General features: G+C 34.0%; 8 protein-coding genes, 1 long non-coding RNA gene and 1 pseudogene across 15 annotated transcripts in view; 7 read left to right on the top strand and 3 right to left on the bottom strand.

The window, feature by feature from the left end:
* The window catches only part of LOC105128684 (Galactose oxidase/kelch repeat superfamily protein), a 4,406-nt gene extending 2,855 nt beyond the window's left edge, over positions 1-1,551 (top strand). The window contains exon 2 of the mRNA XM_011030461.1: positions 970-1,551. Coding sequence (XP_011028763.1) covers positions 970-1,258 — 289 coding nt within the window. The 3' untranslated portion in view covers positions 1,259-1,551. The remainder of the gene's footprint in view (positions 1-969) is intronic.
* A 4,378-nt stretch (positions 1,552-5,929) lies between these two features.
* On the bottom strand, positions 5,930-8,256 carry LOC105128683 (transcription factor bHLH3-like). Its single transcript, XM_011030459.1, has one exon. It carries the CDS (start codon positions 7,756-7,758, stop codon positions 6,247-6,249), a length of 1,512 nt encoding a protein of 503 aa, XP_011028761.1. The 5' UTR covers positions 7,759-8,256; the 3' UTR covers positions 5,930-6,246.
* Positions 8,257-10,573: 2,317 nt separating this feature from the next.
* Positions 10,574-12,282, top strand: LOC105128682 (cytochrome P450 94A2-like). Its single transcript, XM_011030458.1, has one exon. It carries the CDS (start codon positions 10,693-10,695, stop codon positions 12,202-12,204), a length of 1,512 nt encoding a protein of 503 aa, XP_011028760.1. The 5' UTR covers positions 10,574-10,692; the 3' UTR covers positions 12,205-12,282.
* Positions 12,283-25,669: 13,387 nt separating this feature from the next.
* On the top strand, positions 25,670-27,634 carry LOC105128681 (cytochrome P450 94A1-like). The gene has a single exon (XM_011030457.1). It carries the CDS (start codon positions 25,943-25,945, stop codon positions 27,491-27,493), a length of 1,551 nt encoding a protein of 516 aa, XP_011028759.1. The 5' UTR covers positions 25,670-25,942; the 3' UTR covers positions 27,494-27,634.
* A 9,778-nt stretch (positions 27,635-37,412) lies between these two features.
* On the bottom strand, positions 37,413-41,005 carry LOC105128680 (uncharacterized). 4 transcript variants are annotated; one of them, XM_011030454.1, is made up of 3 exons: positions 39,698-41,005; positions 38,093-39,600; positions 37,413-37,780 (listed from the first exon to the last, which is right to left on the bottom strand). In XM_011030454.1, the coding sequence occupies exons 1-2, from the start codon at positions 40,818-40,820 to the stop codon at positions 38,114-38,116; spliced, it is 2,610 nt and encodes an 869-aa protein (XP_011028756.1). In that variant the 5' UTR covers positions 40,821-41,005; the 3' UTR covers positions 37,413-37,780; positions 38,093-38,113. The 4 variants fall into 4 exon arrangements, with proteins under 4 accessions (XP_011028756.1, XP_011028758.1, XP_011028755.1 ...); XM_011030456.1 differs by lacking the exon at positions 37,413-37,780 and having other exon boundaries at positions 38,056-39,600; positions 39,698-40,072; positions 40,168-40,253; XM_011030453.1 differs by lacking the exon at positions 37,413-37,780 and having other exon boundaries at positions 38,056-39,600.
* A 1,959-nt stretch (positions 41,006-42,964) lies between these two features.
* Positions 42,965-46,577, top strand: LOC105128675 (iron-sulfur protein NUBPL-like; annotated as a pseudogene).
* A 1,402-nt stretch (positions 46,578-47,979) lies between these two features.
* On the top strand, positions 47,980-51,674 carry LOC105128676 (fructokinase-1-like). Its single transcript, XM_011030448.1, has 5 exons — positions 47,980-48,528; positions 49,037-49,287; positions 49,407-49,698; positions 50,547-50,699; positions 51,145-51,674. The coding sequence occupies exons 1-5, from the start codon at positions 48,133-48,135 to the stop codon at positions 51,526-51,528; spliced, it is 1,476 nt and encodes a 491-aa protein (XP_011028750.1). The 5' UTR covers positions 47,980-48,132; the 3' UTR covers positions 51,529-51,674.
* Positions 51,675-51,995: 321 nt separating this feature from the next.
* LOC105128678 (uncharacterized) lies at positions 51,996-55,422 on the top strand. 3 transcript variants are annotated; one of them, XM_011030450.1, is made up of 3 exons: positions 51,996-52,337; positions 52,757-52,845; positions 52,945-55,422. In XM_011030450.1, exon 3 carries the CDS (start codon positions 52,988-52,990, stop codon positions 55,223-55,225), a length of 2,238 nt encoding a protein of 745 aa, XP_011028752.1. In that variant the 5' UTR covers positions 51,996-52,337; positions 52,757-52,845; positions 52,945-52,987; the 3' UTR covers positions 55,226-55,422. The 3 variants fall into 3 exon arrangements, with proteins under 3 accessions (XP_011028752.1, XP_011028753.1, XP_011028751.1); XM_011030451.1 differs by having other exon boundaries at positions 51,996-52,541; XM_011030449.1 differs by having other exon boundaries at positions 51,996-52,845.
* Positions 55,423-66,229: 10,807 nt separating this feature from the next.
* On the bottom strand, positions 66,230-69,823 carry LOC105128679 (uncharacterized). 2 transcript variants are annotated; one of them, XR_842922.1, is made up of 3 exons: positions 69,533-69,823; positions 67,566-68,285; positions 66,230-67,455 (listed from the first exon to the last, which is right to left on the bottom strand). It is a non-coding gene; the product is annotated as an uncharacterized LOC105128679 (long non-coding RNA). The 2 variants fall into 2 exon arrangements; XR_842921.1 differs by lacking the exon at positions 69,533-69,823 and having other exon boundaries at positions 67,566-69,434.
* A 1,897-nt stretch (positions 69,824-71,720) lies between these two features.
* LOC105128674 (uncharacterized) overlaps positions 71,721-71,732 on the top strand; it is a 4,501-nt gene continuing 4,489 nt past the window's right edge. The window contains exon 1 of the mRNA XM_011030446.1: positions 71,721-71,732. This exon is cut by the window's right edge and continues 96 nt beyond it. The gene's annotated coding sequence lies outside the window, so the exon portion shown is untranslated.

Genomic DNA, 71,732 nt, shown 5'->3' with positions numbered 1-71,732 from the left:
TTGATCTTTGCACTCTGCTCACCATTCAATGATCTGGTTTGTGTTTCCATTACAGCCCTCTGTTAAGTTTCAAAACATGGTTGAGCCTAGTAACCATTTCTTTCTCTTTTTTTGGAATGGAGGGTAATTTTTTTGCATGTGTATATGGACTATTGTGGCTACAAAAATTCTTTTTCTACAAAAAAAGGGGGGGGTGTCCTAAACAAAAAGGAGCCCATCACCCCTTTTTAGAGCATATAAGGGGAGGTCAAATTCAGAACTTTTCTCTCGAACCATGACCACACGCGGATAGCCACCCCACGTGGCTAAAAGAAAGCCAAAAGAGCTTGAACTCCCACCGAGAGGCTTGAGTCTTATAAAAGATGCCACTCTACGAGGGAAGTCCTCTGGTCGAGCACTCACGTGTGTGTGTGTGTGTCTTATTGATTAAGTACTTTCTTAGGAGGTTTGGGATTTGACTGTTTATTATTAATTCATCCTGTCAAAGCTTTTCAAATTTTAAAATGGAATGATTAGAACAACTGCAGCATCTGTTTTCAGGTGTTTCCACCATGTTCATTGAAAAGTACAGATTCTTATTCTGATTTGCACTTCTATTATTGTGATATTGGAATCTGATTTGATTCTTGTATTAATTGGTGGAATGCTTAATTTGAAATTCTCTATATGTTGAGATTACCTTATTTATACAATCAACTTGGTAGTGTGGCACTTTTGTTTTTGTGGTAGGTACAGGTATAAAGAAAATGCTGGTAAACAAATATGGGCTGTGTTTTCTATGTCTCTGTGACAGTAGATTATTTGAGGGTTTTGTTATATGATCACACAGAATGGCACACAAGGATCCTTGTAGCCAATCCGAACTAGTTCGAGATTGAGGCTTGGCTGTTGTTGTCATTGTTATGAATTGATTTATTTGATTTTTCAGATGTTTCCTTGGTGGTGCTAATTCATGTGTTCTCATTGCAGATATGACATGGCTTCAAACTCCTGGCTGAAAGAGTCCACTGTACCTCGAAAAGCTCCTTGCAACTCATTTGGTTTTGCTGTGTTGGATGGGGAGCTTCATGTAATGACTCTTATGCGAGGAGATGATTTAGTCAAAACTCATAGGTCACGGCAGCAGAAGAGGGGAGGAACGCTTTTGGTCCAAATCTATCATCCTAAGAAGAAGACATGGAGATCATTCGTTACAAGACCACCATTCTATCACTTGTTGGATTTCAAGACTGCAATTATGTGCACCATTCGGCTTTAGACGATTACATCTTGTGAATATCATAGTTACAGCCACCCGATTTATGTAATAATTATGTTGCCTGAACCTTGTCCGTGGCACATAGCACATGGTGGAGGCCAATGTACATACAGAATGATGAAGCACAGTACGGCACCGGTTTAATTTTAAATGAATGTAACTACAACGTTTTCTTACATAAATATGTTGTGTGCATAAAAGCAACATAGTGTTATCGAGCTTTTGTAAAGGAAAAGATGTCATAATAAGTATTTAGGTGCTGGAAATAACATATGCCCATTTGAATTTCTTCTCGTTTTTGGGGTATTCTCTGTGGTTCTAACATCCCAACGAGCTTTATTCAGGTGGAGTTTTGACACTCTAGTTGAGTGCACTCGATGTTCATCTGGTAAGACCTGTGAACTAATGGTTTTCTTTCTCGTGGCTCATGTGAGTTCACGAGTGGAAAAACTCAGAAAGGATTGAGTCGAATGCAAGCCCAGGCCATTCTTTATCAAGGGCCAGGACTCAAAAACCCCTGTTATGAATTACCAACTAAAATCATCCAAGTGATGCAAGGACGTTAGTATTTGCATCAAGTTGAGGTATGTTGGGTATGCTGGGTTTGGTGCTAGTTAGGTTAAAAGAATAATTAGATTTGATAATGTGTCCGGTTTAGATATGTCAGGTTTGGTGTTTGTGAGATCTAAAAAATGATTAGGTTTAATATCATTAATTTATAGGTATTTACATAAAATTATAAATGAATTATTTCTTAATTAGTACATTTAATTAAACAAGTTTATTAAGTGCATTTAAAGTTTATTATAACCCGTCATGTCTTTATTTTTTATATGGATAAAATAAATGGAATATAATTAAAATATAACAAATATAAATTTACACTTTAACCCCTCTTCTTCATAAAAAAACAAACAATAAGCTATAAATATATCAAGAGTTTTAAAATAAATATTTATAATCTTTATTTTCTATATTATATATATTTTAGAGCTTATTTTTCAAAAATATTATCATAATTTTTTTATTTAAAAAGATATTTATTTAAATATTAAATAATTTTTATTTTTATCAAAAAGAATTTTCTGCAGACACTAAACATAAACCACCTTAGTTTATCAAACAATAAGTTATCAAATTTGATTAAAAAAAATAGATAAAATTACTAAAATTAATTAATTAATCAAACTATTCAATCCAAAATCCCTATTGATAAACTAGTTGGATTTTATGAGCTTCATTCCTCTATAATAACAAAGCAGTACAGTACATTATCAGCTGTGGAGGGTCAGGATCCACAGGGGTTTTTCTATAGATTCTCAAAAGAATAAAAGAAAATAGGGATCATGTGAACATGGAGTGTATCCACAGGATGGCATACGACAATGTCCAAGATAGTGGTTTGAATTCAATTTTGAAGTGACTGGTCCTTTTCCTTTGCTGCTCTCGTCGTCATTAAATACTAGTCTATTCGTGGCTCACATGCATGCCTTATAGCTGACTGGGATTGTGGCTGATTCTGACTTTTTATTTTTTCTACCTTGTTTACCGAAATTCTAGTCTTGGTTTTGATATATGTCAATTTAATCCACACTTAGTCGAATAATCAACAAATAAATAATAGTTCATGAAATATTTTTGGTGGCCAAAGGATCATTTCAGGAAGCAAATTATAAAGACAAAAGGCACTTAATATTGGACGAAAATTAAAATATCTTAATTTGAAGTTTAAAAATGAGTCAATAAATCCATTATTTTTCTGGTGTAACATCAGTTTTTCCTTATTTTACATCACAACCAAACTTGAAATATAATTTAGAAAGAAGGGGATTAGTAAAGCTGCAAGGATTGTATATGCCTCGTCATCTCCATTTTTGGGATTAGACTTGTATGTATTTGCAGTACTGAACCAATAATTAGAACGCCAGATCGAAAGAAGCAATATCAATAACTTCGAATATCAAGAACTTCGATCCTGATCACGAGTGTTTTCAGCCATGGAAGAAGAAGCCACGGGAGCATCCAGTGCTGTATGTTTGGAAAATGCAGGAGGTGAACGTGCAACAACACTCCCAGCTATGTTCATCCCATTCAATTTGCAAGTCCCGGAGCCTCCTTTTGGTATATAAGTGCATGGATTGGGACTGGACGGAGTCACTGGCCCTTTTGGGAGGAAATGAAACAACAACCCCTCCTGCTTTAGCCATTGGATTCCTAATGGCCTCATTGCACCGAGCTGCAGAGAAGCTGAAAGAATCGACAGCATGAATAAGGTGGCGAACGCATTTTTCCTGTGACATAAACCCATCTCTTAGAAAAAGAACAGAATGTTGTTCTTAGTTTCCCCCCCCCCTCAATTGATCACCTAATGCTATTCAAGCAGAAGACCGTTCAGAGGGAAATTTGCTTACTACTAATTTTTCTGCGATGGAGGGAGATATTAAGCTTTTGATGTGGTGCAACAATGAGGATATGAACTCATATATATATCTAAGATGGAGACGTCCCAGCATTCGTTTTTCCCTTGCTAAGAGTTAATATTGTTTTGACCGATGCCCCTTTGAGCTTTCTAATGTTTCTGAGTTTGACCGAGCCACGGGTTTGAAGGTTGAAACTTGTGGTAGAATTGATCAACGTCCGTTGCGTAGCTGAGACCTCGAATCAGCAGTCGTACAAACCGCAGAAAGGTTTATGTTATAAATGCTGATCCCCAAAAAACCTGTTCCTCATCACTAGGAAATAATTAATTATGATTAACACTGCCAAAATAATATATATATATATATATAAAGCTAAAAATGCAAGACATTGTTTACGAAACTAGCTTTAGCGTGGGAGGAAGGGGCAAGACTAAACTGGTTCCGATGTTTTTCCTTACCATTGAATTCCAAAATGGACAACCAAAAGTTACAGGATTGAATTCAAATCGGAGAGCCACAATATACACGACTTCATGTAGTGTTTTGAATGTTATGATTTTTTCTTAATTAACAAAATTATCCAAGGAAATCTAACCATACTCTTAATTTAATGAATGAATATTGCATATTTAGGAATACCTAGAAAATTCCCGCCCCCTGCTAGGCCTAAAATATTTTTACATGTAATTAGAAAGAATACCTAAACTAGAAGAAATTATTTGATAATGTTATTAATCTTAACTTAATGGGTTAAAATTAAAATCTCTTGATTATATATATATTTTTTTAATATGAGTTTCAAATTAAAATATGTAAAAATTATCTCGGCATAACAAAATCAATTTGACGGGTTAAAAAAAAACTTAGATAACTTGTAAAGACATGGTTTAAATTTAAAAATATTTTCAAGACAATATATTTTTTAAAAAAAATATTAAAAAGATGACACATTGGATCAATCCAGGTCAACCTCTAAACCTGCATCCTAAATTATGAATTCCATTAAGTCTAATAACTTTTTATTCTGAAACTATTTTTATTTAATTATATAATAAAAAAATAAATACTTATAAAACCGAATACCAACTTAATACCGTGATTTTTTTTTTGAGATCAAAATAACTCTGTAAAAAATATATCAAAATAAATCATATACCCTAATTCTCAATAATTATATTTTTTAATAATTTTTATTTAATAATATGACAAAAAAATATACTTAAAAAGTCGAGCACCAACCCAATGGTGATATGTTTTTCTATAACCGCAATAACCTTATAGAAAATAAATCAAAATAAATTATAATTTCTAAATTATAACAATCATGTTTATGTAGGAATTATATTTTTTTATTTAACAAAATAGATCATATTTATTTAATAATATTATAGAAAAAAGTAGATGATTGTATAGCTGAGCACCAACTCAGTGTTGTTGAGATATTTTTTCAAGATTATAATGAACTTGTATAAAAAAACCTATACTAAATAGCAAAGTTTAATTTTTAATTAATCGTGAGATTGAATTATGAAAATTAAAAAGAAAAAGAAAAGGAAGAAGATGAAAAGGATAGACACGTTACTGTTCCAATAACATATGATTTTCCCTCCCCCAATTAATTCTTGTTAATTAATATGAATACAACGACTTAAATCTAGGAAGAGAGTCGTAAGACCTATCAATCTCGGGTTGGATTAAAAAAATTAAAAAGATTTGACCCGATTAGATATAAACAATTGACAGGTCAATTTACAATCTGGTCGATGATGTCAAAACTCGGTTTAGTTTTTTTTTTTTTTAATATAAAACAATATTATTTTATTTTATTAAAAAAAATTAAAACTACATTTTATTGATACAGGCCAGACAAGATTAAACAATTCTAGAACGAGGATGGCAGCCCGCAGCCCACACGATACTACCTCTTCATAATTTTAACCAGAAAAGCAAAGGTTTTAATTTCTCGTTATCTTTTTCCCCGGAGGAACTGAGGAAATTAGATACTACGACCAGTTTCTCATCTGAACAGATCAAAGGAAGTGTGTTTTAATGTTGATGCAGTCATATAAATTCTTCATTTTGAAAATGGTGTCGTTCGATGTTGCCTTGATCCAAACACATTGCATTCATGTTCGATGCCTAGTGCGGGTCTTCGAGCAACATTAATTGTTTCCAGCATTTCACGCAATGTTCTGAAAGTAGGGTCTAATACACTACGTTGACATCCTCGAGATACACATGAGAAACACAATGAATCAAGAAAATAGACAGAACAACATCGGTGGATGATTCAGACTGTTTTGCAATAATGGTGTCCACTCCCCAGTTGGAGCTTTCCTGAGGAGTGATTTCAGAGTTTTCTCCTGGTCTTGTTACATGCATTCTGTTCTGTCTATTTGGTAGCTTTTTACACGACCATACAGCAAAGATCGTAACACCGATTGCTCTCTTCTAAAACTTGACTACAGAAGCTAATCATCTATCGATACAAAATCCCATTTTTGACACGGACCGGGACATGCATGAGATAGTCTGATGATGTAAATAGAAATATACGGTGAGATGAGATCATTTAGAAAGTGCAGCCTCCAGTTTCTCCTTCAATTGCTCAGCAGCACCACTTGGAGTCCGGATAGAGAATGTGTGAACAATCTTATCACCCTCCATGGACACATTGCACTCTTGAGCTGTAATTTGATGTTCTCTGAATGTTTCTATGATGCTAGAAACTGGGTGAGAATCCAGAGGGCAGCTTGCCCTCACAACCGCATCATCCTGTCCAGGCTGAAAATCAATCTCTGGCACTGGCAACTGCTTTTGATTATTGTTTACCACCCCCCTTTCTGTTTCTAAAGCCCCAATCTTCTTCTGGAGATCAGTGATATAGGTAATGGCATCTCCAAGCAGAGAGGCCTTGTCCATTTTAGATATATTGGGGACAACAGCTCTTAAAGCATAAAATCTCTGATTGAGCTTCTCCCTCCTCTGTCTCTCTGCTTCCACATGATTCAGCGGCTCTTCTCTTCCATTGGCAGGCTTTCTTCCTCTCTTCCTTGGTTTCCTCTCATCACCCTGAGGGGACAAGTCATCATTTGGCTGCTCCAAACCACCAACCACTGTTTCAGTATTGAAACCCACAAGTGCTTGGTTCAAATGGGGAAACAGTTTTGCTTCACTCTTGTCACTAGGGCGCCCATTGGAAGTACTTCCATAAACTTGATTCGTGCTTGTTGCTTTCATTGCATAAGATTCTGAAGAGAAAACCAGTTCATCTTCAACCTTTGGGGAGAAGTTAATGCTAATTGATCGTGATTTTGAGCCACCCAGACTCAGTTCGCGGCCGAAAATTTTTGGAACTGCCTTTGCCTGTGCATTATTAGAAGCCCCAAACAAACCTTTTGCCCTCTCCACAAAATCATGTTCTTCGGGAATTGATTTGACAGAACCGAGCTCTAGAACTCCAGACTTAACAGGTAAAAACACCACTGTTTGAAACCCAGCTGATCTGGCTAAAACTGATCTCAGCTGGTAATGATCCAAACAGCTAGCCATGCTAGACGCCCAAATGGATCTACCAGACTTGAATGCCTCTCCAGGGCCATATGCTGAATCACACCGAAATGTAAAATACATTGAGGTTAGATAAAACATCTCCACATCCGAAACCTCATCCAAACTGGCCGCAAAACTACCATCATCTGATCCATTAAAGCATGCATGAAGCTTTCGAAGCACACACTTCTTCACTTTTCTTTTCTCTACTTCCTCCAATTTGCCATCCCCACTGGAGCTTCCATGTACAACCCCTCCACCCTTCGCGTCCTGACAAATCCCATCACCCCAGACCAATATAGACCCACCAGATTTCAAGCCAGAAGCATACCAGAAAATCACATAATTCCAATGAGAACCTTCTACAACCTTACCAAGACCCTGCTGCACACCCAAATTAACAGGCGGCGAAACCAAATCATGCAATATGTTTTTAGAAGCCGACGTGATCAAGAATTCACAGGCCTCAACACCCAGCACTGATTCCACCATACGATTTTCTTCTTTCACCCAAAATTTCTCACCCATGTTTGTCTCCCTCTCAAACAAACCTCAAATATCTCAAAAACTGTATCCTACATAAATCCTGAATTCTCTCATTCTAATATCCAAACCACCCTTGATTCATGACCCCCCACTCAAAAATTAAGTAAAAAAATTACAAGGCTTGGATTCCCGGCAGAATTTTTAAGATACACGAACTCAACAGAACCGCAAGTTTCACATGTAGCAAACTGAACAAAGCTTATGAAGAAGACAAGATGTTGATCCTATTTTTACAGCACAACAGCAAGTTGTCGACTTACATACAGTTTACAAATACTTGTCTAAAAGCAGAGAAGGAAGCCTCACCTATGTCTTTGGGTTTGTATGGCCGGAGATTTTCAGCTTTCAAAGATTCTTCAGTTTCACCTGTCTGAAAATCTTCACATGGTCTTTCTGATTCAAGATTTGATCTGATCTGATGATATATCTAGGGCGGTCCTTTTTTCCTTTTTAATTTTTTAATATTTAAATGGGGTCAGAACAAGTGCTCATGTTACCTGGGGGTCACTTTTGCTTTTATTTTTTGCCACATCCGAGGCACGTTGCTAGGGTTGATCCGCCCATCCGACTGCTGGTCTTTTTCTTCTTGAGCACAAGGAAGGGCCCAAAGCCATTTCATGATGGAGTCTGTCACAGAAACCCAAAGCCAATCTCTAGACTAGCCCAGTGCAGAAAAAGCTCAGCCCTCTTTTGATCATTGGGCATCAGTCCTGCCTTCCTGGTATTGTCATCTTTAGTCTAGTTGATCTCATGATAATCACAACGGGAAGGAAGAGAAGAGGTTGGAGACTAACTTCAACTGCATATATAATGTCTCCATCATATATGCCTTTATCTCCACATGATCGCACCATATTGTTTCATTTTTCTCAATGATGCTTTTTGTTGGGTTCTTGTTTGCATATCCAGGCCTTGTTGGCTTATGCTTTATGGGGAGGGCTGCCATAGGTTATCTCCCATTATATTACTGTTTTTCACCGATCTTTTCGCTTGGTGCTTATGAATTAATTCTCTTGGTTTAAAAGAAAACAGCCACTCTTCAAATGATATGGCAACCAGACAGATTATGAGGCAACCTTCATATTTGACAGATCCAGTGCTTCTTGGCAACCTTCAGCTGCTATCACAAAGTTTTATATTGGATGAGTCAATGTGTTCTACTTCTGATTTATAATAACATAAATGAGCAGAATTCCATTTTATTATATCAATAATTCTTCAACCAAAAAAAAATAAAAATTCTTCCTTCCACTTAAACTAATAGTATTCTATTAGTTACTTTTCAAGTTCACCTTAAACAAAAAAAATATATGAACATAAACTTTACGATAGCTACCAGAAAAGGATAAGAAAAACATTTGCAACATTTATTTATTTATTTGGTTTTCCGTGCAACAGTTGCCAATATCTTAAAGGTTGGATTTGGTATTTTATAATATTTGCACGTTAAACTTTCTATTTGATCAGATGCTTTTGCAGTTGAGATCTTACAAGTGCTTTGGTGCGAAGTAAAAAATAAATAATAGCTTGTTGAACAAGCACTTTCAGCAGCATCCGCAAAACTTTGTGGTGGCCACACCACAAATCAAAATCCCAGGCATTTCCTGCATACCTTCCAAGGCAACTGGCGCTCTTATTTTTTGTGGAAAATTCCAGTGGGCAACATGTACCTCTCTGCCTGAGCTTTCAGTGACGATCTTATTAGAATTACGTAAAAAGCTGGCTCTCTTATGTGACATTGATGCAAGCCGAAGACATGAACGTCGGTAATAGCATCTTCAATGGAGGTGATAAATGGAAAGTCACAAAAAAAACAATAATATTTTGATTTTTTTATTTGTATTTTATATTTTAAGAGGAAAATCAAATAAAATACTAAAATGATTTTTTTCTTCTTCTCACAAATACTATTTTAATATATCTTTTAAAAGAACCAAAACTAACAAAGTGGGACTAACAAAAAATTAAACCAATTAAATATAACCATGTGAAAAAAATAACATTAAAATTATTAAGAAAAAATAAAATATTTATTTATTCCACTCTAATAGAATTAGCTTTTTAAATGGTTTTTTTTTCTATTGGAGTATACATAGTAAAAAAAGTTATATTTATACTATTCAAAATATTATTTTATCAATTTATCTCTTTAAAATAATACCTTTCATTTAAAGATGCTCTAACAACACGGAAATTGCATGAAAAAAGATATATATAAGATTTAATTAGCAAAGAAGATTGTAGATATAGATTTTGAATTTGTAATTTTATTCTCTGAAAAATAAAATATATAGTGGATAATTTCTTAAGAGATGTACAAGAATTTTATATTGGTCAGAAAACATTATTTCTACTAGAAAATAAAATTTAAAAATAAAAAAATAAAAAATAAAATCTGAAATAAAATATAGAGTTCAATATATATATATATATATATATATACACACACACACACACTCAAAACATGAATATGAAAGATCTGACAATTCATTCAGTGACATAGTGGCTGTTCTGGGAAGCATTACTTATAAAATTATCTGTAAAATTTTAAATTTGATTTAAGATCTCCAATTATAACAATTTTAAAGATGTTGATTATTCCAGATATTTTTTTTTCTCATGTTGCTCAAAAATATTGACTAAGTTATTAATATAATTCGTTTGAAACAAACCCAAATCTAATAATATTAGACTATCATTTTTAATCTAAACTTCTGGTCAATAAAAATATCTACTAAGTTATATATACAGTTCATATGAAACAAATTCGAATCTTAGTCTATTTATTCAAATGGTAATAAAGGTATCCTAGCAAGTCCATGGAGCTTAATTATAAGTAGCTCCTCAAGGTTCACGTAGACGAATCTATCTATCAGCTTACACGGCTTGCCTCCAATCACCAGACCAGACCAGACCATGTCTATTATTGAGCTGTTAGCATCAATTTCCCTTGTTGTCTCACTCTTCATCTATCTCACCAAAAATTCCAACTCCAAAGCATCATCAAAATCCAATCCAAATCTCCCATTAATTGGATCCTCTGTGGCCATCTTTGCCAATAAAAACCGAGTCATTCAATGGACATCAGATCTTATCCAAAACTCCCCCACTGCCACTGTTGTTCTCCACCGTTTCTTGGATGATAGCCGTGTCCATACGGGAAACCCAGCAAATGTCCAACATATACTTAAAACCCAGTTTCACAACTATGGGAAAGGCAGCAGAGCTCGGCGAATTCTTTTCGATTTTCTTGGAAACGGTATCTTTAACATTGATGGCGATTCTTGGAAGTTTCAAAGGCAAGTTTCCATCCATGAATTCAACACCAAATCACTGCGTAAATTCGTCGAGATCCTTGTTGATACTGAACTCTCTCAACGCTTGATCCCGATTCTCTCCGCCGCCGCGGCTAACAATACAGTCCTTGATTTGCAAGACATACTTCAAAGATTCGCTTTTGACAACATATGCAATATCGCTTTCGGATACGACCCTGCATACTTGCTGCCTGATCTCCCTGAAGCAGTATTTGCAAAAACTTTCGATGACGCTGCCAAGATAAGCAGCGACAGGTTCAATTCACTTTTCCCCTATCTATGGAAGATTAAAAAGTTCTTGAATATTGGATCAGAGAAACGCCTCAAAGAAGCATCCTCCCAACTACGCCAGTTCGCCAAAAACATCATAAAAAAGAAGAAGAAAGAACTCAGCAAAAAATCATCACTCGAATCCGTCGATCTATTATCCCGGTTCTTGAGCTCTGGTCATTCTGATGATGACTTTGTCACTGATATTGTCATCAGTTTTATACTAGCTGGCCGGGACACGACTTCTGCTGCCTTGACATGGTATTTCTGGCTGCTCTCTCAGAACCAAGAAGTGGAGAAGGAAGTGCTTAGGGAAATAAAAGAGAAATCGGAGAGTCCAGTTTATGAAGAAGTTAAGGACATGGTTTACACACATGCTTCTTTATGTGAGAGCATGAGGCTGTACCCTCCTGTCCCAATAGATGGCAAGGTTGCAAAGCACGACGATGTTTTGCCTGATGGGACTGTGGTTAAGAAGGGTATGAGAGTGTCTTACCATCCCTATGCAATGGGGAGGCTCGACGTGTTGTGGGGTTCGGATTGGGAAAAGTTCAAGCCAGAGAGATGGCTGGAGAGTGCTGCCGATGGAGCTAATAAGAATGGGAAGTGGAGTTTTGTGGGGAGGGACCCGTATACCTACCCTGTTTTTCAGGCTGGCCCAAGGATTTGTTTGGGCAAGGACATGGCTTTCTTGCAAATGAAGAGGGTGGTGGCTGGGATATTACGGAGGTTTAAGGTTGTACCAGTGGCAGAGAATGGTTTTGAGCCCGAGTTTGTTGCTTATTTGACGGGCCAGATGAAGGGTGGTTTTCCTGTGAGGTTCGAAGAGAGAGCTGATTAAATGGCAAGAATTCCCTTGATTGTCAGCACCTTTGAAGGGATAAATTGCTCGCTTGTGCCTATATGATTAATTATTGATATGATGGATATATGTATGATCATATGATGTATGCATGGATGTTTAGCTGTTTGATATAAATAATTAGCATAATTCTATCATATATGTATTTTTAGTGAATTTGTTGGATTCTCTTAATCAGTTGTTAGTATTAATGATAAATAAATAAATATAACGTATAGTGTGTTATATACACACACATTGAATAATACCCCACGACAATATTTAAATTTTGTACCTAATAAATAGGTATGATTGTTGATTGTTGATTTTGGTTATCATCCCACACGCAGTGCCCTCCTTGAAATGTCCTTTTAGCTCATCTCAAATTATTCTCGCTAAGTTTAGGTTTTTTTTTTTTAACATGAAATAATTTTTTTTTCAAACATTTCTAATATTTTTTCTTAAAAAAACTTAGATTATATTGGTTGATCTGATATTACTCAATCAATTTTATAAGTTAAAAAACAATTTAAATAACAATAAAAATATAATTTAACTAAAAAATTAAATTCAAGATGACATATTCTAATTTTTTTAATATTAAAATGACAACATGGTAAATTAACTCGGGTCAAACTTTTAAATTTGCAACTTTACTTATAAGACCATGACAACTCACAAAAATAAAATAAAAATAAAGAGCTTAGTTCTCAATTAAGTTGATGATAAAAAATAAAATAAAAAAAGATTTAATTAAAAAATAAAAAAAATTTAGAATTAACTCGAGTTAACATGTCATATTTACAGCTCAAATCTAATAAGAAAAAAAGCAAGAAAAAAAAATTATAGGAGAAAGAAATTATAGAAAAAATTTAAAATTTATCTCAAATAAAATAAATGTTAATAAAAAAAATATGAAGCGAAAATCATAAATGAAAAAACTGAAGAGGTTAGAATTAAAAAAATATTAATTTTATAAATTATTTTAAATAAAATAAATTAAAAAATTATCTTGAAAATTTAGAGGTTTAGGCTAGAAAATCGTGAATAAGTGAAAAATGAAGCAGGAAAAAAAAATGTTCCTCACTCCAATCCGAAAGTTTGTTGGCTACAAACATCACCCATGAATAAAGAAGTTCCCGAGAGAATTCAAACACCATCATAAATGATACCTCACACGCCGACAAGTATTTTTAATATTTTTAATATTTATTAAAATATTAAATCACCACTCATTAAATATATATAATCCTAACTAAAAAAATCAGATGGAAGTGAGAAAAATGTCTGGGTGACAATTAATTTTTTTACTTCAAATGATGATTTAATTATTTTACTGTGTTTATACAGAAATTTTAAAAAACTCCTAGGTGTGAGCTAGGAATTTTTTTTTTGTTTTAAAAGTAATTTATTCATTTCATGAGTTGTCTCTAATTAGCCTCGTAATGATAAACAATTAACTAGGAGAGAAGAATGTCCTATCTCAACTACAGCTAAAAACATCATTATATTACATTATTTCATGTTTTGTGTCTTAATATACTGTTAAACACTGAGCAGTGCTGAGCTCGTTTGTTAATAATTGATAGTCATTGCAAGGCACTGAAATCAGTGAGCTATCAAAAACTCCAGAGCATGATTCCCGCCCCTTCCTATACCATTCCAGCAGGACCTGCCATTCAATGAATTCAAGGTTAAACAACATTTGATTACAAATTAAATTCAGAATGTACATCATGGAGATAACACAACATGGTTTGTTCCACTAATTTCAAAGAGGTCGTGCTTTATGAGTTTAAGAAACGGACCTTCAATGGAGACCAAGGGAGAGTTAAGGATGTTGGAACTTAATATCTCTGCTACTGTTCCCGGTTGGGTCGAAGTGCTGCTGCTCATGGTTTGAACAAAACGGCCACCCATGGGTGAAGATAAAACTGTTTTTCACGGCTGAAAACTTTAGCTGCTGCTCACAACCGACATTGATGTTGTGGCTGTTCTTCAATGGAGAAACCTAGAGAAACGAGGCTGTTGAATCTTGGACTGCTGCTGCTGGAAGGCTGCTGCACAGATTTGTTGTGCGAAGAGACTGCCTGCTGCTGCTTACGGTCGAAACAAGAGAAAAGATAAAGCCATCGTTCACAGCTGAAAACTTCAGCTGCTATATTCCTAACCGACGCTGGTGCTGTGCTCTGCTACTGGGATAGAGAAGGTGAGGCTGATGCTGTGAACAGGTACTGGACTGTCGTGAATGGAGAACAAGATGTGGATGCTTCTTAATTGGTGCGAGGCTTTCAGCGTGGGGAAGAAGAAATGGACGATGCTTGGTGGTGAAACCGTAGGTAAGGGTGAGTATGGAAATGGTGGCCGACTGCTGCTTGTTGTGGAGGTCGAGAGACGGTGGCTGATTCTTTTAGTAAGGGTTAATTATTTTGGTGCTTCTTGTTGCTTCTGGAGATGTCACAGTGCAGCTACTTCAATGGAGAGACGGTGGCTACTTCAAGGGTTAATTATTTTCAGAAATTTTTTATTAAAAAGAAATTAAAATCTAGATTTTTAGGGTTCTAAAATCAATTAGTTAACAAAAAAAATCTTTTTTGTCAAAATAGAAAAGAGAAAACATATAAAGAAAAAGTGAGGATTTTAACTAAATACATTTTTTCTCGAGAGTTTTTAATCCCTTTGAACTCTTTAAAATATTTATTTTAATTGTTATAGAATTAAATAAAAATTGAATTTGAAAATGGTCTCACGTTATTTCTTCCATTCCATAATTTATCGTACATGTATCACCATTAATTAACAAGACTATTCACAATTTATACTTATAAAATATTTATATATACCTTTATCTTTTGCCTATTATTATTGAGATGGATTTTTAGTTCTGATATTTAACCAACACCCACAACTACTTTTATAATTTATAATTATAATTATATATATATATATTTTTTGAATTCATTATATATTTATATTCTTTTATAATATTAGAAAACATATTTATAATAGCGAATCCCTTTTTTTTATCAATTAGAACTTAAACATAGCGGGCAAAATAACAGATTTTTTTTTTTTTTGAAATGAAGAGCTTGTTTATTAAGTTTGATTCTGTAATACAGAACAAAGAAACTCTGAAACACGTCTCATGGTGAGTGGGCTCACAAATTGATCAGAACAACCATCAAGTGGCAGTTTTAGAGGAGGAGACCAAACTCAGTGTTATCAGTATGAGCTGAAACAAGATCGTCCACTGTAGCTTTAACATCAATCTCTATGATGACATTACTGAGATTTAATGAAATCAGTTTTTGCAAGACTCCCTTAAGTGCCAAAGCCTTAGCCATTGCAGCTGTAAACACTCATCTGGTTGTCCAACACCCTGTCAGCAGAACTTGTCCCATAGCTATACTATCTACAAAAATTGCTGCATTCACATTGCACTTGAAGAATCCAACATGAGGCTTCTCCCAAGCTTTTATGGAGGACTGGTGGATTCTTGAGGGCATAGGAATGGAATGTGCAGATTTCCTGGCCTTTAAGAAGTCTACTCCCTTTGACTACATTGTAAGCTGACAGAGCCTGCTTGTTGGTCCACACCTTATCATTTATGTGGGCTTCAAATGGACTACACGACCACCGCAACCTTCAGCAGCAAATTCTCCTCCAGCAACTTAAACTGATTGAAAAACCATTGCTGGAAGGTAACTGATGCAATCATCTGAGTAGTCGAACCAATCTTCTGCCGACAACACTTCGCAAATGAGCAATGAACAAAGACATGCACTTGTGTCTCACCCGCAAATCTACAAAAAATACAAACATCATTGACCTGAATTCCCTTTTGAAGTAGCCGAGCTCGTGTAGGAAAGCAATCCTGACAAGATCTCCATAAAAAGAGTTTAATTTTCGGTGGTATATATCTTCAAATTCCATAACCTTCTCCGTTTCTGATCTGAATTGTCTCCGAAACTTGGTCCATCCACCTCTATAGCTATATGGTATCCTGATTTGCAGGTATAAGATCCATTTTTTTCTATAATGCCAGATCAATTCATCCTTCACTCGTCTTGAAGATAAAGAAATGCTCAAAATTGAGGTTGCATCTACGGATTAAAAAAGAGAATCTATTAAGCACTCATCCCATCTAGTTCCATTGTCCGTGATAAGGTCAGGCACCAACGTAGAATCAAGGCCTTCCATCACGGGAGTCTCCATATATTTATTAGTGTCATTATCTCACCAAACATTAATCTTTGTACCCGTGCCAATCACTACTAAAAAGGAGGGGCATTAGGCTCGGATGTTAGTAATAGATTAGTGTGTGTGTATACATTTTAATATTAGCAACAGATTTAGCAACAAAAAATCAATCAATATCTTAAGAATTGGTAATATGGTTGCTGAGAAAAAAATACTAAATATTAAATATTAAATTTTATAAAATAAATAAATAAATAATAATTACATATTAATTATTTATTGGTCCATCTATACCTTGAAAACAAAAGAAAACCTCGCACAAGCAAAATTCCTTTATTCTTCGGAAAACCCATATGATCCTTTCTATACCTTATCCAGAAATCTAATTAACCTCTATTCCTTTTCTAGAAACCAAACTCATATGTCGCTTTTAATTCCTTCTCCAGAAACCTATCTTTGTCACGTGTCATTTTTCAAAAATATAATTTGTCATTTTCTTAACTTTTTCTCCAGTTAATTTACACTTTCAAGAATTCCATCTTGCAAGGAACAAACATAATGTGAAAAATTAAGATAGCAGGTATAATAAAAAAAATCTATATTTGAGAGATTATATTTGTAATTTTGAGAGAATATATATTGTTTGATAAACTAATTTTATAGAATAATTTTGTAGATCTATTATTTGTTAAATATGGTTGTCATTTTGTTAAATATGGTTGTCATCACATGCTAATGTTTCTAATTTTTAATGTAGTGTTCTTGATCTTCATGGTTCTGTGATGATTCCGTTGTTGCTTGGTTAAGTAGTGAGACTTTTTCCGGGATTTATATATTATTTTCTTGGGTGAATGTGTGTTGTTTTTCAAAAGAAAAATATGAGTAATGTATCCTAAGAAGGATTGTAGAGTTTGTGTATAATCTATGGTTAAAACTATGAAAGTCAGCTTTCCCGCAAAGCTTCCCAATTTCTTCCATACAAAGTTTGAAAAGTTTACTTTTGCATGCCAAACTTCTTTTATACAAGTAGTTGAGAGAGAGATTGGAGATGTTTTTGGCTTTGATTTAGAATTATAATAGAAATCAATGAGAGATAAGGACAAAGTTTTCATGGAGCAAATTGTGGAAATGGGGGTTTGATTTTCGGTTAATAAAAATACTAATATTTTAACTTTTTTTTCTATTAGATTTAAGTTTGACTTAATTAATTTTAAATTTTTAAAATTACTAATCGGCAACAGATATTCCGTTGTTGATTTATATATTCAACAACTAAATTTTAGCAATGAATAATTTGTTACTAAACAATTTAGCAATAGATAATTTGTTGCTAAAAAATTAGCATCTATTATTTGCATTTGAAATTATTTATTGTTAATTTCATTATTGAGTTTTATCGGTAATAAATTTTAATATTATTTGCAACGGGCTAGTTAGTTGCTAATAAGCTTATTTTTTAGTAGTGAATACGCCATCAATCTAGTCCTTTTTATGACTGTCTCTTAAGAGCTGAGAATGCTTTGCTAAATAAAGCTAGGTTCATGCCCTAAATTGACATTCAATAGTCTTCTCTAGGGAAATATCTTGTTACGAGGATCTTACTCACTAAATAAAGTTATTTAATTGTTAATTTCCATCCTAGCTTGCCAATAAGTGCTATATATATTGAAGCAATGTAAGTTACGAAGACCCATAACACCATTGTCTTTTCTTAGACAAAGTCCTATCTGTAGAACAGAAAGAAAACTTGTGAGTATTTGTTTTTTTATTCCTGGATTAATTACTTCAGTACCCCTTCAATTACTAGAACCAAAGTGATATTTCATAGTACGAATATTTTTGTAAATCTTGTCAAGTCAATGTAGAAAGTCAAGATGAGAGAAAAGAAAGAAAGAAACTTTTAGTAATATCAATCATCTTTTTGTTATTTCTAGCTATTAAGATGTCGTTAACATATAAGGATAATATTATAAAACTATTATTAAAATATTTTAAATACACACAATAATCTTCTTCCATTGTTGTAAAACCATCCTTAAGGATAGCTTGATGAAACTTGATATTCCATTATCTAGAGGCTTGTTTAAAACCATATATGGATCTTTTAAGCTTGTAAAATTTGCATTCTTGTCCCTTAGTATCGAATCCTAAAGGCTGATTAATATATATCTCCTCATTTAGTTCTCCATTGAGAAACACAGTTCTTACATTCATTTGGTATAACTCAAGTCCATATGTGCAACTATAGCTAAAATATGACAAATTGAAGTAATCCTCACAACTGGTGAGAATGTATCTTCATAATCAATTCCCTCTTCTTGAGTGTAGCCTTCCACTACTAGCCTAGCCTTATAACGTTCTATTGACCCATCCACCTTACGTTTAATTTTAAGAACCCATTTATTTACAATGGATCTTCATCCTGACAGTAAATCAACCAAGTCGTAGACCTGATTAATTTTTATCAACTCCATTTTTTTATTTCATACCTTTAATCCATTCTCTTTCTTTAAGACCAGATAAAGCATGATTGAATGTTTTAGGTTCTTCATCATTTTGTGGAGAAATCATGAAAGCTTCCCCCTCAATCGTAAATCCACGACAATGAATTGGTTTACAAATGCTTCTTTAAGGTTGAGATTGCTCATGATCTTGCTTTATGAGAGTAGGAATAGGTAAAATATCACTCCTATTATTTCTATGAGGATTAAAAGTTTCATCTAAGTCCTCTGCTAAATGGCTTGTTGTGCCATAATCTAGATTTTTCATTTCATATAATTAAAATTCTTTTTCAACCTCACCTGTCTTTAGAAAAACCTTTTCTAAGAATATAGCATCACGCGATTCAATCTCTGTCACTCTTTCATTAGCTTTTTCACCAATAAATACAAATTCTTTGAAATGTTCAGATTATTTTATAAAGATATACTTCTTCTCCCTAGGACCAAGTTTCCTATATTTATAAGAAGTATTATGAATATAAGCTGCATACCTCCATGAATGAAAATAACCTAGATTAGATTTGACGTCATTTCATAGTTCATATGGGTGGATAAGATAGATTTAAAGGGCACACGATTAAGCATGTAAGCAGCAATTAACAATGCATCTCCCCAAAAAGAAACTGGCAAGTTAGCTTGCACCATCATCAACTTAACCATGTCATATAAGGTTTTATTCCTCCTTTCTGCTACACTATTTTGTTGTAGAGTATAAGGAATAGTTAGCTGTTTAGCTATATCATTTTCATCATAAAAATTTTAAATTGTTCAGATAGATATTCACGTCCTTGATCAGTTCTTAAAGCTTTGATCTTGATACTTAGTTTATTCTCCACCAAATTGGTGTATCGAATGAAGCAATCAAATGCTTCAGACTTATATGAGATCAAATAAACATGACCACATCGTGTAAAATCATCTATAAATATGATGAAATAATTTTCTTCATGTCTTGCTCTCACATTCATTGGGCCACAAATATCTGAATGAATAAACTATAATGGACTATTAGCTCCTTTAGCTTTGCCAAATGATAATCTAGTTGCTTTTCTAGTAAGGCAATGCTCATAAACGGGCAATTCTTCTTTGGTAAGTGATCCTAAAAGACCAGCTCTTACTAATCCATGTAATCAATCTTACCTAATGTGTCCTAATCTAGCATGTTAAGTTATGATATTACTATCATTAATAGTGCTAGAATTTTGAATAACATAAATTGAAGCATCATAACTAATAGATACATTAACGGTGTTTAACACCATAAAAACATTTAATACAAAACCAGAACAATAAAAAAATATTATCCAAATGTATTTTTACACAACAACCAACAAACGCAATATTAAAGCCCAATTGGAATAAAGCGAGAACAGACACAAGATTTTATCGAACTTCTAAAGCATATAGTACATCATGAAGATAAAATATACGACCGTCCGGCAAATCTAGTTTGCAGGTACTGATCCCAAGCACATCAACGGAAGCATTTTTTCCCATGTATATGTATCTACTTCAATTTGAAATTCGATGAAATTCCATAAAAGTTGTTCAGTCCCTTACTATATGGTCGGTTGCTCTTAAGTCTTTGGCTTAGTGCAATCACGAGCGAAATGACCAGGTTTACCACAATTAAAACAATTCATATTTTTACCTTTCTTAACATCATTTTTCTTACGCTTGCACTTATGCCCACTACTACTTGCTTTTATTCCTTTCTTCTTATATTTGGGACCTTTAACCTTATCCCTTTTATATTTAGAGTCATATGCTCCATGCATCTTTGTCTCAGATATAAAAACCTTATTTATAGGCTTTTCGACATGAAGTCAATCTTTTTCAAGCTCGACATAACAAGCAACATCATCAAATATCTTAATGTTGTCATTATGGGTAAGATTAACATGCATGTGTTCCCAATTACTTGGCAAAGAGCGGATAACTGATTGGACTTATTCATCAGTCATCTCATGCCCAGCACCTCTTAATTCACTTATCATGTTAGACATGACTATAAAATGCTACCTCATCATTTGATTTTGACGCTTCTTATAACCATCGAATTTAAGGGTTAACTGACGAAGTCTAGTAGTGGAGGGTCCTCCATACTGAATCTTTACTGCTTCCCAAACAAACTGAGCTGAATGATGCCTTTCAAAATACAGCATTATATCATTTCTCATACTGTTCAACATCAAAATGCAAGCTACATGATCTTTGCATTTATAGGTTTGATATGTTTCCATATCAAACTTGTGTTAAGCAGTGTTTTCTTGCTCAGGTTCAGCTATTGGTTGTATGATTGTTTCTAGTATTTCTTGCTCGTCCAGGAGCTACTCAATCTTATGATGCCAAACATCATAATGCTTTTCACTTAATTTGTCTCGATGGTTCAAATCAACAATAATACTCTTAGATGTAGTCACATTAAACGCTATTGACAGTAATTATAAATATTAGTATCTAGTACAATTTAATTGTCATATTTTGTCACTCCATTCTAAATTAAACAAATAATAATTTAACACATATAATAGAAATAAAAAGAATGTTAAAAACTTAATAAATTTCTATTTGTATGCTTTAATTATTATTGAAAATTTAAATGAGTGCAAAATTATATTTATTAGTTTCGACTAACAACTCTCACTAATCAGGTTGCAGATATTATCATGTATATATGCATATAATGTAATTAAATTTAAATTATATAAAATATTTAGTTCACAATTAAAAAAAATCATTTTAAAAAAATACTATATTAAAAATAATACATTTCAGAATTATTTTATATTTTAGGCACATAATTGTTTTTTACGTCATCCACCTCATCAAAGTCATCTCCTCCAAATTCATTCTATTTAAACCAAATTTAAAGCAGCATCCAAACAACCTGCGCTTCTTCCAGTGCGTCGTATATCCTTTTTGACATACTGATGTTCCCTCTCAAGCAGCTTTTCATCTACAAGATTGTTGAAATGTAAGGATTCTAACTTATATTTCAACGATAGTCGCACCGACATCCATTCCTCAGTCAGAGAATTGAAAATGATTAACATTTGATGTTCCATGTAGAATTCATAAACACTACTCTTTGTCAGTCTAATCATCCAATGATAAATATAATTAATATGCTTTTGAATTTTGTGAACAGGATTAAAGGTATAACCTAGTAAACGATCAATTTGTTGTTACCTATTCACTACAACAAAATATTCCAAAAGCACATAAATATTATAATTAATATTTAATTAAAGCATGTATCATCATATATGTTAAAAAAACAAATACAAAAATTAAACAATTTATTTTAATAATAAATAAATTGGCACTACTATTTTACCATTTATATTAACAAAAAAATAGTAATTGTCTTAATATTATTCTTAATATTAATATATATTAATATATATTAATATATATTAACTGTCACACATTTAAACTACTGAATGACAGTTACACATCAAGAAATGTGTGCTTTTGTTTTTGTTTATAACAGCCAAATTATAGTTACAACGTGTAGTCACTATTTATTTTTTTTGTTCTCTCAACTGCCAAAAAAGCAATTATTTTTTGTTAATTGTCAAATGATAGTTTCCAATTGACTACAAGTATTGTAGTCAATTTGGAATAGAAATGGAAATGGGCAAATTTCAATTTCCTTTCTCATTATCAATTCACGTAGCAAATGTGTTTTTTTTTTTTTTTAACTATCAAATATAATAGCAATATATATGTTATTGGCATCTAGTGAATCCATTTAGGCCAGTCAAATAGAAATTGCAATTTCCATCATCAATTCACATGAAGTTGGTTTTTTTTTTTTTTACACATAGCAATTATAGAAATACCATGCAAAATATTTTACACAAGGTCTTGTCTAATTAGCATAGACAAAATCATAACTAAATTAGTTCATAAAATTTTATAAATTCAAAATTCTTAATAGAAGTAATCTAAGTAATCTTTTAATATAAAATTTACATCTATCGTTCATGTAATAATAGTTATAATACATAAGAATAATATTAAAAACCATGGCTCTGATACCAATATAGAACAAAAATGAAAACTTACTTGTGAGAATTTGCTTTTTTATTTTTGGATCAATTACTTCGTTGTCACTTCAATTACTAGAACCAAAGTGATATTCTATAATACAAATGTCATTGTAAATCTTATCAAATCAATGCAAAGAGTCAAGATGGGAGAAGAGAAAGAGAGAGTTATATTCTTTCAATAATAAAAACTTATCATATTTCATATAGATTATGTCCTTTTATATATGAATAGAGGAGATGGTCATTTCCTTTAGTAACTCCTCTAATAAATTGGACCAGATCCATTTATTATGGACGGACCAAGCCTAACCCAAAAACCAACACTATCTTTATCAAATGATGCCTTGTCTATTTTTTTCATTATTGCCCCACCAATAATTGTTCATCATTCTTTGCACTTCCTTGCATAAAGATAAAGTAAAGGGTAATAAAAAAACACACATTTTATAGGTAGAAAGAGCTTGAGCTAAAGACATAATCATCATTGTTTTTCCTATTATTGATATCATGCGATTTCTCCAACCTAGAATCCTACTTCCTATCCTATCTCGAATGAAATCAAATACAGTTTTTTTATTTTTTTATTTTTATTAACATAGATATTTAATTCAATTTATACTTTATATATATATTAACTAATCTTATATGCTTTAAAATTAATAATTATATAAGTCTCTAACGATCATTATATTAACAATTATCGAACTTGAACTCAAAACAACATAAAAATAAACTTATTAATTCCGAACTTTTTCCGCTAACCACTTACTAAATGGTTCAAATACCGCTCTTTATTCCTCTGTAAGTGACGGCAAGCCTAATTATCTTCCACGATGTAACAGGGAGAGGACTTCTACAATATCCGAAATATAAAATCTACATTAGGCTCGACATTGTTACTAGAGAAAATTAAAGGCGTGCCGGGAAGCAACTCATATTAACAAAGCAGGCGTTCGACTAAAACTCCTTTCGGGAGCATTCGCTCTGGAAAAAGAAGTTGTCGACAGCAACCAGTTAATTATAAAATAATATAAAATTTCTCGAAGTGGTAGTGGATTTAAAAGCCAAAGTGCATCCACGAGGGCTACAGCACGAAGAATTAAAAAAAAACATGTGCAACGTTTCTTTTTCTTTTCGGTGCAGCAGTTGCCACTATCTTGAAGAGGCGATCGTGTCCGTGAATATCTGTAACGTCTCCATTCCTACATGTGCTTGTGATTTGTTCAGTGGGGTCCCCAAATTTATTAATTTAATGATTCCAAGCTCACACATGTCACATGAACAGCGTGGCGCAGAAAACAAAAGGCTGCCTTCCGTGAATTGGTAGTGTGCACTAGTCACGTAGTTCCTAGGGTTTTAAATTAATTTATAATATCATAGAATAAACCACTTGTGTGGTGGATTTGTTCTTCGATATTATGACTTTTTTTTAATTGAAAATTCAGAAGATGCTGTGTACATTTAATAAAATAAATTAAAAAATATATAAACTGATAAAATAAAAAAGAATGGTTAGAGCTAATTAAATATTACAATAATAAAAATTTATTAAAAAATTAAATAATAAATAATAAAGGTAAAAAAAATAAAAAGGTGGGAGGTTATTAATTAATTTTAAAAAAATTATCAAAAGTTGAAAAAAAAAGGTTGTATTTTGTTGGGCTGGGCTTGTTTTGTTTTTTAAGCATCTTGTCTCCTGTCGGTTTATTTTCCAATCATTTGTTGTGATAGAACAATTAAAGTACAAGTTTTTATATTTTAAAATTTATTTTTAACTTGTTTCTATATAAAAAACATTTAATTTTTTTTTTATAAACTCATTATCAACCACAAACACCCTCTAATCACTCCAATAAATAAATAAATAGATAAATTATGTTATATTTTTGCTGGTATGGTTATAAAGAAAAAAAAAACATATTTATTAAACTTCTATAAAGAAGTTGAATTTATTGACATATCATTCTTTTTATAGATGGAATGTAATTATCGGGCACCTTGTCCCCTCAACATTTTCAAGTAATTTTTTTGATCATCTTTCAACATCCAAAAACCAAAACTTGAAAAAAGTAAAATTTGATATTATATAAAATATGAATAGTTAGAACAACATGGATCAAATATCAGAAAATTTAAAATCCCAAAATTAAATTAATTTTTTTACGTTGGAATGTAATGAAGCATGTTTTGTAGAACGAGGATCAATTTTAATAAAAAATAAAAAATTTAAATGGGGCATGTTTTGTTGTTATTAATTGAAGTTGATTTTTATAGTTTTTTTTATTTTTATTTTCAACCCTAATTAAATTATGATTTCTCATCATCAAGACCCAGAATGTTTTTGAAAATCTTTCAAAACATAGCATATGTGAGATAATAAACAAAAAAAATCATATTAATATAACGATAAAATTATAAGAAATAAAAATTCAACCATTGAAGAGAGAGAGAGAGCATGTTTCATATGAATAATAAAGCGTTTGTGAGGTGTGTTCCATTGACTTCCTCCACATCTTTTAGATATTTCTGTAATAATTTCCTCATAAGGAGCTTTTATAAATAATTTAACAATAACAATACTAAGAAGAGGAGGAGTAGGAGTTAACAATGTCAACGCATATCCTTTCACCTTGAGAAGGCGATGCAAAATTCAAAACTGCCCGCAGGCATATATAAAAAGTAAAAAAGCTGTCGGGCCCATGCAAAAGAGAAACTTCAATGTTAGGATAAGGCTTCGGTGTTTGTGCGGTGCACCGGGCACTTAGAAAGAGAAGAGTAAAGGTTGTACGGCCAGCTTGATGACATAAGTAATGACATCATTGTTATTTTTTCTTTCAAGCGTTAACAAGGTTTTCCTTGCAAGTCCATCGGGTTTATAAATAGCAGCTCAGATTTCACGTGGATGTATCGACAGACACACACATTCCTAAGATACCAGGAGACACCACTTGGTAGCACCACCGATTACCAGACCAAACCATGTCTATTACGGAGCTCTTGACATCGATTTCCCTTCTACTACTCCCAATCTTCTTCTATCTCACCAAAAGTTCCAAGTCCAAAGCATCATCAATATCATATCCCAATGCCCCGAAATCATACCCACTAATTGGATCCTCTTTAGCCATCTTCGCCAATAGAAGCCGACGCATCCAATGGATATCAGATCTTATCCAAAACTCCCCCACTGCCACTGTTGTTCTCCACCGTTTCTTCTTGGACGATAGCCATATTCTTACAGGAAACCCAGCAAATGTCCAACACATGCTTAAAACCCAGTTTCACAACTATGAGAAAGGTAACAAAACTCGTCGGATTCTCTTCGATTTTCTTGGAAACGGTATCTTTAACATTAATGGCGATTCTTGGAAGTTTCAAAGGCAAGTTTCCAGCCATGAATTCAACACCAAATCACTGCGTAAATTCGTCGAGACCGTTGTCGATGCTGAACTCTCTCAACGCTTGATCCCGATTCTCTCCACTTTTGCTGCTAACAATACAGTCCTTGATTTGCAAGACATACTTCAAAGATTCGCTTTTGACAACATATGCAATATCGCTTTCGGATACGACCCTGCATACTTGCTGCCTGATCTCCCTGAAGCCGAATTTGCAAAAACTTTCGATGACGCTGTCAATATAAGCAGCCGGAGGTTCAATTCAGTGTTCCCCTATCTTTGGAAGATTAAAAAGTTCTTGAATATTGGATCAGAGAAACGCCTCAAAGAAGCATCCTCTCAACTGCGTCAGTTCGCCAAAAACATCATAAAAGAAAAGAAACAAGAACTCAGCAAAAAATCATCACTCGAATCAGTCGATCTCTTATCCCGGTTCTTGAGCTCTGGTCATTCTGATGAAGACTTTGTCACTGATATTGTCATCAGTTTTATACTAGCTGGCCGGGACACGACTTCTGCTGCCTTGACATGGTATTTCTGGCTGCTCTCTCAGAACCAAGAAGTGGAGAAGGAAGTACTAAGGGAAATAAAAGAGAAATCGGAGAGTCCAGTTTATGAAGAAGTTAAGGACATGGTTTACACACACGCTTCTTTGTGTGAGAGCATGAGGCTGTACCCTCCTGTCCCAGTAGATAGCAAGGTTGCAAAGCACGACGATGTTTTGCCTGATGGGACTGTGGTTAAGAAGGGTTCAAGAGTGTGTTACCATCCCTACGCAATGGGGAGGCTCGAGGTGTTGTGGGGTTCAGATTGGGGAAAGTTCAAACCAGAGAGATGGCTGGAGAGTGCTGCCGATGGAGCTAATAAGAATGGGAAGTGGAGTTTTGTGGGGAGGGACCCGTATACCTACCCTGTTTTTCAGGCTGGCCCAAGGATTTGTTTGGGTAAGGACATGGCTTTCTTGCAAATGAAGAGGATTGTTGCCGGGATATTACGGAGGTTTAAGGTTGTACCAGTGGCAGAGGATGGTTTTGAGCCCGTGTTTATTGCTGATTTGACGAGCAAGATGAAGGGTGGTTTTCCCGTGAGGTTCGAAGAGAGATCTGTGATTAAGGAGCAAGAATTCCCCTGATTTTCATCACCTTTGTAGGGATAAATTGGTAGCTTGTGCCTATATAATCAATTGTTGATATGATGGATTTTATGCATGTATGCATGGATGTTTAGCCGTTTGATTATTGATATAATTAAAAGGTATGACTATTGATTTCGATTTTGGGACATCATCAATCCCACACTCAACGCACAAAATCACAGAGCATACTGCAACCTGTAGACCACGCCCGGAGGACCTCTCCCTCCACCCAGGATGGACCCCATGCCTGCCCCCTATAACCAGACAGAGGCATAGTGCTCGAATTCCATTAAAGCACGATCACTATAACGCCAGGCACTTGTCATTTTATTTATTCTTGGCAGTACCTCAAGTGGTCATCTCCACGATGCTGTGGTGTCGCTGTCGAATATTTGATATATTCGATTTGAAAATTGTTTCAATTATTAAATAAGTCATGGTCAATCATTAATCATTAGATTCACTGTTTTTACTAAAATAAGTAAGGTTTAGTTTTTTTGAACAAGATTTAAGTTACGATGTCAAAGATTTATGCCTTTATATCTGCTAAAATCAAGATAATCAGTGCAACTTCTTTTCTGATAATTACATGACTGAAGAGACTGAGAAGTGTTTTCTTGAAAATTGATTTTTTAACTTCTATAACTATCTTTTGAAAACGATTCAACGATATATATATATATAACAATTACTTTAAAATATAATATTATTAGAAAATAATAAATTACTAATATATTTATATAGAAAATAATATATTAGGATACGGTAATAACAGTATAAAAGTTATTTGGGTGCTTTGAGTACAGTACATGGTTCTATATTTTTCAACGGGTTTAAGCTAATTAATTTAATGATTGTTCTAAGTTCCAAGATCGAAGCCCTTTGATTTTTTTCTTTTTTCTTTCTGAAAAGTGAAGGTACATAAATAGCGAGTAGAAAATTTCAATACTTCAAAATTACCATCTACGTTCGAAGAGATAGAAAATTTATTTGACCTCAGAGGGGCCGAGGACCTTGCCCCACGACCCTCCGAGTTCATGACTATTCGTCTGACAATTATGGGCTATTTGTAGATATGTGTCCTCACATTTACTCTAATTATTCAATAGGTTGCGTGTTGAATTTTAGCAATTTCAAAATAAAACACACATTTATTTAGAATAATCTTCCAAGCTCATTAACCACTCCTGTCAACACACACTTCAGCATACTTATTATTCTAAATACATTGATTATAGATTAATTCTTCAACTATAGGATTTTAACTAGCTAATTAAATAAGATTATAATAAACTAATCTAGCATAAATTCTTCTGCAACGAGAATTTCTACATTAACTAGAATTTTATCTAACAAATATCCCTCCCTTAAACTTATATTTTTAAACACTTTTTTTAACAGTGAAGGATTATTTTTTAATCTTATCTTGAAGATTCATTTTTCATCAATGATCTTTGTTAATTTTGAAAATTATGTTAATTCTCAAGTATTACTTTTCTTGATGATATTTATTTCATCATCCAAAGCTTTTCGCCATTTTATTTCCTTGATAACATCTTCAAAAGTCACAAATCATGATATAATAATATAGCAAAATGACATAGTAAATCATTAAATTGTTTGATTTTAGTTACCTCATAATTACATATTCATGTAAGTGTTTTTAACGTGTTGTGATCATTTATCATTATTTGTTGATATTCCAAGTGGATTTTAATTATCTATTAGTTACGCTGCATTTTCTACATGTTTTTTATTTTTCTCATGATTAAGGTTTTTCTTTTCTAAAACAACTTGCTCTAATTTGTTTCTGCTTTTTCTCTAAGAGAAGCAATATGTTGAACCTCACTTTTCTTTTCTAACTCAAAGGTTGTCTTTTTATCTCTTAAATAATTTTTTTATCTCTTCACATCTTTTATCAAAACTAATATCTAATTCTCTCTTCTTCTTCTTCTTCTTCTTCTTTTTTCTCAATGCCCAATAAAAAATCTGTTTGTTCCTTTTGAAACATTCATATTGCTCTTACTTTATTATACTCATGAAATCTTCATGCTCACGATTAAATGACTCAATATCTTGTTTATATTAATCTTGTATTGTTTTTTTCTCTAGTTCAAGGCTATCACACTTATCTTTGAGTAACCTATAAATATTTTCTCTCTCCTCAGCTATATGTTCAACTTCTTTTACTAGTTCTTATTTTTATTTATTAATCAACTCCTAATCATTTTCAAATTTGCCCTTCTTGTTTTTTTAGCTCATATAACAAGTTATCAATAAAGATATATTTTTTTTTTATTTTTGTAAAATTAAAATTTTATTTTCACCACCATTCCTATTAAAATAGATTTGTCCATACCAATGACATCCAGATTTTTAATGCCCATTCTAGTGACACTTGAAACACTTAACCTTAGATTTGTTCACTAGTTTTGGCTTGTAAAAAGTTGAAGATCATTACCATATTTTTTTTCTTTTTTTTATATTAAAAGAGTGATTATCTTTAAATTTTTAATGTGGTGAAAATCTATCGTTATTGATGTTGGTGCTCCTTCCTCCTTCTTGTCCAACTCTTTATGAGGTAGAAAAATAATATTAAATGAAACTCGTAAAGCTTGCTGCTTATTATCTTATTGATTCAACTTTTGCTCATGAATTATCAAGGAATTTTGCAATTCACCAATGAAAAGTTCATCAATATCCTTAGCTTCCTCTATTGAACATATAATAAAATTGAGTTTTGGTGTTAATCATTGAAGACTTTTCTCAATGATGGTTATATCTTTTGTTTTATCATTATGAATTTGCACCATGTTAATGATTGTCATTGTTCATGAAAAATAGTCTATGACTGACTCTTCCATTTCATCATAAGCAAATTGAATTTTATTCAAAGTACTTGAAATTGCTGATTTTTTGCTCCAATTTTTCTTTGGTATTTATTTCTCTTTGAATCCCAAATATTCTTGGAGGTCTCTTTATAAAGAATGGTTTCTAAGATTGGGTGGTTAATTGATTGGAAAAGATAATTATTTGCATTGGAATCTTTCAATCATTGCGCTTTTATCTCCATTCTTTTCACATCCGATATTGTTGATCCGTATGGTATTTCAGTTATTCATTGAGAAATGGTTTGTCAGTACTCCTTTGATCTTAAAACATTCTCCATTGACATGCTTCAATGATCATAATAACCATCAAAGTAAGGAATGGATAATTGAAAAAAATTATTGAAAGCCAAGAAAAAAAATTCTTTTTAATTCTTATTGCTTGAAACATTTGAGGCTGCAACTGGGAGGACTACTAAACATTACTGCTGTGAGTACTGCTGCACGTTGAAGGATAAACATTGCTAGTTTAAATAACAAATCAAAGCTGTTACTTTGAAGGTTTTGTTGCTGCTATAACTTTGTGTTCAAGGGAGAAAAAAAAACTTCTAGTTCATTTATGATTGTAAAAAGTATTGTTATGTTTTTTATTGACAAAGGGAGAAAAAGGTTGTTGCTTTCTTCTCTCATAATTAATTAACTCTAATATCAATTATTGAAAGTATAACACATGTATTCGGATAAACCTCTCAAGCTTTATTAATAAATCACTTTTATCAACACACTCTTCAACATGCTTATTATTTTGATTATAATGACTCTTATATTTATAAGAAGATTAATCTTCTAACTATCATAATCTATGTTGTTATCCATTTTTTGGGTTCCCGCAGAAAAAATACAAAAATACAAAAATATATATCAAAAAATATATCTTCAAAAGGAATCTAAAAAATAAAAGGAGTGAAAAAAGGATGCTAGAACACCATAAAATGGCTAGAAATTGGTTGAGAAGGTTCAAAAATATAAGAATTGAAATTTAACAGTATATTTTTAATTGATAAGAGCCTTATTGATAAGAAAAAATCAATTTCAAGGAAGAAAAATCCAAAATCAAATGTTTATGGACTCAATTAAATTTTATTTAAGGTTTAATTAAATTTATAAAGGGTTTGATTATAAGAAAATTAATTCTTAAGTCAAATTAGGCTTTTATTGGAAGAAATTAAAGTTCTAGAGTCCAATTATAATTTTCAATAGTTGATTTAGTCAAATCAAGGGCTTAATTGCATAACTACTAAAGTTTGATGGAAAATTAGGGACTTAATTGAAACAATCTGAAACCAAGGATCAAACTAGAAAATGCACTAAAAACAAGGGATCCAATTATAATTTTTTTAGGGCTTGCTTACAAAATTGCATAAATTCAATGACCAAATCAGAAGCATTCATTTGAATTTTGAAATGGCGTCGTTTCCTTAAAGAACTATTCATCATCTCTTTCAAGAAGTTGTTTTCAACAATAAAAACTAAGATACGTTTTGCAACCAAAGCGCCAAATTGCTCCAATTATAGGGTATATTTTATGGTTGTTATCTCTCTGCTTCTAGATTACAAGACAACCGTTACCACCACATGGCTTTTTCTAGTCTATAAAAGCCAGAGAAAGATAATGAACAAGGGGCAAAAAAACAATAAGACAGAGAGGGTTGAAAAAGAATGAGACAGGGAAGGATGAGATAAAAAGGGAGAAAAAAAGAACATAAAAGAAAAGAAGAGAGGGGAAATAAAGGAGAATAGAAGGGAAAAGAAAAAAAACTAAGAGAGAAAGAGAGAGAGAAGAGTGAACGAAGAACAAAAAACACCATCAGAAAGCAGGAGGAAGAAGAAGAAAATACAAAAAAAAATAAAAATGAAGCAGCGTCCTTTTTGTACCATGGCCTGTCCTCCTCTTTGCCGCCACCAACAGCGTTGGTAACACCAGTCATACCACTATGAAGTCATTACAGAGAGGCATGAACATTGTTAGCAAAAGGAACGAAAAAATAGAAGAAGAAGATAACACAATGAAGTAGAAGAAAGAAGAAAGAGAACCAACATCTGTCACCACAGCCGGTTGCTGCAACACCAACGCCACCCTGAGCCATTAGAACCATGAACAATAGCGCCTCCATTCCAGACAATTATCTTCCCATTGTTTTTCTTTCCTATTCATCGTCTTGCATGCAGAACGTGCACCATGCATGTTTATACAAGCAAATGAACATATAATTACTCTGTTATTGTGCATGAGCATAGTAATCAAGTAATTGCATTTGGGATGTTTACTATGCACATGAACAGTAACCAGCCCGGGTTGGATCATAAGCCCAACCCATGGGCCGAGTCCAACCCAATAGGAGATAGTTTGCATTTTGTTGGGTTGATCTCGACCAAGTTTTTTAGGCCAGGTTCGGCCTGTTCTAAAAAATATATAAAAAAAATTAAAATAATAATAAAAAAAATTTCTTCAAAAATTATTTCAAAAAAATTCATGATTTTTGTAATGAATTTTGCTTAGTATTGATTTGTATTTTTATACCATAAAGATACAAATGTAGTATTAAAATACTACAATTTTGTCAAAACATTGAAAAATTAAAAAAAAAAACAAAAAATATTTTTGTTTTCAAGCACACGACCAAGTATCTAAAGAAAAAAAATCATATCATATTTTCATACAACAAAGATTAAAAAATTTGTATTAACATGCATTTTGGTTTTAATAACCAGTTTATTAAATTCACGAGAACTAGGCTAATATGTAAAAAATTCCAAAAAAAATATTTTATTTTCTTTTAGTATTCGGGGTTAAGACCTTATACATAAAACATATTTTGAATATTACATTTTTTTTGTTGATATTAGAATGGTTAAGTTTACCCAATAAGATAAGTATCTCTTTACTAAGGAAGACTTTTTTTAAACCATATACGAATCAATAAATAAAAAGCACGGCAATACCTTAGATTTTATCAGACGATAAAACAATGCAATTTACCTTAAGTAGGTGTATTTGAAGTGCTAATACCTTTCCTTTACGCCACTAGTCCCTTACCCGATCTCTAAGACTAGTTAGGGTTTCTAGTAACTATAATACTCGGTGGTGACTCTCATTTCATTTAACTGACAAAAGATAAGAATTCCTTGTCTTCTAATATTTTTTACATTTAGATATTATTTTAAGAGTGAATGTTTTTACCCCGATGTCATACACTTACAACAATCTAATAAAGATTCTAACTAACCAATCAAATAAGGATTCTAATAAACAAGTCTTCCACAAATCTTTTTTCATTAAGATGCCTACACTAACTAGGATTTTATCTAACAAAAAAGTAATACAATAAAAATAAAAATAATTATATTAAAAAATAATAAAGATAGTGTCCCATGTCAATCTCAAATTAGAAAACTCTCCCTGCCTCTCGCCTATATATACAGTTCCATTTCCTCCCCTTCCATATCGCACTGTGAAAGAAAGGAAAGATGGCAGATGACTTTTGCACCGGTAAGCGACATAAAGCAGTACTCTGGAAACTTTCTGTTTAGAAATAAATTCGAGACAATTTATTTTTCTCATCATTTATCATTTAGCCATGCAAATTTTGGCGTGCTTATGTACACTAGAGCGTGATAATTTTGCCAATATAATATACATGATCATATAAATATGCTGTTCTTTCTCCATGATAATTAATTGAGTATTTTTGGAAGTCTTTGCATAGTAGTTTTGCGTGATTAAAGCATCGAAAACTATTTTAAAATCTCTATTTAGCAGCTTGAACTTTTACTGATAACAAGAGATAGCTTGTTCAAGCCTACGTCTTCTATTCTTTGAATGATTAGCCTTTTATATATTTTATCAATATCACTTGACCTTTCTTCTTACACTCGCCAAGGGTTTGGGCCATCCCATGCTGCCAACACATTCAGCGTCGCTTAATGGAGGAATAGGTTGAAGACAAAGTGCCATGCAATTACCATAACACCTGTAGAGACCTGGGCCTCGCAAGATTGCAAAGGAGAACACCTCCGCCTGTAACGGTGTCTCAATTTAAACACTACGTACAAAACTGAACACGTCTGCAACGACAAAAAATGCAAAAGCAAATAGAAAAAAACAAATATAAAAGATATTGTTAAAAATAAATGTATCAAAGTCAAACAAAAACTGTATACATAGCCTTTTTTTAAGAACAAAAGACAATGTATTAAATATTGGAGCATTAATAGGGCCAAGTCAATTTGTCAACATTGAAAGATACCGGCTCAGATATTTCTTTGAGAAGCAACCTAGCTAGCTATTTTATGTGTATATAATCTCCATCAAGGGGGCAACAACTCACTCAATTCTCAACACACTCAGCAGCCGTGCGAAGAGTGAGCAATGACGTCTCAGTGTCCAGGTAAGGCTAAGGAAATTATGCACGCCCTTTCGTTTTCCTCTATGATTTTGAAGTGTTATACACCATGTGATAGCAAATATCATTATGACGGAAACTTTCAGGTAAGAGTTCGTGGCCAGAGCTGGTTAGGGCATACGGGGAGGCGGCGGCGGCTACCATTGAGAGAGAGAACAGAAATGTTGATGCAATTGTCTTGCGAGAAGGAACTCCAGTGACCAAGGATTTTAGGTGCAACAGGGTTTGGGTTTGGGTCAATGAACAAGGGGTTGTGACTCGAGTTCCTCAGATTGGCTAAGATATAGCAAAGATATGATTAGTCCACCTTTTTGGAGGGACATCAAGAAAATTATCAAACAAAATCAGTAGCGGTAATCATGAATAAATCGAGTTTTCATTTTCCTCTCTAAGCACATGTATTATGCTATAATAAAGTTGATATCTTGGCCTGTTTGAATAAAACGTGTTCCTTACTTTTTTGTTTAATGCTTTATATCATTCTTGAATTATAAATGTTGGAAACTTTGGGTTAAATTTAATTCACCTACTACTTCCCCTCCAAGGGGTGACTTTGCACTGCTTGCTTTGTATGCTATTCTACTTTTCTCAAAACAAGAATAAAGGAGTCCGAATGTTGAAACTGGAATTTGATTCCCAGCTGGTGTATCAGTTTATATCGAGTAGCTAAAGGGACGAGGAGGTTGTCTGGTATAATCGTTGGGCAAAAACTAGAAATTTGCTCAGCAAAAACTGGGCTGTTAAACTTCACATGTGGGCGGCGACTCGGTGTCGATGAGGCGAACTTTTATGTGGATGGCTCCCGAATTTTACAGTGAGCCTTGATCATGACACTATGTTTTCCTAGAGGTCTCTCCTTTTCTTTTTAAATGATCATCGATCTATTTAGGGATTGGAGAGGAACTCGAAAGAGACTGCTTTTGTGTCTGGCCACTTTGGCCCTCCTGCAAACAAAAAGGTCATTCGTGGGTGGGGGGAGCTAGCTAGTTAGAACACACGCATGATGAATGAGGAGAAGCAACGGCTTGAAGAAGAGAGTAAACTAAAGGCAGATTGATATGATGCAATACAATGTAATTAATGGGATGATTTGTTACATTTAATCTGATTGTAAAATCTTTAGTAATTTAATACAAGTCTTGACAAAGTTTCATTTTAATTAAGCACTATAATTTATTTTTTAAAATTATTTATAAATTTATATTTGTCTACAATAGTTTATTTAAAAATTATAATTTCATATGAAAACATTTTGCCATTAAATCCTTACATGACAGTTCTTAATCATACAATAGTTTAATACAAATGGTATAAATATAGGCAGAGAGAAGGTAGTTTTCTTTGACAAGTGGAAAACCAGGAGCCCGTTCGCATACACCGGCGGTACTTCTTGTTTATAATTTCCTGCCATCCTCCCTGATTCTGATCAACAATATTATTCATTGCTAACTTCAACTGGAGGCAACTTTTTATGTTTTGGTAGATAGGGAGGCAGCTAGTTGAGAGCTTAAAAAAAAAATAAGACAAGGTCAACTTTAGTAATTCATTGAGATAACACCCTTTAAGAAACAAATCTCTAAAATCACTTAATTCTTCACGCGAATATGCCTACTCTCTTGACAAGTTGGAATTGCAAGCATTAAATAACCTAATTTGAGCGTGTATAGTTGAACGATTGCATAAGGAGGTGAACATGAATATCTAAATTCCATGTAATGTCTTCACACTACAGATCCATTATATTTCTTTAACACGTAAAACAGATAGTACATATTCTATTTTATATGATAATTTTTTAAAAAATTATTGTATTATATAAAAATATTTAATTAATAATAATTTTTTAATTTTTTAAGTTATTATTTTTTTTTATATTTGCTGGCTTTGTAAAAAAAAATATATTACACTTGATTATACGAGAGAGATGTGGAAACAATTCTTCAACCCACACAAAACATAATTCATGTTTGTAGTAAGAGGTTAGATATACTAATGAACCTGATAAAAAATAGATTTATAGTATTTTCAATATTTGATTTAAGATATATAAATGAACCATAATGATTCGATCGTTATAATCTCACAATTAAGATTTAGCCAACAATCATCAATTTTCTAGATAATTATACAATACCATGTTCAAATTGAAATGACTCAACTTAATACTAAGATAACCTAACTCATAGATAAATTAAATGTCATAAAGCAGTTGTTAGCAATTCTCACTGGTCATCACCCTCATGGTTTTGGCAAAAATCTATTTCTATCTTTTCCTTTGGCTTTTGTCAATGAATTGATAACATGTATTTAATAATATTTTTTAAATTATTAATTAAAACTTGCTTTATTTCGTCCAGCTTTGTTTCATGGCATGGCCAGGCCGTTTGAATATTGATCAGCGTAACCGCCAGAATATGCTTGTGAAAATCACATGGAACCCGCCCCTTATTACTGCGAAAGAAATCATGATCATTTTCTTAATTAATTATGCCTTAAGCACGCCATTCCCAATAACTGGGACTTAATTTTGAGCAGTTTCGAGGCATGATCAGACAGAGAGACTATTGCAAATTGCAAAAGAACTTTCCGCGTGAAGTTAGTAGTGGCCCAGACATCTGAGTTCCCAATCATAATTATAATGAGAGATCGAAAGGACCTAAACATAGTTAAAAAAAAACCATTTCAAAGCAATGTTCTGTACCACATGGTTCAGATTCTCCACCACAGCAAGCTTTAACATAATAAATAGATTTGGCAAGGGTTAGCAGTAAGACCATCTTCCGTGCCAGTGGGAGAGTTTTAAAATTATCGAAGGCTGATAATAAAACTCCCTATGCCCGTAAAGATGTAGACTGTAGCGTTACGAATTTCTGAATAAGCAATTCAGGGTTGTCCTGAAGCAATTCATGGATTCTCACCTTGGACACGGAACAGCATCCTACTTGTGCAGAATGTTTACAAGAACCGTTATGCTTACCATTCCAGTTCATCTTCTGTGCGTAGAAAAAAGGCTTTATTAATGTGAGCTCTCATCAGTCATCTTGATCTACTGAAGAATCGAAATTGCTTCTATGAGGGGGCTTGATATGAGATCAAAAGCACAAGAAAGTGTTCTCTCTCTCACTCAGTGTGTGCGCGGGGGTGCATCGCGACAGAGGTGCTTGCATGCTCGCAAATATATGTATGTTTCTATTTGGAACAGGCTTTTCTAGGTTATCATGTTTCAGCTAGCAATTGTAGTAGCAGTTAGAACAATAACATGCACGCATGGAAGCAAAAGGAAATATTACAGTGGATATACTAACCTCATAACGAAGAATAGAAACTCAAGGAACAGATTGGTCACTATTTTTCATCCCTATTTTCCGCGATTTTTGCAGATGATGAGCTATTTCTTGAACAAACTGCGATCCCTCTTTTCCAGATTGAAGAGAATTGAAAGCATGCTCCAGAAAATTCTTATCAAATTCAAGTGCTTCCAATCTCCCATTAAGGTCTGATATCTCCTTTTCAAGAACAACCAAATCAATCTCGTTATGTTGCTCGGAGGTTTTTTGTCCAATGAAAACTGGATGATTACTTTCGTTGCAAACATCTTGATCTTTGGCAATTAAAGCGCTGGATTTTTCATGGGCAGGGAGGCTTCCATTAGATACAGGTGAATCCTTTTGCGTTGACAAACTATCCTCCTTTGTCTGATCATTTGTTCGGCTCCCCTCATAGGCAAGAGATTCTCCCTCGTTGAGAGCTCCATGAGCTTCCTCGGAATAATCACCATTAGACACGAATTGTGAAGCCCCATGAGATGCAAATTGATGAAGTTTCCTCTCCAAACCCTTCAAACGTTGTGAAATGAGCAACAGTTCATCATCATATTCTGACCAAAAAGATTTGGCAGTAGCAGGTTTTTCATTGTCATTCAAGACCTCCCTAAACGATGAGCTACAAGGAACATTGGTATCATCATCACCTTTGGAAGTATTCTCTAAACTCATATTTTTCTCCTTCAGATCGTAACTTTTCACATGTATTGTCTCCGCCACTGGTTCATCGGGGGTGTTTAATCGTAAAAAATCTATCTCTGCTTCCAAATCCTGTATTTGTTTCTCCCTCTCAGCCAGAAGATCATTAGCTTTTTCAAGAGCCTCTACGTCATGCTCTGCTTGCTCTTCCATCATTCTTAGGTACTGCAGGGCCTCCATATGAAGTGCTGCCTTCTCCTCTTGCAGCCTATTGATCATGGCCATTGCCTGATTTGCAGCAATCGCAGAAGCACTTCTTTCTTCTTCTAATTCCTCGTACAAATCGCTTATGCGTCTTTTATCATGCTTCACTTGTCGCTTTAACCGATCAACAATACTTTCACCTTCAATGTCACTGACAAAGCTTCCATCGAGAGATTCAAGACCAGATGATTCAGCTCTTTCAGTCTGGAGCATCTGTACTCCATTAGGCCCCAAAGCATCATTCATCTCCAATTCATCCCCACGACCTTCCACCCCATTGATTTTATTATTCAATGATAAATCAGGAACTTCAGCGAAAACATTTTCTGTTGGCAACTCCAAATTTTCATCAACTCTTTCACTTTCATTCGCAGTCCCTTTTTCTGCCATAAAAGTGCGCGCTTCTCCTTCCTCGCTATTGGCAGCAGGCTTCCACACGTCAATTAGATCCACATTACATGAATTTATGGAAGGTACTTCAGTAGCAACCCGATCACCTCCTCTGATTGACGTAGTTAATTTTGAAATTTCCTTGTGCTTGTTGATGGATACATATCGCCCGTCCCCTTTTCCAGTGTAGTCTGCTGCTAGAAACAATTCCAGGATGGAAATAAGTTGCTTATAAAACAGTTATCCTCACACAAGCACACAGAAAGGACGAGTGGAAAGATAGGAAGAACTTACAATTCCTTTCTGATGCTTCCAGAGGACCTTCAACAGCACTAAATGACGAGGGAACTACGAGTGTCATGAGATCAGAGAGTGCAGAAAGATTGTAGTTCGGAAAGAAAGGAAACTTGAGCTCACTTCTCACTGATGGCACTCCAGGAGGAGTCCCCATTACACTGGAGGAAGGACAATCATCTAAAGAAATAAGCTCAGGTAGTGCAGAAGGACAGTTTTCATGATCAGCTTGCTGCCGGTTCAGATCAACATCAGAAGCCAAGCTTCTCAAGGAATGATGCGTCATCTTCTCTGAGTTTATACCATCAGTCAGTGTTTTGGGTGGAACTGTGGACTCTTCCTTCAGCTCTTTCATTTTGTTACCAATACTACTGCCTTCATCATCATCAAAAAATGGAAATTCAGAATCAGAATCAAAAGTGTACTTGAGCTCCGCGTATCCTACATGAGAGCGGGGATTGTAATCACACCTTACAAGATGGTGAGATGTTACAGACCCAGGAAATTTCTTTCTCTTTTTCCTTGTATTTTCACGGTGGGTCAGATGACTGGGCAAAGGAATATTGGGCTTAGTCATCGCACTGCTAGGTGATTTCAGTTGGGCTATTCTGTTGGAAGTTTGTCTTGATCTCTTGCAACATGAGCACATCCTCGTACCAACAGAACCAGAAACAAGCTCCCTGTTCTGCAATGAGTTCTGGAAACCAGGAGCACCAATATCAAACCCAAACTTACCCATCAACAGCCTGTTTATGTCTGGGCTTGGTACGCTTTTCATAGTGGCTGACAATTGGCATTCCTCACACATACCGTAGCCATCAGCAAGCTTCCCATGAATGTGACAAGAAATCAAGGATGATATTTCAGATCTATGGTTTCTGCAGATTAATTTTTTATAAAATCCAGGTTTTTCATTTCCCAGAAAATGATCGAGCCTGGAACAAAACATGCAAGGTATTTGCAATCCGCAATAACTTGCAAATTTTGTCAGCAGATACGAAAGTACAGAATCAATAAGCAGCCAAAAGAGCAAAAACCATTCACAAGCTGCAGATTGTAGAACTGTTGTGAAACCCTGCAGATTCCTCTGTACTTTAATAAATGAAGTGCCAGTTGCAGCCATTTCCACCGGAAACACACTAACACTTCATAAATTTCTGAATTCACCGAATAGAAAAAAAGGCTATTATTCACCAAAATACTGAACTCACCAATCATCCAAATGCATATTGTCTGAATTCAATGCAGCAAGTTGCCACAACCCCCAGAAACCACAAACAATTAAATCTCAGAAATAGCTAAATTACAAATAAATCTGCAGAGATGCTTTTGAAAAATTAATAAAGTAGAAATATCTTAGAAATAAAAGGATACTCAACTCTACTGTCCGCTTTTACACACGTTTTAATGTTAAACAAGGCACAAATAAAAGGATCGTGAACTGTGGAAAACCCTCATAAAAATGGACAGTTGGAACAAATTCTTCAATAACCTTCAAAGAGATGGAAACCTGGCTCTGAATTCAAAAGAAAAACAGTACAGATTTAGCCCGAGCCAGTTGCCCAATGTAGTAATGAAATCAACCGACAAACAATAAGAAGAATACTAATCACCATAAAGAAAAAGATCCTCCACCGAACCCAACTGCACAACATAATGTTAGAATCAGCTAACAACCACCATAATGATGACAAACATCAAATTAAATGTGCAAACCAAACCGATTAATGCTACGAAGCCCAACCAGATTCACTTTTGAGATTGCCTTTATACTTTGTCCCTCCCAGAAATTAAAAACAAAAAACAACAGATTATTACTTCTGAATTTCTCATCATCATGAATTTACTAACATTTCTTCATGCATGATCTGCACCTTTTCAACGTTGAAAACACAAATGCCGACAGGTTAAGAACGGGCTAAACCAAACATTATACATGCAAAGCAAGAGGGTCAATGAGAAATACACTGTACAAGGCAACTACAACACAGATTTTTTTAAAAAAAATTGCACTTTAGCACAAGCGTTTCGACGAAAGGCAACAAAATGAAAACCTGAGAAGGAATAAAATGTACCTGGGACACGATGGAATTTATAGAGGAAGGAGAATAGAAGAACACTGCCGTATTAAAAGATTACAAGTTTGAGAATAAAATTAGAAAAGAGAGAAAAGAAAGCAAAGATAAGAGGGAGACTTATAAGGTGGTTGATTATTACTGAGAAAAACGAGTGACCGTGTCTTTGATAATTATATGGTTCCAGGCTTGGAGATATCATTAGATTTTACATCTTTAGTGAGATCAAAGACATTCTTAAACATAAATTACTTATAAATTATATGCATTTTAATGTTAAGTTCTGAATTCAATAGGATAAAAGGAAAGATAAAAAATTTCTAACCGAAATGCTCATGAAGTTATACTTGTAACTTGTTTTTTTACCATCTTGTTCAAGGCAGGCCCTCGGCGTTGAATCGGCCTTATATCGAAGCATAAATTACTTGTTATATATAAAAATAATCATGATTAATATCTTATGCTTCAATGCCTAAATCATCATGCAAAGCAGAGAAAGAAAATGGACCTCAACCACCAACGCACAGCTTTCTTTTTGGTTCAGAAAATGGATCTCCACAACTTACAATATCTAGCCATCTTCATACTGGATAGTTGGAACATTTCAAAAGAGTTCTAATTAGCTTTGTTTCTTTTCCGTTTTGAAGAATCTTTCGGATTTCAACAATCGATTCTGACAAATCATTAAGGATTAAAAAATGAGTCGGAAGATCAGCACAATCTTCTCTAACATTGCAGACCTATCATTAGAGGCTGCTACAGATGCCGATTTGTTCATATTCAATGATGTCCATCGCGTTCATACTACCATCACATCATAGACATTTAATTCTTCAATCACGATATTTTTTTGGATATATATAAATTTAGTATTTTTTTTCAAAGTTATTAAACTAGTATCCCATTAAAAGGTTGAATCATGCTCTCCAAGTTAATTTTTCGAGTCCAACCAAGTTGGCCTTTTTATATTTGTAACAGAGGTTTTCGCAAGAAACTTTCGATGTCACTCCTCTCTAAAAAACCCAAACCAATTAATAGAATAATATCAATTTCAAGGCCCATCATTTTCAAAAATTAGTATTAGTTGGACAAGGGCTGCAAGAACACAGGCCTAGGCCTGAGTGAACCGCCAACCTACTACACGGGCCTTTTATAGCCCATTTACCCAGTCCAGGTAAGAAAATCCCTTGGCCCAGCTTTATATTCTCTCCTTCCTCTCCGCTGTTGAGCTAGGTTGGATTGATGAAGGGATTCTTGGGACCTTTATGTGTAAGTTGAAGTCTTGTGTTCTGGATTTGATTTCTTACTTTTTTGGTTTTAATAATTTGATGGAGATGATGATGATGAGGTGGGTTTGGATTGCAGAGGCTTGGAGGTATTAGAGGCTATTCAGGGACGTTTAAGAGATCACAGTTGCGGCTTGAAGGGGTTAAGGATGTTATTGCTGTTGCTTCTGGTAAAGGTGGCGTTGGAAAATCCACCACTGCTGGTATTATTTTTTTTGGTTTCCATCTCTTTTTTAATGTTTTTCCTACTTTGTAGTCTGGGGGGACATGAGTTGAAAGGGTTTGTTTCATTTGGAGCTTTTAAATAAGTTTTTTCTCATGATTCTTGTTAAAAAGAAGAGTCTTTTTTTGTGTGTTATCAGACTAATATGGAGAAGATACGTGATGGAATTTGGGGCAGGTGATAAATTTAGCATGAAGGAGAAATTTCCTTTCTTTTTGTCAGTTTTGCTGAGCTGATGAGGCAATTTGGTGGTTACATAATGTTCCAACTTCTGGGTCAATGATTGTGTGCTAATTTTTGTGAAATGACTACTTCATTAGGTTTCATTTTGAAATATTTGCTTTTTATGTGGATGTTTTAAAGAGTAGTGGAAGGTGGAAATTGTGAGTTGTGGCAACTAGAATCGGTTTCTTTGAATTTAAATGCGATTACCGTGTTATAGGCCTTGTCTTTATACATATGATTAAATGCTGATTGATTGTATTCATTTAAGCAAACTGTTGGATCTGCAGTTAATTTGGCAGTTGCACTTGCTAAGAATTGCCAGCTAAAGGTGGGCCTGCTTGATGCTGATGTTTATGGACCATCTGTTCCTATGATGATGAAGATTGACAGGAAGCCAGATATTACTGAAGGTAATGCTTTAATTTTCTAATGTGTTCAAGAAGGTACGTTGTCAATTTATGGTAGCAATTTATATGGATATCAATAAGTTGATCCTGTAAGTGTAATAGCAAGGGATTTGAGATAGGAAGAAGTTGTTCCTGAGCTATTCTAAGGTTGTTTCCTAACTTTAGTCGATTTCATTCTTCAATGTTCTCATTTCTCATTTTCACTATTGAATTATGTATTGTGCTTTGTACCTTACTTAATGTGTATTTTGAAAACATACTTAAATACACGAGCAAGTGAATTTATCCTGTAAGTCATCTTTGAATTTATCATGCATGGCAGATGCAAATGTCAGAGAATGAGTTCTTGTTCTTTTAATTTCTTTCACTTCAGTATTCTTCAACATGGCTAGAAGTTGTGTGAATTTAACATCTAGTGGGAACTTGAGGTCATACAAGATCACACCCAAACACATGTAAGAGAGGAACATAACTTCCCTTCTCTCTCACTCTTGCAGATAAAAAGATGATTCCAATTGAGAACTATGGAGTTAAATGCATGTCAATGGGATTTCTTGTTGAGAAGGATGCCCCTATTGTATGGAGAGGTCCCATGGTATGTTAGTCTGTTATATATTTCCTTCATTAGGTTAATTCATCTTTCAGATGGGACGCGATCTACATTAAGTGGTCTTATGAACAACTTAAACAAAATTTCAACAATTTGTTGTTAATTAATGTAAAGATGATGTTTTCCCTTTTCTTTTAGTTCAGGTGATGAGTGCTCTTGCCAAAATGACTAGGGGAGTTGATTGGGGAAATCTTGACATTCTTGTGGTGGATATGCCCCCTGGCACTGGCGATGCACAACTAACCATGACTCAAAATCTGCAGCTCTCTGGTAAGCAAGGCTTTTTTCAATTAGCCAAGGGAAAAGGCAAGCAATGCTCTCCATTTCTAGTTTAGGTTTCTTTAAAGAAGTTGTGCTGATTTAATTATCTAATTGATGGCTGCCATTATGCTGACACTGTGACCATTATATTGAAAATGATTTAGCTGAATATTTCATCAGGCTTTTTTCTCATTATATTGTTGTGGATATATATTGGATTCATTCCAACCATTCCATAAGCAGTAAAACCTTTGCCTTGATAATTAAGTGAAAAAATTGTGATGATCTCCATGTGCTTTTGTTGATTCATTCAGCCTGTTTTCCACATGTGATATAACACCCTATATCCAAGTAGGGGCCAAAAAAGAAAGCCTTTCCTATTTTATTGTCAACAAGGGAGTCTGATTTGGTAACATATATTCTGCTTGTACAGGTGCATTGATTGTTTCAACTCCACAAGATATTGCTTTGATGGATGCTCGTTGAGGAGCTAATATGTTCTCTAAAGTTGATGTTCCTGTATGATCATTTCTTTTGCCAAAATCTGAAGATGTCATTTTATTCAGTAACTAGTGAAAAAAATCAGTAATTTGGCTTAGATAATGGAGAATTATTGGATGGTGCATAAAAGCTGATTATGATCAGTGCCATGAGATTTTTGGTTATAAATCACAATGGTGACAACAGACAATGCATTTATAAGTTTTGGGGCTCAATATGCATGTGAAACATGCTAGCATCCGTTGGTGGATGGATATGTTTCTCTTGCATGCATGTGCTGTCCCTAAAATGAAAGCAAGTGAATCTGTTACTTGCCATGGAGGGATATGGGATTTATATTCTATTGTTTGTCATCTTTTATAGTAAAGGAAATAAAACTGCTTTAAATAATCTATTTATAAGTATTCTAATGACGTTTACAGATTTTGGGATTTGTAGAGAACATGAGTTTCTTCAAATGCCCACATTGTGGTGAACCTTCATTCATTTTTGGGAAAGAAGGAACTAGAAATGCAGCTGCTTCAATGGGTTACAACTTAATCGGTGAGGTATGCCAATTTTTTAATAATAAAAAAACAGCTTAAAGTGTCCTTGAGGTGCTGGACCTTGGTTCAGTATTTTTGGAAAACAAGGAATTTTGATATTCTTCTTGTCTTAGTCTTCTTGTTGCATCTTCGGCACATTCCAAGCTGTCTTATGTTTTGATTTACATTGGACATGATGAACGCAACCTTTTGATGACTCTACTTGATTTGTAACTAGTAATTAACTTTCATTGACATTATGATTTTTCAGATACCATTGGAAGTAGACATTAGAAAAGGTTCCGATGAAGGTGTCCCTGTTGTAATTTCAGCACCTGATTCTGTGATCTCCAAAGCATATGGTGATACAGCACAAAATGTTGTCAGCAAACTTGAGGAATTGGCAAAGGAACAATCTCTCCACCCAGAGATTAATCTGTAAAAACTTTGCTAGAAGAACAATTTTCCTCCCCTCCCATCACCATCGACTACTTGTTCATGACTTTCCAATTTCCTTAGCTGCTATAGCATGCCAATTTTAACATCTCTTGTTGTTTTCGTTGTTTGAATAAGTTAAATGTAATTTTAGGATTAGGGCATAAGAAGAGTTGAGAGCGATTTGCTCCAGATCTCAGCCAGTGATTCTGTTCTCTCGAGATTATTTAACTACAAGACAAGTGTGTGGAACAATGGGGGTATGTGTTGGTCTTTCCTGACATCATTTCCTGTCTAGCCACCATATGGACATTGATTTTAATTTTTCTTGAAGTTATAGCACTAGTATAATATTTCATTTATTCTTGAATGGTCACAAAAAGGGAATCCTGCTGCTACAATGACTTGCTGGTGACTTCATTTTTAGGTTACAGATAAGTATTTGAAACACTTTTGTTAACATAACTCAATTAATTCTTACCAAAGTCATCATAAGAGGAAAAACCTTCAAAAAATTGAAAAAACCCACAGGTTTTGAAGGAAAAACTTGCAGCTCAAGGCATCATCCTGGCAGCCTGGTAGTCTTTCTGCAATTAGCATGAGCATGTCATGTGTGTCCTTTTCCGTTTGTACCTTTGCTTACAAGACATTGATTTGTGGTGTTTAGCTTATTGCAACTCAGGATTGTTTTGGAGTATCTTTTGGGGATTTGCAACTTGGTCTCTGCTACTTTAGAATCACCTTTTAACAGCATGTATTCTCATCCAGAGAGAGGAAACTAGAATGTGAATCTAGCGTGTCCCCGCTTCAAGGTGGATGTCTTCTTCTTCTTCTCCCTTTTTTATCCAGAGATTCGCAGGGTTCTTTCCTGTGAGGCAAGTGTATTTCATTTCATTACAAATTACAATATAATATAGTGAGTTGGGATAGTTTTAGAAATGAGAATTCGCCCACAATAATTAAATCATGAGATTCCAATGCCATCGCTACAAGACTTCTTGACTGCAAAATGACCTAATTCACCTATTGGAATTCAATGGATATATTTTGTTATTTGGGATCCAGTAATCGCATCCCCCACTTCTGCTTTGTTGTTCGTTTCTTCACATTCTTCTTGGCCAAGCTACTAGCAAATCATCCATGACTATTTCATGCACAGAATTTTCTTTATCTTGCAGCCTCTTTTTTATTCAGATACGAGATGATATATAGTATGAAAATAAATCTAAGTTAACAAGGAAAAAACCTGAAATATAAAAGCTCCATTTATTTGTATATTTTAAAAACTTTTTTGAACAAATTTGAAATTTTTTTATTTTTTATTTTAAATTAATATATTTTGATGTTTTTAAATTATTTTGATATGCTGATATCAAAAATAATTTTTAAAAAATAAAAAAATATATTATTTTAATATATTTCTAAATAAAAAACATTTTAAAAAATAATTAAATCTAGTTTATTACACTTAAAGTGATTTATAGAAATTTTAAGTGTTGGAATATTCAAAAGGAATAAAAAGAAAATTATTCGTGTTTGCAATATTAAAATATATTATTAAAAACAATAAAGCTTCTATCATGCATGCACATGAAGGATCAATAGAGCTATTTTTTCTCTAATTTCTCCTTGTTAATGAATTCGAAATATTAAAAATGAAACCTTGCAAGAGAAAGGAAATCAAGGAAAGAAAATCCAAAGAACCAAAAGTTGATCGTCAAAGATTCCTAGACAACAAAACTTCGAAAAAAGGTTGCTGTCTCCACTTGAACTCTCTCGACAACAACATGAGTAGATCAAAAAAACGAAAAACATCCTTAAATATTAACACATACCTCTCAATTTCCTTCCATTCTTCTTCTTTCCTCTCAATCTCCTTCTACCCTGAATGCATCACTGCACTGTAACCCTCGAATCTCCACTCCCTTACCATGCACCCTCTTATCACCCGATCTTCTCTCCCCCTCTTCACCCTGGACATTTTATCCTCCCTTTTACCCCTCCAAAAACTGGAGGACTCCATCACCACCACTCCGTTTTCACCTGCAAAGGAATCCAACTTTCCGTCCCCAGTCATGGCTCGGCCTCGCTTGTCCCTTCAAACGGTAACGGTGCTGCTATTCATGACTGGAAATTAAGGAGTGTTGGTCTAAAAAGTATTGATGTTGCCACTCTGGGAAATCTGTGTGTTGATATTGTTCTTAATGTTCCAAGATTGCCCCCTCGTTCTCGTGAGGCTCGCTTTGCTTATATGCAAGAGCTGTCCAAGTCTCCGCCTGATAGGGTACCGTTCACTCTTCTTTTAGCTAATTTTAATTACTCAATTTTCGGATTCAGTCAGTGCCCAGTATAAATTCCATTGGAAAACATAAGTTTGAGTATCGTATTGGTAGCTTTTAATTGTTTCCTTGTTGATTAATATGGTTTTAATTTGCGGAATATATTTTGATTATTATATGCTGAAAGGAATGAGGTTTAGTTCCTTTAATCTATATTAGCTTTTCATTTGTTTTTTGGTTGTTTCTTATGTGATTTTTGCAAGTTGAGGTAGGAAATGATTTGCATCCAAATAATAACAACAAGGAAAAGAAATAAATTTTGAGTCTTTCATTAAGTAACCCATTTGTTTATGTTTGCTGTTGATTTGGTTTAGGGTTGATTAATTTTATTTTTGAAAAAATAAATTAGCATTTAACTCGTTATCTTAAGAATGACATGGGAAAGCAATTGCATTAGTGACCCATTTGTCTATATTGGTTGTAGTTCTTAAAAGTGATTTCTTTTGCAAGTAGAAATACTGGGAAGCTGGCGGTAACTGCAATATGGCTATTGCAGCTGCAAGATTGGGACTTCATTGCGCCACGATTGGTCATGTGGGTGATGAAATATATGGGCAGTTTTTGCTAGATGTGCTTCGCGAGGAGAGGATTAGCATGGTTGGGATGAGTGAAGATGATGATATTGTTGATAGTACTAGTGCCTCGTATGAGACCCTTTTGTGCTGGGTTCTTGTTGACCCTTTGCAAAGACATGGATTTTGTAGGTAAAAGCTTTCCTGGCTTTGCATAATTAGATTGCTATTTTCTTTCAATAAAAGAAATAGATTGCTATCATCCTTTTGTGCTCAACAGGATATCTTTGTGTCGCTTTTGTTGTTTTCAGTCGAGCAGATTTCTCTAAGGAGCCTGCTTTTTGCTGGATGAGTAAATTATCAGGAGAAGTAAAGGTGGCTATTAAACAGTCAAAGATCCTGTTCTGTAATGGTTTTGGCTTTGATGAACTCTCCCCAGGTCTGATAATGTTAGCTCTAGATTATGCCGTTGACGTTGGGACATCTATTTTCTTTGATCCCGGACCCCGTGGAAAGAGTCTTATGACTGGTTCACCTGAAGAACGACAAGCACTTCGCCATTTCTTGAAGATGAGCGATGTTCTTCTTCTAACATCCGATGAGGTTTGACCAAGAATCTTCTTTGAATGTCTCAAGATTAGCTTCAGTTATCAGCAAAACATATTCACTTTAATCACCTATTGCAAGGTCAAAACTAATCCACTATTGAAAACAATTCCAAAATTCAGATTATCCAAAGTAAAAATATTAATAATAATAATAACAACAACATAAGATCAGATTTGCTTGTGAGGTTGTTATGTCCCATATATTGGCACATGTGTATACCTAGATCTTACAAAATAATAGAAAAGTTTGAGCATGCATGGAATGGTTGGTAAAACAAATTTTTAGAATCCTCTATTTGATGTAAAACATTTAACTAAATTTGAAAAGTTGTATGGAGAGTTGTGGATGAGCTAGTCTGGATCATGCAATGAAACTAACGTCAATATGTAAATTTTATATATATATATATATATATATGCTAACATGGAACCTTACTGCAAGATTTTCAACTATAACTGTTGCCTTGCTCTTTGGATATGATGTCAACTGCAGATTGTTGCATACTTATATAGAACCAATAAGTACTGAAATCGTACATGGCTCAGGAATGCTTGTTCATGGATACACAGCATAACTAAAATGCTCGAAACTCATCCAACCTAAGAGCATCCTTTGTGTGTTTTAGCCACGAATTAGAATATCAGTTTTAGATTTCTCCTTAACCATTATACGCTTGAGTTCTTTCCTTTTTGGTTAATCTTGGAGCTTTTTATCACTGTTGTAGGTAGTTTTGCACGCCTTTGCCTTTAGACCATTTAACTCCTCTTCCATTTGTGCTTTGAGCTTGCATTCTTTACTTGCTGCAGTTCTGATTTAGTTCAGTTACATTAATGATATGCCAGGCTGAGTCATTGACTGGCATAGGAAACCCAATACTAGCAGGGAAAGAATTGCTTAAAAACGGGATACGAACGAAATGGGTGATTGTTAAGATGGGTTCAAGGGGCTCAATTCTAGTCACCATGTCCGGTATATCCTGTGCACCTGCATTCAAGGTATGATATTTCTTTGATTTTCAGAGTCGTTTGACGGTGCAATCTTATTGTATATCCTTGAAACCTTGCATCTTATTCTCCCATAGAATGCCTTAATTTTAGGATGTTTTTATTACATCTTATTTGAATGTGTTCATCGTTAATTTAAGCCATGCACTGCCTCATTAACTGGACATTGCTGAATCCTTATAGCTGTCAAAAACTGAGAGGATGCAAAAACCAAGAGCATGCCATGTAGTGAACATTCTTTTATACTAATCATCTTTAACCATGTGAGTTTTGCTTTTCTACACCCATATATATAGCTTGAAAAGCGGAAAGTAAAATCTTGATCCATATCTTGAGTGGATAGTCCAATATTTCATGTTAGTGGAACTCTTATTTCCATTGCATGTCATGAAAAATGGAAAGTAAGATTTTGATTAGTTTTCTAAAATGTGATCAGGTGAATGTCATTGACAGTGTTGGATGTGGAGATATTTTTGTAGCTGCTATTGCATTTGGTTATATCCATAATATGCCCTTGGTACATACATTGGCGATTGCAAACGCGGTAGGTGCTGCAACTGCCATGGGCTGTGGTGCTGGTCGTAATGTGGCTACCTTGAATAAAGTAACTGAACTCATGAGAGCATCAGACATCAACGAGGATGATGAATTCTGGAGTGAACTGGTAAAAGATTTGAACAATGAGGAAATCACGTTTCTGTCAAAAATGGTCATAAATGGAAGGAACATTCAAGTAAACCACATGTCTCTACAAAAAGTGGTTTCTGAACTGCTGCCTAAGCTTGAAAATAGTTGGCTAGAGGGAAAAGTGGCTTCTTGATGGATGCAATAGAACGCATGCAGCTGCTTAGCATCAATTTGGTTTTTGAGGCACTAATTCATCCCCTCGATTTCATTGGGAGTTCTCCTTGCCATGAAATTGATTGCAATAACTAATGCAGCAGACTTCATCTTTTCTGTTCATAACTTTTCTTGCATTCTCATGCTCAAGTGTAGATGCTTCAATTCTTTGCTAATTTGCAACATGGTTAAATTGGGTTTTGATTTGATACCGGGTTGACTCATCTTGTCATACTGGATCAATTCGTGAGTCACCTGGTTAACGGATTTCTGCAACAGTTTTGGCTTGACCACCGTACTAGTCAAAAAGAATATTTATTCTTATTGAATCAAGAAAGAAAGAGAAAAAAGCCCCTAAGTGGGACCGACCGACCAGCATTAGTTACATGATTTGTGTCCGGCAGTGACTGTACTGTAAACAGTACACATACTTTTTCTATCAAAGGCAGAAGAAGCAAAGAAGAGTCGTCTAAGAGAGTAAATGACCTAAATACCCTCAAGAAAGGATAGCCTAACGAGTCCACTGCACAGAGCTGCTCCGTCGTATACCCTCTGATCTATTAATAATTTCCTGTCTTCTCCTTCACTACCCTTCCCGTTTGCTCGAATTCCTTCTCGCCCACCCGCCTCAAAAAAACATTTTCCGCTTCATTCAACTCTTAAATTACGCTTAATCACCTACTAATCCCATTATCCCCCCTCTTAATTAGTGCCTCGTCTGGTTTAAAGCTTTGATTTTGCTGCTTCTGCCAGACCTTGCTTGCTGCAGAACATTACAGGGTTTTTTACGTGAGTATTTTTTTTCCTTGTCTCTGTTTCGTTGCTGAGGCGAATTTGAGGAAAGTTGGGGTTGGGCATGTTTCGTGTTGTTCTGGGATTAAAAGTTCCATAAAAGAAAAGGGTTCTTTTTTAGAAAATGGATTATTTATTTGCTTTGGGAAGCGTGTTTTTTAAGCTGTACCTTGTTTGGCTGCTGAGAATGTGTAAGCTGAGGTGAAGTTTATTTTTCTCCACAAGGTTATGTTTTTAACTTGTTAAGCAAGCCAAGTGTTTAATGTGGCTTTTTTGCGGCCAATTCTCTCTGTTCTTGTTTTTCTTGATGGGAAACCAAACTGGGTATTTGAGTTAATTTGAACTTCTTTTTTTTAGTTTCGACAAAGTTCATTTGGTCAGTTTTATGTCGTGTAATTGTTGTTTGGTTGATTCAGATGGGGTGTTTTAGATGATATAGCGGGGTTCAATTCCAGCTGTCCCCTGGGAGTCATCAAATTCTAGATAAAATTATAGCAGACTTTAGGTAAGCATTTGTTCTTACTAATTTCTGATGAATTTGGTATCGTCTAGCTCTATAAAGTAATATAAAAGAATGCTGATTTGCAATGGATTTTGGGCTCAGGTACTTATTTTATAGGAGCTTTCTTTAGGTATATATTTGAGTCATGGAGAGCAATGATTTGATGATTGAGCATAATCGGGATTTAATGCTGAGGCCCAATGAGTATTTGAAACCGGGGAATAGTGTCGCTTCAGTTTTTGATCAATGTCTGGGAGACATTGATGATTATAGTTTGAATGTTCAGGACTTGGGTTCGAGTCAAATTGATGATCACAGACTAGCTGTTAATCAGAGCAATCAATACAACATGGTTCTGCGTCATGGAGATGTTCAGAATTATGAAGAGAATGGGTTGGGTTTTGATAGTGATGTGAAGCTGGATGCTGATCAAGGATATAACGATGTTGATGACCAAGAAAATCAGTTGACCCCTATCTCTGAGGGAAGAAGGTTAGGTTTAATGGAAAAACATGAAGTGGCTATTCAAAAACACTGTGTTTCTCACGAAAATTCAAATTCAGATGTGAAACAAAATCAGGAGAAGAGCTTTGTAATTGATACTCCTGTTATTCAGTCTCGTGTCCATGATCCTGTTCCCAATCATCAGCTGACTGTTGGCCAACAGTTCCCTGATGTGCACAGCTGTCGGAGAGCACTCAGAGATGCAGCCATTGCTAATCACTTTGAGATGAAGACAATTAAATCTGACAAGACTCGTTTTGTGGCTAAATGTGCTAGTGAGGGATGCCCTTGGCGAATTCATGCTGCAAAGCTTCCAGATGTTCCTACATTCACAATTAGGACCTTGCCTAATGAACATACTTGTGTTGGAATTACACATCTTGGTCACCAACAAGCCTCGGTCCAGTGGATTGCAGACTCCATTGAAAGGAGCCTCAGGGAAAACCCTCATTACAAACCGAAGGAGATACTGGAAGAAATTCACCAGGTTCATGGTATCTCATTATCATACAAGCAAGCCTGGAGAGCAAAGGAGCGGATCATGGCTGCTGTTAACGAGTCATTTGAGGAAGAATTCCACCTCCTCCCATGGTATTGTCACCAGATTGGAAGGACAAACCCAGGAAGTATAGCTGTGGTTTATGGGAATCCTGTTGATAGAAGTTTTGAACGACTATTTGTTTCATTCAAAGCTTCAATTTATGGATTTTTGAATGCTTGTTGTCCTCTTATCGCACTTGATGAAATGCTTTTGAAAGGCAAGTACCATGGAACCTTGCTTTTGGCCACTGGTTTTGATGGAGAGGGTGCTGTATTTCCTTTGGTGTTTGCCGTGGTTGATGATGAAAGCAAAGGTGAGTGGATGTGGTTCCTCTCAGAGCTGCATAACTTGCTTGAAGCTAACATGGTAAACATGCCAAAGCTTACAATTCTATCAGATAGACAGAAAAGCATCATAGATGGAATAGAAGTACACTTCCCAAGTGCTTTTCATGGATTATGCATTCATCATCTCATCGACAATTTCAGCAAGGAGTTCAACAATACCATACTAGCCAACCTTCTCTGGGAAGCTGCTTTTGCTCTCACTGCAATTGAATTTGAACAGAAAATCACACTGATTGAAGAACTGTCAGAGGATGCAGCTCATTGGATTAGAAGAATTGACCCTCACTTGTGGGCGTCAGCATATTTTGAGGGAAAAAGACTTGGACATCTAACAGCTGACATAGTTGAATCATTAGGTTCTTTGATACTGGAAGCATCTGGACTTCCAATAATTCAAATGATGGAGTGTATCCGTCAACAGCTGATGATGTGGTTCAATGAGCGTCGTGAAACTAGTTCGCAGTGGACAAGCATACTTGTTCCCCCTGCTGAGAGGCAAGTGTCTGTAGCTATTGAGCACGCACACGCACATCAGGTCCTCAAAGTAGATGATGCTGAATTTGAAGTTATTTCTGCTGAAGGTTCTCATATCGTAAATATTTGTAGCCGCAATTGTTCATGCCGTAGATGGCAGCTATGTGGGCTGCCCTGTGCTCATGCTGTGGCAGCTCTTCTCTCTTGCCGGCAGAATGTTTCTCGGTTCGCTGAAAGCTGTTTCACTGTGGCAAATTATCGCAAGGCATATTCACAAACCATACACCCAATACCAGATAAAGCCCTTTGGAGGGAACTATCAGTAGGATTAGACAATGCAGGCTACAATTCTGTCGAACTCGTTATAAAACCTCCAAAGTCTCTTCAACCACCAGCAGCTAAACCAAGAAAAAAGCGAGTTTGTACAGAAGTTTCGGGGCAAATGAAACAGACTGTGCATTGCAGCCGCTGCCATCAGACTGGACATTTTAGAACAACATGTACTGTCCCTCTATAGATGCTGGAATCAATTCCGCAGAAAAGTTCGTGGATATTTTTGCTAGATTGCATAGAGCTTTGACAATGAATTTGCTTCCAGTGCCCAGATTTATTCCTTTTGTTTATAATGTTGGGAAAAAATTAACATGACAAGGGCACTATTTTGGGATACTCACAATTACTCTCAGGTTTATTGATCAGCTCTGTGTTATTTCCCATCCTGGCTCCCTGCTAGTCCTTTTACACAAGCTACTTGCTCCTGCTTAGGATCTCCATGTAAGACAGTGACAAGCTATTTAGTTCGCAATGGTGCTATACGTTCCTATATGGCTGCCAAGCTAATCCATTTTTATCTGAATTCAATCTGATCAACTTGTTCTTAGTCATTGGTTGGAAATATAAGTTAACTCATTTTTTTTAAATTTTATTTTTTTATTAAAAATTAATTTTTTTATATGTTATGTTGATCTCAAAAATATTTTTTAAAAATTAAAACAATATTTTTTTAATATAAAAAATACTTTAAAAAATAACTATAAATATATTTTATAGTTAATGCATCTTCTTCACTTTTACCAATAAAAATAAGAACCAGAAAAATAACAGGTTATGCAAAAGGCTACTCAAATCAACAGTCCCTCCCATTTTTTGTCTTTTTCCGGATTTTCTTTATTATTATTTGTAAGTTTTTATTTAGTGGGCTTAAGCTTGGACTTTACTTCTTCTCAGGTGAGCCTTTATTTGGGTCCAGAAATCTAGGGAGCTATACCTAGGTGTGCCCTTCGGGCCGGGCCTTTACCTAAGGCTTTCTAAACCTTCGGATCTTGTCAAGGAGCCCACGGCACATAGACCGAGTGAAATAGGTGATATCTCAGAAGCGAAGTTCGGAGTCGAACACCTGACCTTAGTCAAGGAAACTTCCAGCTTCAAGAAGGGTTTAGTCATATCTTTTCATTTTCTTTACCAGGAAAAATAAAATGTGAAGGCACATGGATGAAGAAGAACAATGCAGACATCTTTGAACCCTCCTAGCCAGCATGAAAAACTGTGTGCTATTTCACAAGAGTCATATCTTGTTAAGGAAACATCGAAGTCAAATAACTCGAGCTAGCTACTTGCAGGCATAATTGTAACTAGCAATAATTCTTATATTATGGACTTTTCTCTTGATGAATGATTTATTTATTTATTTATTTATTTTTAATGATGGATCTAATTATCAGATCAAAGCTTACAGCATGAGATCACCCCAAGCAGAAAACATATAATGCAATGATGCTTTCAAATCTCCTCTAACGAACTGCCTGTCTCTCGGTTTGAGACAAGGTCTTTCAAAATGCTCAAAGTCTAAGGCCAGATTATTTGCCTTAGTCGCTAAGAAGTTGAATTTTCTATCACGTTGAAAAACAAAAGGAGATGTTTTGAATTTTGACTTGCGAATTGGGCTTTCTGGTGTCTTTTGGAAAAAGAAGAAGAAGAATAGGCTTTGTGTTGGCCGGATCTGCAGGTTGTTTTTGATCGGTACTGGTGTTTGGTTGCTGTGTCAGTGATAAAAGAGAGGAAAATGGTTAAAATAGAGAGGATATAAAATTATATATATTCATTTTAAAATTATTTTAAAAATATATTTATTTTATATTTTTATGTGTTTTTATCTCTTCAATCAAATTTCTTTCTCTCTTTTTATTGTTCATCTATTTTCTTATGGGACACTTAATCAAACGCAATCCTAAACATGGTTTGTTGATTTCGAATAGCTCCATCAAAATTTGGAGATCATGATCTGCGATCAACAAACAAAATCATGACCCCTACTCCAATTAATTCCTTGATGAAACAATACATTCTGAACTGTCACAGTAACAATTGGCTGTTTTAAGCTGAAGTGAAACTCAATTACTCGAGATCTTTGTAAGTTGTAGGCAACAAACATGAACCTATCTGCGCAGAGGGACATACTAGTTCCTTATCCTACTCGGGAATTATTTCTTAATAATTATTGCTGGCCTAAGTATGAGATACCCTACCAATTGCTGCAAGTGAAAGAAGCCTACTCTGTTTTCAAGAGGTTCGGTTGCAGAAACGTTCTCAATTATGAACCTTCCCTGCCCAAGAATTATAGGACACCATACTTTTTGAGAACATGTATGCTTGGAAAGTATAAACAAGAAAGCTATCACCAAATGGGGCTCTGACTTTTCATGTAATTAATCTGTACAGAGGAAGTGATTCCATTTGCTTTTTGGTAGTTCTCACTCTAATTGCTGTAGGTAATATAGATTTATCAATCAATTGTCGTTTAAAGATGCATTATTATAAACTTTATTAATATTCTGTCATCATTTCCAACCATACGTGGCCCCAAAAGGCCTGTTTTGACTCCTCATTTTTTTCCATCTAAAACTATATTTTTTTACGTATGTTTGTCTTCATGATAGATAAATTCATGGGCCATGAATCGTATGGCTGTACTTAGGAGGTGTCTCTTATTGAAGCTGAATTCTACGGTGGAACGACACAACTCACAAGGACTAGCGTCCACAGGAATGTGATGATGATCTCTAGCTAGCTAGTCTGCATTGTACTCTAACATGGGAATCGAACATGAGATACAGTGGTTTTAGGATGCTTTAACAGTGAACCGGACATGCTATCTACCAAATTGTAATGAACCGCAAAATAGAGATGCCCATTGAAAAAAGAACAAAAAAAAACATTTTGTATCCATCTTAGAGCAGCAATGGATTTTGTGTATCGACATATATTGGCTTGCCATCGTCTGCTTTAAGGATTAGCAATGACCATTTCACAATCTGCCAGCATCATAAGGCTGATTGAATGAATTGCTTAATTTGATGTCTATAGTCCCAGAAACAAGAGCTGAGAGGGTTTGTCCAGCATTTTCTTTTCTCAAACTGAGATTGTACCATGGTCACATGTAAGTAGATGCTCAGTTCCTTGTCATAAAAGGAAGTGTCGTATACCATATGATCATAGCTTCGTGCCTCTCTGAACTAATACCTCAGGCTTCTCAAACTCAACTCTCTACATCACTCAAGTTCAGTTAATGCATATATCAAAGTCTAAATCATTTTAGAGAAAACAATAAAAATTAATTTCCGAAGAATGATAGGTTAATAATTATTGCAAATTAAAGTTTAAGTGAATCAGTTACCGATCAATGAAGCTTCAACGCCGAGTTCGACAAACTATTTTTACGCAGAATTAAGTTATAGTTTACCAATATTGATCAGTACTTGATGTTCTAAGAATATTTTTTGGTTCCTTTGCACATGTATATCGTAGGTAGATGATGATCATGGGAAAATATATTCTCCCAGATCGAACTATATGCTCCGGAAGTTCAAGTATTCGAAGTAATATGCTAAATCGTCTACTTTATTTGGCAACAAAATTCAAGCTGTCGGTTGAAACAATATACAATCTTTTCTCACTTTACAAAAGCAACTTTACTTGCAGCTACCTTTGGAGGATTTCAAACCTCCTAGTCTTTTACATATTCATGGATTATTTAGTTCTTAATTAGTCATGAGCATAGTCAATTAATTCTGGAATTATATATCAGCTCTCGCTTATTGAGGAAATTGCACGATGAATTAAACTAGTGTCCCTTATGCAATTAATTAGTGACTTGCATGGTTTTCCACCGATCTTTTGTCCATTTCTCTTTTTTTTATGCTGACTATATATTACATCTTTAAGTAGTTTAGGCCAACTGTGTTAAGCTTGGGAATTAAGCTTGGAATTGTACATGCTGCATATATATACGCCATCGATCAATGGTGGAGGTTCTCCACCTCCCACCCTCCCTTTACCTTAGTGGCAAGCAAAGGACATATCCTTTACTTGAAATGAACACAAAAGGGTCAAGGTCTTGCAAGCAAGACTATCTAAGAGTGGTCAGCTCCACCATTCACGGATATCTACTTAAAATTAGGTTTTATTTTAGCTATACATGGCTGCAATATTCTACAGTTCAATTATCAACATGGAGTTATATATCAAATACATATGTGGCATGCCCTTCTTTATTATAAAAGCATTCTTGAATATTCATTTAATAAAAAGAGCATCTAGAAATTTGAGATTGGGTGAGCCAAAGAATATTAATATACAGAAATCATTTACATAAAATAAAAATTATACAATATTAAAGATTTTGGAGTAAAATATATCTTCAAGAAACCATTTTATAGAAAAAAGGTAAAATTTGGATGAAACAAAATATTATTTACTATAATAGTGTTTTGTGTTTTTTTCTCTTTTATTTGTTTAGTTTTTTTTTCAATTTTATCTTTTAATATTAGTTTGTTTTGAAAATTATATTTCCTAATTTTTTTAATTTCTTTTCTATTGAGTTATATATCTGTTTCATGGATTTAAGTTTTTTTTTTTCTCATTTCAACCTTTAACATTAAATCTGTTAAAAGGATATCATAATTATTTTTATTTTTTTATAAATTTATCTTAATTACATGATTTACGTCATAAGTTTAATATGTTGACTTGGGTTATTTTTTAGGTTATTTTGTCAAAATAATATTTATTTTACGTTATACTTCAGCTTGAATTGATTAGAGATTAATTTTTATAATGTTATATATATAAAGTTGTTATAATTTTATGATTTAAATTGTGAGTTTGATTAAGTTATCACAAAAAAAAATTATTATAAAACATTTTAATAATGTTTAAATATTTTTTTATATTAAAAAAGTAATCTGAACGGCAAACGTATTACAGTAAAATAATCTAGTTTTAAACTAAATTAATGGGTTTGAAAGGAAGATGTTGAATTTACAGAACATATTTGTGCCGGTCCCTAAAAGAAGCTGTCTCTGTTTGGGTTGACCTCGCCATCAAATTCACACCCTCCCTGTTTGGACCAGCTGAAATTACCATGTTCGAGGAAAAAAGTAGTTAAAGTTAAGTCAGTTATTCTGCCCAAAAAACATTTCTCATTCGGTTGTTAATTACCTACGTGCGAAAAGTGGATTCCAACTCTATCTCATGTGACTCATGCTAGAATTTCTTTATCATCCCTACGTATATATAAGGACCCCATGAAAGAAATAATTAATGCATGGCCAAATCAAAACCTCCATAATCTCTCTCTCTCTCTCTCTCTCTCATGTATTAAGTATTAACTGTTGAGGGGATTGCTGTCTGGTTCGATGTCATTCATGTGAAGCTTTAACATTAATGTAGTATTGAGTGATTTCGGACCAGGCTTCATTCCCCCCAACTATATTTGCTTAGCATTCGGAGGGTGTATTGAGACTTTTGTCGTCATATACTTGTGATTTTGATCAATTTGCTTCTCTGGTGAAGACAACACACCCTATTGATACATAATTCAGCTATCAGAGGTCGCAGTACTAACTGGTATGATTTCATCATTTCCGGTGTCCTTTTCATGTCTGATGTCTCCAATATAATTAACTATATATTAGACAAAACTAATTAAGTATATAGTTATAATCTTCCTTGTGTTTTGGGTAAATTTAGCTTGTATGGTTTCGGTTGAAGAGATTAACGATAAAATGAGTATATTCGCTCGCTTGCGTGCGCTATATCCAAGAACCAGGAAAGCAAGAAAGGTGCCTGTCTTGAGGTTTCCCAGATTTGGCTGTCTGAGCTTTTGTGCCGCTTTTAGTTTGATACGATCTTCAGGGATATCACCATAACTTCTCATTTGTAGCAGGTGGGTCAGATATTTACTCTTGCGGTTCAACTTTAAATAAATAAATAAAACTAGAACTACCACAACAGGGATCAGATTTACATTTGTTGCCATATATATATATATATATAGAGAGAGAGAGAGAGACAGGGAGTGAGAGACAGGGACAGAGAGAGAGAGAGAGAGAGACAGTAGCTCATTGGCTACTTTAACTTGATATTAGGAGGATTGTTAGTCAAAATAATCAAATCGTGTATATAAATTTTATCAACTAATTAGCTAAGATGAACAAGCAGTTGTAAAACCGTATGTTTTTACGTATGTTTTTCTTCATGATAGATAGATTCATGGGCCATGAATCGTTTGGCTGTACTTGGGAGGTGTCTCTTATTGAAGCTGAATTCTACGGTGGAACGACACAACTCAAAAGGACAAGCGTCCACAGGAATGTGATGATGATCTCTAGCTAGCTTGTATGCATTGTACTCCAACATGGAATCGAACATGAGATACAGTGGTTTTAGGATGCTTTAACTGTGAACTGGACATGCTATCTACCAAATTGTAATGAACCGCAAAATAGAGATGCCCATTGAAAATAGAAAACAAAAAAAAAAACATTTTGTATCCATCTTAGAGCAGCAATGGATTTTGTGTATGGACACATATTGGCTTGCCATCATCTGCTTTAAGGATCAGCAATGGCCATTTCACAATCTGCCAGCATCATAAGGCTGATTGAATGAATTCAGCTTTTGGAATAAAAGAAGAAAAAAACATGATGTGACGACAATATCAACATTTGTTAGTGTAGAAATACCACCATCTTTTGTGGGGATTCTCACGTTGAAAGTAATAAAAAAAAAATGAAAGATTCGAATCGAAGTGCTGCTTGGTGCGATGTGAAAGGGATGAAGATGGAAGATCAAAGGGGGCGTAAAAAACAAGTTCAATCGGTTGATCACCTCCACAGAATCTGGTCTGCTTATGTGTTGATCAAAATGCCCACATTTTGATGTAAATACTTTTCCATGCGTCAATATTGAAGGCCTGCTGCTTGCTTAAAATCTAGGTTAGGGTTACCAAAGAACTAAAATTTCTCTATTTACTAGTTTTTTTTTTTTTTTTTTTGCCCATTGTCAATTTAAAGCCCCTTTTCCAACAACTGTAATTATTTATATGCTTTAATTAATTCATTCAGCTTATTATAGCCTTAGAAATGCTAGCTATTTTGTTTGCTGTTTCATGTTTGTGTCTTTGGCTTTAGAAATGCTACATTTTGTTAATATTTTGCTTTTAAAAATAATATCGATATATTTATCCCTTTGTTTTTTCATCAAATACATGCATGTTTTGACATTCAAGGCCCTAGCTAAGGGGTCACTATTATAATTTTTTATGGAGATGCCATCATATAACTTACCAAGACGAGTTAAATTTGAAAATTAGAGAATTGTTTTTAAATAAAAAGGGTTGGAGAGAATTTTTATTATTATTATTATTATTTTATTGCCAAATATAAAGCAAGTATATATGAAAGAATTAAAAATTTAAGGATTGAAATTACGGGAGGTGAAAGCATTGAGTTCGCAACCTGCTTTTATTAGTAACGATACTGGCATCAATAAATAAATAAATGAATGAACAGCATGAGATGTATTTACATACTGATTTTCTATGTAATGATACGAGAAATTCAATTTTCATATGCATGTTAATTTTGAAATAATATATGGAATATTAATTTTTACTTCATGTTATTATTTGTATATACAATATTTTTGCCTTTAGAATTGTTAAAAAAAAAATGAAAATCCCTGATGATTGCATGTCCATAATAAAGGCAAAGATGGGATGATGAGTTGAGAAATTAGGGTAAAGCATTTTTTAAATGAGAGGCAAATATCGATGCAGAGAAATTTAAGAAGCGGATGCATGGATGAGATAATATTGCACCTCGATGTCTTTAGACGACCAGAACTTTTTTTATTTAAAAAAAAACAATAAAAATTGGATTTATTTACGTGATTACCATAGATTCGAATTAATTATTTCAAGAAATGTAGTGCCCATAAATTTGTGTGGATGGCAAACCAATGGAACATTTAGCTTCAAGAAATAGTTTAAAATAAAAATATTCCCATATCATCGGAAAAAAAATATATAAAAATTGAAACATATATAATAGCTTGACTTAATATCTTTAAATGTGAATTAAATTAATTTAGATCAATATCATATGAGTTGCATATTAAAAGCAAAGTTATTAAATCAAGTTTTGATTATGTAAATTCAAGATGATATTATTTGAAGTTTTAAATTTAAAAATTTGATCATTTAAACTATGAGTTAATTCATGAATTAATTAGATCAACTTCATTTTAATTTTTTTTTTAATTTAACTCGGGGAATCAAATAATAAAATCATCAGGTCAACATAACACGATAGATTTAATAGGACTCCTAAAAAGTGATCAACGTACTGCGATAAGATTCTTGTACTCTTTTTCTTGACTTGGGTGCTTACAAGAGCATCCAACAACCAACATGAAAATCCATTCAAAAGAGGGACTCTTTTTATAAGAAAAGATAAGGCTTTGGAGGGCGCAGGAGCCCCCTGTCAGAGAGCTGGACTCACCTAAATCATCCTCAATTACAATAAAATCTAACATAAAACAGGATTATCGTTCTTTATTAATAGTAGTGTCAACTCTTCTTCTTGGAAAAATTAATTTTTTTATGTTTTTTTTCGTTTTAATATATTAATTTTAAAAATAATTTAAAAACATATATTATTTTGATAAATTTTTAAATAAAAAATACTTTGAATCACAACCATATTTTCAAATTTAGCAATCATTTCACATCCATTGGAGCACCAATGTCTTTGCACCCTTATTTTATTTGAAATAATTTATGAAATTATATTTTTTTAATTTTATTTTTATTTAAATTTTTAATTTGTAAGATTTATTTCTTATTATTTTAATAAACTTGAAAAAATAAAATATTAATAAGTTATTTTTCAGCTTATTTTTCATAACATAACTAAATAGTGGAAAGTGTTTTTCAATTTATTTTTTATTATACTATCAAATATCAAAAAATAATTTATTTTTTATAAAATTTATTTTAAAAAAAAAATATTTCCCAGCAGCCTTAATATAAAATTTATTTAAAAAAAAAAATATTTCCCAGCAGCCTTAATTAATAATTATAAAAGAGTTGTCTCCACGTGATACAAAGCCTTGTATAATTTTGTCAAAAGGTGGGCAATCAGGCTAAAAACCTAAAGGGCCCATGGAATTGATTTTGTCACGTTCGTGTTGGGCATGCAACTTCGTCAGGTAAATAGAGACAAAAAGGTCCAAATCTAAGGTAATTAGGCACTAAGAGGCTATTTAGTAACATTTTTGTTAAAATATAATATTTCTCTTTCCATAAAACTTCTTTTTTTTTTCCAAATTTATACAGACTTTGAAACATACATTCTAAAGGTTTTCAATACAAGCTTTTCAAATTAAAAAAAATGAATAATACATTCCTTTTCTTTCATATAAAAGCACTTTTTAAATTAGCAATGTAGGATATTAAAATTATTTTTTACATATTTTTCCATACTTAGTTATTGTAATAAATTTAATTTTTTTTTAATTTGAATGAAATAAAAGTAATATTCTACAATCTAAAATGATTATTATAAATTATTGTAATCGTGATGCATTTTTTTTCTTTTTTCAGTGAAAAACCCATCTTAGTTTTCCAACAAATGAGCAAGTTTTCCAAATTCTCAGAGAAAAGAAAAAAGAAAAGCTCTTTTTTTATCAACGAACACACCATAAAGGTTAGCAGTCATCTACAAACGAAAATTGACATTTTATGAGGAAAAGGAAAGACGAGAAATCCCTTGCCGTCTCGGTACAACAGTGAGAGAGAGGAACGTGGAAGGGGACGAGTCTTAATAATCCTCTTATGAACTTTAACTGTAAATCTTGTGATCTAATTCCGTCGGCTTAAAATTCGAAGCCATGTTCCAAAAGCTTATGAGTCCTGTATGCAGGCATTTGATTATTATCTGGAGAGCTTTAGTTTCTGAAATGACAAGAAAAGTCTATAAATGATATGGGTACAAAATTCATTGGACGGAGAGGGGGAAATGGAGGGAGGGACATGGATCCATATAGGCAGCTAGGCAAAGCAGGTTAGGGCAAGATTCTTTTGAAGATTTTGCCTATCCCTTTTCGTTGCCAAATTCCATCCCATCAGAAGTGAAAGAAGACTGTTATCTTTTGATGTAAGCTCATAAATCTAACATGTGTGAACACCATCTTCTCCTTTTCGTTGTCCTTCTCTTTTGGATTGGAATAGATTCCAAATTTCACTTCATTGCTCTTCCCCTGGTTGTTGCTGTCCAAACCAAACAGGGAAAACTGAATAATTTTCAAACAGTTTCCCTTCTTGTAGCATGGGTTATGCTGCGCTAAAGTCGTACTCAAATAAATATCATTAAAGTAATTCGGTGGTTGTTTTTTTTTTAAAAAACGAGTTCTTGAATTCGAGCCTTGAGTATATTATCGTTTATGTTATCATTGAAAGAGTTTTACTTTTTAATAAACCGACTGAACTTAACCGGATAAATCAAAATTCAGTGAGCTTTTAGATACTGAATTAAAAAAATAATAATAATAATTCTGAACCGCATCCAAAAAACTGTGGTTCCGTAGGAATGGTGGTGCGTAATTTAAAAAAAAAAAAAAGTTGAAGAGGGGAACACCATCAAGCATCAACTTTAGCTTTCCTTGTAGCCAATTTGATCACACCGCTCCTTCTAACTGTCCCATTTGATGTATGGGGAGCTGACATCAAAAAAGATTAGGGAAAGACCCTAAGATCCAGGCGGTCGATTTTCTGCACACGATTCAAGAATTCCAGGAAAAAACTCTTCATGCAAATCTAAGAATTCAAAGACGTGCTCGTAAACTAAATCCAGGAGATACTGCCTTGAAACCACGCAAATACCTTAAACTATATGGGGTTTTGATGAACATAATGTGAGTGACATGTAGGTGTGTTCTTCTCCTCTTTTACTGTTCCCTGTTAACTCCTCCACTAAAGGAAAAATCAATTGATGTTCCAATAACTTTTAGAAAACTTCATCCAGATTCTCATTAAGTGAGTATGTCAGAGCCAACGCCCTCTAACAGTAAAATCTAAAATAAACCTCTCGGCATGCAGAAATCACTGTCTTACAGAACTGTAATGTGCGACTTTCGTAACTACCTAGAATAAGTTAAAAAAAAAAATGCAAGCAATTCGCAATAATCCAACTACCAGTAGATCCACTTAATAATGTCAGGTGATTAAGATACATGTTTCAAATGGGAAGAACATAAATGATAAATCATGTCTCTTTTTACTCCTTGCTGTTTTCAGAGCGCTTTGTCTGAATGCTCCAAAAATTCTCAAAATGCCACGCCTTTTCACTTGTTCCGGCCCATGCTGATCCAGATCTGACTAACCTGCGATGCTCTGAAATAAGCTCTAAGCATTGCTTATCCAAACAACTTCTATCGGGTTACAATTACATATTTTGATTTTTGAGAACCTCACCAGGACTCCAACCAGTCATGCGACTTCTCTCAGATATTGGATCAATCAGCATAGCTATTTCCTATTCTCTAGAGATTTACCGTTGATCAATTTCTTTTTTAACTGCTGCCATAAAAAGGTCTGCAGACTAATGTTTACAATAGAGTTTCTCCTGTCCCATCCAAACCATCAGTTGCTTTAGTCTAGTACTTGTGCATGAGGGCTCTACAATATGCACCTCTGTCTTAAATAAGCCTGGTTACATGATTGAATTTGACAATTGCACTTAACACCAGGCTCTCATATTTCCTCAATTACAATTATAGATGTAAATATTTGCAACTATGAGAGAGATGCATGCACAAGTCTCACTTGATTAGATATGATAGCATCCAAAGGCAGTTCTTATATCCTCTACAAAAACACTGCTCAACAGAATTCACAATCATCTGGTTCTCCCTGTGAAGTTGCATTTTCTCATCCAGCTTTCCAATATGGTTAAACTTTCAAGTTTCAAATATATTATGCTCCATGGATAGAGAGATTACGACTTCCAAAACATATTTTCACTTGCAGTTTTACTTGAACCGAATTACCAAAATTGATGACATTTAAGACATGGTGATTCACTGCCTTTCTTGTGAATTTCTATCAATTTTGAATTGGATATCTAAACTATCAACAAGCGAGTGGCCAAACATAAGTTCCAGAGATCAGATTCAATGAAAAAACAGTTATAAATAGATTTGTATGCCATGGTTATTAAAAGAGCATATCCAACAACAGTTCTGAAAATTAATTTAGGGTAGGTTGGCAATATATTCCACAAAGACGATACAAAGGACATGCATGCCTGTACACAAAAAGATACAGTGGTTGGCAATATATTCAAGACGTACTTGATGTCACAGATCTTAAGAGATACAGTGGTTGTTAGCATCCCCTCACGTCTGTTCCTGTTGTCAAGCAATAATTTTCAGTAAGGTGGTAAAAGAAATGATTTTCAGTAGCATTATCAGGTTATTACAATTCACAAGTGATTATCATTTGAAGGTCTGTGACCTACCTCAAACTAGCAGGATATTTGCTCCATCAACGACCATACCCATGCTACAACTTCTGTTATGAATAAACATATAGATTCAAGGAATCCAGTTGTAGTCAATGATGTAAATCAGAACCTGATGCCACACCTCAACAGTTCAAACTACCCTCTGATGAACTTCAACAGATTTACCCCATCATTAAAGCTGTCACTAATAACTTCAATCGAATGGAAGGACAACAGCAGGCCATAGTTCTGTGCACCTTCTGGTTGAAAGTTGAGCTCTGGGAAAGTTCTGATAAAGTTTTCTTCAGCCAAATCACACAAATGACTGGCATTCATCGTGCCAACTTTTCTGTTCGCTCTTGAGTAGGAAATTCAGGAAGCAGTTTTATGTCTTCATGGTAGTTTTCATCATGGTAGTTTTCATCCTTCGAGATTAATTCTATCACTATCAAGACAGCGGATACATCAGGTGACAGTTTTCTTGCTTTCATCGAATTAAGAAATTCGACTACCTTTTGTGTCTCATTATTTTGTAAAAAACTAAGCATGGGTGTGTTAAATGTGACCAAATTTGGAGCACAACCTTTGTCCTCCATTTCCAATAACAGATCATTTGCCTTTTCCATTTGGCTTCTTTACAACATCCATGTATCATGATAGAATATGCCACAACAGTTGGCTTTAAACCTTCATTAGACATTCTGTAGAATAGGTCCCAAGCAGTTTCAAGCTTCCCTGTTTTGCACAAGCCATCAATAAGGAAGTTAAAGATTCAACACTCAATTCAAACTTACAATTTTATAAACTGTGAAACAAGTCCTGCCTCTGAAACACAATTGTTCTTGCAAGGCACATCAAGATAAACATTATATTTCGTCAAATTAGGTTCCAGGTCATGAAGTTACATCTCAACAAACAGCTTCGAGTATTTCAAACCTTACCTGCCTGGAAAGAGCCACCCGGGTAAATATTGTATATAGTAATTGTTGGTCTAGTCCCTTTATCAAGCATTTCCCTGTAAAGGCGCATAGCTTGATCTACCTTCTGATTTTTGCAATACCCATTAATCAAAGCATTATGGCCAACAACATTATGTTTACAACCTTTATTCACCATAGACACAGAGCTCCCTCCCATCATCAATCATACCGGACAATCAGTATCCATCTATCAAAGTGGAATAAGTAAAACCATCAGGTTCTATACCTCTCTAAGCCATGAGCTCAAACAATTCACTTGACTCTTTCATCTTCCAAGACCGGCAAAGCATATCTACCAGCAAATTGAATGTTACCAGATAAGGCCGCATGCCTTGATCCATAATCCATCATCTCAAAACCTTTAGCCTCCTCCCACTCATCCATGGAGCACAAACCATGCATTAGGGGGCTATACACAACCACATCAGGACAAATACCTCTACCCTTCATTTCCAGAAAAAGCTCTTTCGCCTTCTCCACCAACCCATCCTTACAAAGACCATCAATAATACTTCCATAACAAACCAAATTAGGCTTGCAATAAATACCAAATTTACCATTTCCACTAAGCATTTCTTGATGAAACTTCACAGCGACACTTATTCCCAGTTCGACACAGCCCATTAATCAGAATACCATAAGTAACCGCATTTGGCCAACAACCAAACAAACCCATTTTCTTAAACAATCCGACAACCTAACCAGTTTTATCCTCCAAAAATAAACCCTTAATCATAGAACTAAAAGTCGCAGTATTTGGCATGAAACCTCAACTTAAAATCCTCCCAAAAACCACAAGACTGTCACAGACCCTCTTCACATTACAAAAAAACATTAAGCAAAATATTCAAAATGATAAAATCCATCAACAACCCAGCCGATTCTTTCTTTTACACAATAAAATAACATCAAAGTAAAGCTTGAATGATGCAACTGGAGAGGTGGGGTCCATGTTAATCATGTGATCAAAGAAGTGAGTTGCTTCATTGAGAGAGGAATTACCTGACTTGCAGTTTCTCTTGAGGAATTCTTGAAGTGGCGTTTGGTTTTGAGCGTTAAAGTTCGTGACTTCTGGGAAAGTTTTGGAGTTTGAAGTGAGCTCTTAGTTTGAAGTTTGGGATTTGAAGAAGTGGGTTTTTGTGGGTTACTGAAGAAGGGGGAGGAGATTTTGCCTATAGAAGAAGCAGTTGTTCTTGATGATAATACATGAGCAACAGAAGAATGAGAAGAGGAGTTAGGAAGAACCCTTGGGAGGGGTTTTTGTTTGTTTTACTGGAGAATGTAGAGCCGGGAAAATTGAACCGAGGATTTAGGATCCGAGAAACCAAACGGGTAAAATCCAGGGGATTGTAGATGCTTCTCTTTCTGGGTCAACCCGGCCCATATTTCTTAATATAATATAAATGGACCTTGAGCCTGGCCCAAAACGTTCTACTTTGATTTATAGAATTATTATTGGAAAATACTCCTGCGTATTTAATTTTTTCGTTCACTTAAAATGTGGAGTCTATTATGTATTTATGGTCTTATTTTCATGTGAGCAGAGAAGAAATATGTTCTCATAATTCTTTATACTGTTTTTAAATGAATGTTGTATTCGTTCTTGAAATAAAAATGTCATGCATTTTTTATTAAATAAATATAGACATTTTAATCTTAAAGGTTATTATTAAAAAAATATGTTTCCTTTATTAATCTTCTAGGTTTAAATTTTGGGATTGTACAAAAAAAATTACTAAATATATTTAAATATATTTGATTAACATGAAGAGTGTGTCTTTGAAATTGTTTCAGAATATAATTTAATATTAATCAATGCTCAAACTAATCTTATATGATAAGAGTGAGTATTTAAAATTTTCAAATAAAAAAATAAAAAATGAAACATTTTTTTATTAAAATTTAATAAGTAACCAGATTGAAATTTGACCATAGCTTTATGATTTATAGTAATGATCATAATTTAAACGGTGTGGGGTTTTTATTATAGCAAATTGTAATATTTTTTTAATTTAATTTTTAAACTTTGTTTCTCTTTAATTACTTCTTTTATCCTCAAATTCATAATTAACTTATTAAAAATAGTTAAGGAGAGACAAAATTGAAATAAATGTGATTTAAGTGTAAAACAATGAGAACTTATACAACGAAGAGGTGAGAAGTTTATTTTACTTTTTAAAAAATTAAATTTTGGGTCCTTAATATTTTAAAAATTCAATTGTGGTACAAAATTTTATTTTTCAATCTCTAATTTAAAAGAAAAATATATTTTGGATTTTAATAATACATAAAAAAAAAAAACATGTTAATACTAATTATGACAATGAAAAATATTGATTTTAATATCAACAAATTTTATTTGATGAAGAAGAGTTTCACTTAAGTTTTTTTTTTTTTTGATTTTTCAGCCATTTCTTGATTATTTTATGTCAGCATGGTGTTTTTAGATTTTTTAGATAAAAAATGAGTTTAAAATGGAGGTGTTTCTGGCAAATAAAGCATATGGCTTTACTTTGTAGCAACCATTTAATTGTTTGAAACTAGGCTAGGAGACAAGATATTTTCTATTTATTTTTTTTAAATAAGAAATAAAAAACTGGTTATCTGCCTCTTAATAAAAAAAAAAAAAGTTAACCCAAGAACGTAGGATTGGGTTTTTTTAAGCCCATACACATTGGGCCACCTAAGCTATGTTTGTGCGTCCAAGCTTTTTTTTTTTTTTTTCTTTCCTTTCAATTTCAACAAATTTTTGTGATGTTTTTTTAATAAATATAATTTATCTTTTATTTAGTTTGTTAATAAGATTTTAATATTTTTTATGATATTAAGAGGCATTCTTTCTATGTAGCTTTAATTTTTTTTTTAATTTTATTCAATAGCTTTTCTATATATGCTTTTTATTATTATTATATTAAATAAAATATCAATTTTAAAAAAAAAAATTATTAAATAAAATCCAGTTAATAGCATGTGTTTCGAGGTTAAAAATCTGCATTCATATCTATCTGATAACTTTTTAATTTAATATTTTATTAAATATTATCCAGTTACTCTACGAAGAGATAACTACTGGGAATGTACATGTCTAGACCTATCACACGTGGCACCACTTGATTTTATTAAGATGTAGAAACAAGGAGTGTCCCTTTTGTCGCTTTTATCGGTGTCTCCTAACAAAAATAACGGTTAAGATGCAACTACA

Source organism: Populus euphratica, unplaced genomic scaffold (genome assembly GCF_000495115.2).
Source record: "Populus euphratica unplaced genomic scaffold, PopEup_1.0 scaffold11.1, whole genome shotgun sequence".
NCBI lineage: Eukaryota > Viridiplantae > Streptophyta > Magnoliopsida > Malpighiales > Salicaceae > Populus > Populus euphratica.
This window is presented reverse-complemented; position numbering and strand designations above follow the sequence as displayed.

Bases quoted from the DNA above. Each gene is read 5' to 3' on its own strand.
- LOC105128678 (XM_011030450.1), top strand. From the start codon at position 52,988: ATGGAGAGCAATGATTTGATGATTGAGCATAATCGGGATTTAATGCTG.
- LOC105128682 (XM_011030458.1), top strand. From the start codon at position 10,693: ATGTCTATTATTGAGCTGTTAGCATCAATTTCCCTTGTTGTCTCACTC.
- LOC105128683 (XM_011030459.1), bottom strand. From the start codon at position 7,758: ATGGGTGAGAAATTTTGGGTGAAAGAAGAAAATCGTATGGTGGAATCA.
- LOC105128681 (XM_011030457.1), top strand. From the start codon at position 25,943: ATGTCTATTACGGAGCTCTTGACATCGATTTCCCTTCTACTACTCCCA.
- LOC105128680 (XM_011030454.1), bottom strand. From the start codon at position 40,820: ATGGCTGCAACTGGCACTTCATTTATTAAAGTACAGAGGAATCTGCAG. The intron at 39,601-39,697 runs GTAAGTTCTTCC...AATTGTTTCTAG, and splicing joins GGAAGCATCAGAAAGGAATT to CAGCAGACTACACTGGAAAA.
- LOC105128676 (XM_011030448.1), top strand. From the start codon at position 48,133: ATGCATCACTGCACTGTAACCCTCGAATCTCCACTCCCTTACCATGCA. The intron at 48,529-49,036 runs GTACCGTTCACT...TTTTGCAAGTAG, and splicing joins CCAAGTCTCCGCCTGATAGG to AAATACTGGGAAGCTGGCGG. The intron at 49,699-50,546 runs GTTTGACCAAGA...ATGATATGCCAG, and splicing joins TTCTTCTAACATCCGATGAG to GCTGAGTCATTGACTGGCAT.